General features: G+C 30.5%; 6 protein-coding genes across 6 annotated transcripts in view; 3 read left to right on the top strand and 3 right to left on the bottom strand.

The window, feature by feature from the left end:
* The window catches only part of LOC137811261 (protein RGF1 INDUCIBLE TRANSCRIPTION FACTOR 1-like), a 2532-nt gene extending 2339 nt beyond the window's left edge, over positions 1 to 193 (top strand). The window contains exon 4 of the mRNA XM_068612933.1: positions 1 to 193. This exon is cut by the window's left edge and continues 550 nt beyond it. The gene's annotated coding sequence lies outside the window, so the exon portion shown is untranslated.
* Positions 194 to 23533: 23340 nt separating this feature from the next.
* LOC137811258 (protein TORNADO 2-like) lies at positions 23534 to 25025 on the bottom strand. Its single transcript, XM_068612928.1, has 2 exons — positions 24185 to 25025; positions 23534 to 24024 (listed from the first exon to the last, which is right to left on the bottom strand). The coding sequence occupies exons 1-2, from the start codon at positions 24680 to 24682 to the stop codon at positions 23713 to 23715; spliced, it is 810 nt and encodes a 269-aa protein (XP_068469029.1). The 5' UTR covers positions 24683 to 25025; the 3' UTR covers positions 23534 to 23712.
* A 7474-nt stretch (positions 25026 to 32499) lies between these two features.
* LOC137811257 (28 kDa ribonucleoprotein, chloroplastic) lies at positions 32500 to 36522 on the top strand. Its single transcript, XM_068612927.1, has 4 exons — positions 32500 to 32951; positions 33351 to 33449; positions 34229 to 34531; positions 36150 to 36522. Exons 1-4 carry the CDS (start codon positions 32625 to 32627, stop codon positions 36291 to 36293), a joined length of 873 nt encoding a protein of 290 aa, XP_068469028.1. The 5' UTR covers positions 32500 to 32624; the 3' UTR covers positions 36294 to 36522.
* A 2414-nt stretch (positions 36523 to 38936) lies between these two features.
* Positions 38937 to 40931, top strand: LOC137811256 (RING-H2 finger protein ATL52-like). The gene has a single exon (XM_068612926.1). The coding sequence runs from the start codon at positions 39622 to 39624 to the stop codon at positions 40699 to 40701; it is 1080 nt and encodes a 359-aa protein (XP_068469027.1). The 5' UTR covers positions 38937 to 39621; the 3' UTR covers positions 40702 to 40931.
* A 5068-nt stretch (positions 40932 to 45999) lies between these two features.
* Positions 46000 to 46866, bottom strand: LOC137809317 (RING-H2 finger protein ATL29-like). The gene has a single exon (XM_068610446.1). It carries the CDS (start codon positions 46864 to 46866, stop codon positions 46000 to 46002), a length of 867 nt encoding a protein of 288 aa, XP_068466547.1.
* Positions 46867 to 52504: 5638 nt separating this feature from the next.
* On the bottom strand, positions 52505 to 55387 carry LOC137811254 (cinnamoyl-CoA reductase-like SNL6). Its single transcript, XM_068612925.1, has 5 exons — positions 54990 to 55387; positions 54725 to 54882; positions 53432 to 53623; positions 52881 to 53242; positions 52505 to 52790 (listed from the first exon to the last, which is right to left on the bottom strand). The coding sequence occupies exons 1-5, from the start codon at positions 55117 to 55119 to the stop codon at positions 52709 to 52711; spliced, it is 924 nt and encodes a 307-aa protein (XP_068469026.1). The 5' UTR covers positions 55120 to 55387; the 3' UTR covers positions 52505 to 52708.
* Between the last annotated feature and the right edge of the window lie 16702 nt (positions 55388 to 72089).

Here is a 72089-nt window from a genome sequence, read left to right as displayed (position 1 = left end):
AAGATGATGATAAGGACTTATAGGTTTGGTTTCTAAGGTAATTATACCTAAGTTTTGGGGTAGAGGATGTACATAGTGGCTAAGTGACTTGGGGATGAGGACAAATGAAATGATGACAATGTACTTCTTGGAAAATAGGTGGTATGTCTAAATTATGAGAATAGCACAATAAAGATACATATATTATTGCAAATATGTATTTCTCTCTTTCTCTCTCCCTTATTTGGTTTATTTTGAAAAAGAAATGATAATTTCCCAATGTTATTTTTTTTTTTTTGATCAGCAAATTTCCCAATGTTATAATGTAACCTTTGTCTAGTGGCGGTGAATGGTGGTAGTGGCGAAGGTAATACAACCTTCCAATGAGGTGGGTCCACTGCAGCCGGCTTAAATGGGGCGAGTTCGTCAGCGTTTACACGTGTCAAAGTTTGATTGCTGTTTGCGAAAGCGAAGTTGTATTGGTTCTCGAAAATAGAGAATTGGTGAGCCGCCTCTATTAAAAAGAAAAACGATTATTCTATGTGCGGTTCCCTACGCTTGGATCTGACGGATGACATTGAGCACCATGGACGGCTGTGATCTCTTGATCTTCCCTCAATCATGGGGTAGATTCCCTAACTCTGAAATGGTAGGGCTTGGAGTGTTTGATCTAACTTTTGTGTAGTGGGCGTGTAAAATGAACGCATTATTATTAGGTAAAGCATAGATGGGGTTTGTCGTAAACAGAAGAGGTTAGTGGGACTTATTGGGAACTTTCTTTGCTTGCCAATTTGTTCATGGGTCTAATCATGAGATGATAAAGTTACATCTATTAGTGGAGTCATTCTAAACGTGTTTTTTTACCTCATCCACTTCGATCCCACTCCCACTCAACTAATGCATTTATGTTCAATTTCCTGGATTTGGAAACAAAATCTCACCCCCTTCAAAGACAGAGAAACTAATCATCGTCTTCTTGTAATGTGAAATGTTTCCTTATGGAGAATGCCTAAGATTTTAAGGAAACTGTTTTGACTTTTGATAGTTTAGTTAATGTTTCTTAGACTGTAAGATTTTAGATTCTCACCAATGTCATTTCACAGAGTTAAAGTAATAAATGATAGCTTCAATTAGTCACACTCACTCATACATTCATCTCATTTAGTTAAAATGGACTGTTGTGTTTTTCTTTTCTTTCACATGAACTTTTTAACTTCATGTTATTCCACAACTTCAAAAAAGAATAAAAAAATAAGTAGAATCAGAATGCGATGACCACTTTTATTACAAAATATTTAACTAATATTAGATTTTGTTGACTGAGGTCAAAAAATAATTATAAAATATTTAGTTTTTAAAGGTAAAAGAATATTTGAAAGCATTTTTATTTTTGAATTGTAAAGTAAGTGTGTATTTTCTTGGTTTAGAATTTTTATTTTGATCCCATTTGTATATAAAAAGTTGAGAAATGAGAGATTTCCCAATCTATCCCCAACAGGTGAAGGCCGTTAAGTGTCTTGTCATACGTTCGTTTTTTCTTTTGATTTCTTGTACATGTTTTACCGTGTAATGCGTTATTAATTAAAATTTATTAGCGGGTTTCTTAACTTTATTGCTTTAGACCGACTTTGCCATGCTTTTAGTCTCACGTGCGTGCTACCGTCACACGTTTAACGTGGAGAAATGCCTGTTCAACACGTTACTTTTTACTACTTCCGTGTTTCACTTTTTCTCATCATCTTTTCCAATTACTACCATCTACACGGAAATTATTCCTCCACGTATTATGCTATGCCCTACCACCTCCTCCTATCATCTTTTTCATTTTTTTTCTAATAAAATAGGTAAAAAAACGCGATAGCAAAATAATCTTAGCATATTTGAAACTATTTTAGTGGAATAATTAGAAACTATTAAAATTACGGCTCATGATGCGGGAGTGTGCATGGTTGACTGAAGAATTGGAATTATTAAAGAAACGAAAATGTTGGGGAATATGTTTGATTCACACAAAATGATGATCGAAGGGATAACAACGAGTCCAAAAGAAGAAACTAAAGTGAGAGGAAGAAAGTAACTTTTGTTTTGGGTAATCCGGCAATACCCCAGGAGGTGATACATGTGTAGATTCTTTGATGGTCAATTTGTGACACGTGGGTGGTGCTTCTATTTTTCAATTACAGAAAATTTTTGTGGGAACTGAAGACGATGGATTTAGAAGTTTGAGAAGGGTGGTGATTCATGACCCGTGGCTTGACTAGTACGGCCCAAAAGTTTGATGATGAACCTGTGGTTATGGCTGAAAGACTCTGACACGCGGCAAAGAATCTTCCAGGTAATCAACCCACAACCATCCAACGCATCGCTACCTACGTAATACTCAACGCTAGAACATTCTCCAACTTTTTTCAATAATAATACATTTCACTACACTAATTAACTATATTCTTTTTTTTATAAAAATTAAAAAGGTTCGTCTCTAATTAACAATATAGCATGGTTTTCATTTGAACAGGTGTGTTTGCTTTGACTAAGGGGGTAAAGGAAGAGTATGAACTCTAACAGGTTAACTGGTGAATGTGAATGTGAATGAGAAAAATGAAGTTGGGCGTCTAAAGAGAGGAGAAAACGAAAGAGGATTAGGTAAGAGGGGAAGCAACAAAACCATGTTACTGAGGCGAATCCTAACGAAAAACGTCCCCAGTAGTAGGGTTCCATTTTTCGTCCCACTAATTAAGTTAATACGAGACAAAGCTTACTCAAAGATTCCCCACGTCAATAATAGGAAAAGGGTATTATCTTGGATTAGGTGAGGCTCTTTAGTCTTCTTTGCTAAAGTTTCTTCCGTGTCACTTAAGCCTTCATCCTCTTTCATTTCAACTCTCGTCACTGATGTTAACTAATTTAGTCTTGTAAATTAAAGGGCCTGTAAATGGAAAGTGGCTAATGCACTGGCAATTCAATAAGCCTGAGCTTTTTTATGTATCACATCATCCTTGTTAAGGAGTGTGAAGAAAATAGATTGAACGGTTTAATTGGATTGAGTAAAATAGAGGGTAATCTTTATCTTCCTTATCCTCTACACTAAGAACTACCTCATTTCAAACTACTCCTTATAGTATAGTTTGTGTCTCTGTTTTACATCATGATTTATGTCATCCATTACTTGAATTATGCGCCCCAATCTTAAAATTTTAGTATTTGAAAACTAAGGGAAAACAGGTGAATAGAAACTCACGGGTATACTAAAAAATATTTATACTAGGCTTACACATCAACATGCAGTCACCCTATTATACCTATGTCATCATACCTATTTAGAACAAATAACCAACTTGTTGTAGCTTAATATGGGTACCATTTATCATGACTTCAGACCAAAAGTTTAGTTCACTCTTTAAAAAAAGTAATCTTTGAAGACAAATTCGCTATTTACTAATTCTTAGTATATTATCACTGGAAAAGGCTACTTAGTTAGTGATATAAATATTCATTTATAATGCGCCACAAACACTAAGCAGCAAAAAGCATAAAAATTATTTATTTCACTTTAACAGGGCATCTAAAGTGTTTATACAGCCAATAATGTGATGCAAGTGGTTTATCATGCAAGTTGTTTATTTATTTTCTGCGGGATGCATGGTGGTGGCTGCCATGTAAGAACACATTATTAGAGTGTGAAAGTGGTGGGTAGATATATCTGCATCTAACTCATCTCCTTCTACTTTTCCTAGTGTAGATTAGCTTCTTTCTTTTTATGACTGGCTCATAACCCGATTTTTTCTCCCAAAATGTTCCCCAACTTTACATAACTTATTCACAACTCACTCTAAAGTTTAAACTCCATTTTTTCTTTCTTTCCTTTGAACAAAAAAGACTTTAAATGTATAACTGGGAAATAGGAATTGTAATTTTCTACATCATTGAATGCTCATCAATTGTGCCCCCTTCGCTGAAAGAGAGTCATAAAACCTTGTTTTTCCACAGCTTCAGGTGATGGTGGTCCCAGTTAATCAAATTGCTTAAGCCATGATGTCATTGATTTACTAACTCCTAGAATAGGATCATGATATCATAGCTAAAGCAAAACAAGGCCTCTTTCATGGCCATTACCAGTTATCCAACTTTTATCTCCTTATATTAATAATCTATAATCTACATTTGCTCCTTTTCATAATAAATATATATATATATATATATATATATATATTTATATATAAGTTATCTTACCTTTACTAGTAATAGGATAAAAAGGTAAGAGTGAATGATAGATTTACTTGTTTGTTTCTATTTTTATTTTTAATTAAAAAGTATTTAGTTGTGTATATAAATCTTTCAAGGCATGCATTGATAAGATTTTCAAGAAGTGCTGGTACAAGTAAAAAAAACTGAAATACTCTTTTTCCTTTTCACTGTTTAGGGTTTAAATAAGTATTGGACCTAAAATATATTACCTCTCTAAATTTTTTGCGGGGTTAAGTTATACCATTAAAATATCTCTAGGTGATTAACTTTATTTTTTTAATTTCTATTAATAATCAGAATAGAGTTTTATTTTTTTAAATTAATCAAATTTTTAAAATATAATTTCCAAATATAATAAGAAGTTGATTACTGGATTTGTGCACTTCATAGTAACTTTGTTTTACTTGCTAACTAAACAAACCAATCCTTATACTTCTATTTTTAAATGGAGTAAATAATAACACTACATTCTAACTCAAAAAATTGAAATTCAAGAAACTCATATATACACTCGCTTTCAACCAATAATACACGATTTACTTAGAATTGAGTCTTTTTTTTTAATATGGTTTCAGATTAAGTTTTGTAATCTTTATATAAATTGTTTATTAATAAATTTAGTGATTACTTCAATATATAATATAATCATTAATTTTCATGAGACCTTTTAAAAATATTTTGTAAAAAAATACAAAATTTATACAAAATGATCTTACAAAATTTACAAAAGATTTTTAAAAATTTTGCAAGGAAAATTCAAACAAATAAAAATTTTGCATTAATAAAAAATAATTATATTAATATTTATAGACAAAGAATAAAGAATAAATTAAAAAAAAAAACTCAGAGTGCTCCAACACATATTCAACTCCAAGACATGCAAAAGAAAAGCTTCAGCTCCACGGAATCTTATAAACAACATCTATTTTTAATGACCTAAACAACATTTCTTAGTTTTCTCTATGTTTCTCTTCCTTTATCTCCTATAATATTTATTTATTTTTCACTAGGTGAATTATGATGAGTGTAGTGACACGTGTGTGTATATATGTTTTGAAAAATGTACTTATATCGTTATACTCGAGGGTGCATGCATCGTGCACGTGGTTCATTCTGGTGGACCTATATGCCTGTTTACGATTAGCAATTTATTAAATGTTGAGTGATTAAAATCTTGGTAGTCACAGAATGATCTAATCCATCTAACAGAATCTTTTTTTTTTTATTTATTTAACATAAGAAAAGATGGGACTATACAGCTTCTTAATTTGCGTTTGATTGGGAGGGTTTAAAGGGAAAGAGGAGAGACAGAAGATGACCTTGCCTCACTCCATTATTTGCCATTAGACAACTGATAGTAACCACGTTATTTTCTACTATTGGAACTATCCTATTTCCATCTAAATTTCCTCCATCTGTACGAATAAAACGTAACACACACAAATAATGTGTCATACTTTGGTGCTATCTCAAACACACATCATCTAAGAAAAAATATATCTATGGTAGGTAATGCCTTTGAAGATTATTATATTACATCTTCTGTTGTTGTGGTGGTCTGAAGGAATATATACATCATCTCAATATCTTTCAATTACTGATGCAAACATGTGTGTACATTGTCAAGACACTTTGGCGTTAGTATATATGATACAATTATATATCTATTATGATTGGTTTCTATATTGTAGCCTAAAATTAAATCTTTTACTGTAAACGTGGAATCATCTGTCTGTTGCATTTGGATATTTATGTTTGTGGAAATTGCCTTCTGGGGCTATCATAGAGTCACTTCTTCGTAGTATAATCAATTCAAAATTGGCACAAAGTCATCTCCATTTATTCTTTTTGAAGTCGAAGGAGTTGGTCATGTCTAAAAGTCAACTCATTCATTCAATGATTTGTTTATTGACATGCAGCATTGATACTTTACTTGTTCCGATGGTGCTGAGATTCCAATTCTGGCATTTTGGGGTTCAGTTACTGAATCACACTTCAAAATGGAGTTAATGAAGTCAGGTCTATGCATGTTAGCCAAAACGTTATGATTTACTAGTACTCAACAGTTGGCCAAACTGAACTTCTACATCACATGCTTTTAGGCGCAAAACTAGTAATCATAGGCTTCCAAGTTTTTCCCACCAGAGTGTATCAGTGTTAAAAAATTCTCCACGTTCATCTCTATTCTTTCAAATGGTTCCAGAACAAAATTAATTGGGGCGTAAAATTCAAGGCAGTTGTTGGGTTAGTCACCGAGAAAAAAAAAATCCAAAACCAATGATGACAACCCACTGACACATTAAAAAAAAATTCAGGCACCATTTCATTTCACCCATTGTATTTAATTTTTGTTACCACAGTGGAAATGTCTTATTTGAAAAAAAAGTTTCACCTGGATTAGTCACACCTTTTCATCAGGTTCACTGCAATTTTCTTTGATTTGCAATCTTTTCAATTAAACAGTAATGGCGTAGATCTGCATGTGCGTTACATAAAATATGTTATTAGAATTGTTACCCATATGACATTTAAAATTATTATTAATATTATGCAGGTTTTTATCATAAAAAGAGATGGGTTGTTAGTTAGTGATAATTTATTAATTTGAGGTATTAGGAAATGAAATAGTGAAGATTGAGTTGTATGAAGGTATACCAAGCGTGCAAGGCAGACAGGAACCATAAATGCGAAACATAGGACCACCTAGACTAGGCTTTTTGTTTGGGCACTAACACCCAACCACTCAAAAACACACGCTTCAATTCTCAAAGGGCCCCTTCATGGATGTCTCCTTCTAATTTCCAAATTCTTTGCATCTCTCTCTCTCTAACTATCCTCAATCTCTCTAACAAATACTAAATCTCATCTACATTATACACTGAAAGTTGTTCACACATCTGCAACTGCAGTTAGTTTATAATGTAATGGATTGAAAAAAATAGACAGAAAAGAAATAGTTTAGTAATTAGGAGTAGTGTGGTTTAAGATTTTTGAAGATTGGTTTAGAAGTGTTAAAGAACTGAAATTGAAGTGATACGTGGTGTGGCATGGAAAAGAAATGAATGAGGCGTGTTTTTGCAATCCATCTAATTTGGAGTTTGGAATTGGTGTTGGTGGGGCAGACGTATCTATCTTGTGTCTATCAGATGAATGGGCAAACCATGACTTTGTCTGACACGCGCAGAATGGGTGGGAATTCTCATCCTTATATATATATATATCACAAATCTGACTCACTCGCTTGCTTCATTTTACACTCCTTTTCCCCATTTCTTGCGTTTGGTCTAACACTTCCAAGATTATGGACTCAACAAACCATACAAACATAACATCTTATTCATTACTTCACCCTTAATAGAACCTAAACCAAACACCATATCACACTGCCTCCTATTTTTATCATTAAAAAATCGTTCTAATCAAGAATGAAAGTTCAAATTAAGTGAAAAAGTTTCTTAACTATAGAAATAGTGTACATCAAAGACATTTCCTTTTATATTATAATTTACTATTATAATTATTATTATTATTGTTATCGAAAACTCAAACAAATATGTATATGTATTTTCACGAAATAAATTTCATGGATGTACTATAACCTTCAAGCACATCTTTAAAGTAAATCATAGCTTTTAGGAATGCAAAATAAAATGATAAAATCATGTTATTTGAAAAATAATAAACATGTTTAATTCAATTCAAATTAAAGTGAAGCAAGTTTGTCATCTATTAATTAGTTGTCTTCATTTAAACTTCTAATTATACTTATTCTAGACAAGTGTATATATTGGGTTTTAACCCACACTTGAAAGCTATACACTTCTAACCCAATTTTGAAATCTAGTCCATGTTGTGGGAAGGCCAAATTCTTCCTGTACCTCCATAGTTTCTTGAAGCACTCCCACATTTTCAGCAATATTCAAATTGTCCATTTTAAATTTTATAATTTGAAAAAAGAAAATTATATTTCAAATTGGAATTCGAAATACAAATTTTACATTCAGAATAATATAAATTTGTATTTCATATTGTAGAATTTAAAACATAATGTATTTTAAATTTTAGAATCCAAAATATAATTTTTTTCTTAGACGGTGAAAGTAAAGTGTTGTTGCTCCGGTGACGCAGGACGTGAGAGGTGCTATGATGGTGTGTTGGAGGCGAGGGTTACTGTGACGATGGAAGTAGAGGTGGAGAGGTGATGCAGCGGTGGAAGTTGGAGGTGTCTGCGGTGGAGGAAGTTGGAGGTGAGATGCTTAATGGAAAAATGAAGAAAAGCGTAAAATTGTAATTTTATTTCTTCTATGGAGGTGCAGAAAAAAGGCAGGTAGGTGCATTAAGAAATTCTGTTGGAAAAGCTAAAACAAATGAAGTGGCCCAATTGAAGATCCAATCCCATTGAGAATGATTAAGTGGACTACAGGAGGTGGCAAAAAATTATTAATACGAGCCTGCCATGCAGACTTTTACAGTTCACTGTTTTGACACCGCTTGATTTTTCCTAATTTGATGTCGACTTTACTCATTTCATCACTAAGTATTCACAAATTTGTGCTCCTTCCTCTTAAATGACCGAAGATTGGTAATGTATATCTACCAATTTCAATTTTCTGTAGTTTCATTACCTGAAATTTGTTTTGATTAGGTCTTTTTTATTTCGCTTTGTTTTGATTTGATTTGATTTTTCAGTTTAATCACTTGTTGCATTTTAATCTCATTCGATAAGCTTGGGAAGCACCTACATCTAGAGGACTTTCATGTTCGATTGAATATTTCATCTGGATTAAAAAATAAGTGAATGGAAATCTCATTTTATAAAAGTTGAATTAGATTTTTTTTTCAGATTACAAGCATCGGCAATAGAAATTTTTAAGAAGACTTCCTTAACAAAAAAATATTATTTTAATATGATTTTCATAAACATGAGTTTGTTTCTTAAATTTGAAGCGAGTTTCTTTATAATAACTTTCTTACACTGAAGGTCTATGTGAGAGTGACGGAAGAAAACTGAACTCGAATTTGGAATTGCTATATTTTTGTACATTGAAATACACCACACTGACTGCACCTTGTTTTATCCACAGCCGTTTGCAGATTGCAGCTAATGTTTTGTCTCTCCTTGGAAAAAGTAAACTGTAGGTATGTATGGACCTCTTACAAACTGAGATTTAGGCTAACTCTACAAAACCTACCATTCACTTCACCATATCACAGAGGACCATTTTACATCTACTTACCCGAAATTTAATTGCCTCAACTTATTATTTTTTGGATATATGGCTGCTAGATTTTGTAGTGCTCCACTCTTTTTTCGTGCATACCTCTACTGCTGTCAGATTTTTTGTTTGTATGAACTCCATTTTTCTTGTCTTACCTATTTTCATAATTGGAACGTCATTGAGCTAGTGTATACTCTTGCCACATGAACAATGATTAGCATTATTAGAAGTTATATAATAATGTGCTGTTTTTGAAACAGATGTAGTCTGTGTAGTACACAACAGAGTATTTGTATTTGTATTTGAAGATTCAATTTCAAGTATCAGTGGGTTTTTTTGTGGCTTTCCTTAATCTTAAGGATGATTCGTTATCCAAAATGATAAGAGTTATTCCATTGCTGTTATATGTACTTCTTTATTGAAAGCACATATCAAAATTGGCCAGGCTACGATGATCTGTTAGATGTATTGATATGCAGGTATGTGATTTGGACATATGTTGTGTTCTATAAATTATTTGTATTCCAATTTTTTTTTTCTGCGATTGTGTAAATTATATGATCTGATGAGGATAATGCTCCCGATACATCTTACAGAGCAGCAATTTTCTTTTTGAAGATCACTTAAGACCATCTAAATTCTCAAGCACGGTCTCTCATAATTTGCAGTTTTTTTTTTCTGATTTGAGTTAGCTATTCCTAGATCTAACTACTTATGGACAATATATCATTCAAATTAAGTTATCCACAGTCAACCAAAACTATTAGAAAATTTATAGGCCAAAAATAAGTCTGGTGATCAATCAAATTTTGGTTTTTTTAATAATTGGCATTACAAGAAAATCATGAAATTGAAACCAAATTTAGAAACAAAAATAACTAATTGTTATAATAACCAAATTAAAGATTATTTTAGAGACAAGTTTTGATTTTTAAATTAGTTTCTATTATTGTTAAATGATTTCTAAATTGTTATCTAATTAGAAACCAAAGTTTTTGCTACCAAATTTAGAATCTAAATTATTGGAAGTTAAAACTTTGGTAGCTAATTAAATACCAATTTAAAAATTATTTAACAATACTATAAACTAATTTAGAAACTAAACATTTTTTTAGTCTCTAAAATGGTCTTTAATTTAGTCACTATAACAACTAATTATTTTTTGTTTCTAAAATGAGTTTCTATTTCATAATTTTCTTGTAGCGTAAGGATATATAGAGAGTAAATGTTGAATAAATTTAGATATCAAAACTCAACTCCACAAAATACTTTTGTTGAGATAACCCACAAGGTGGAAGAAACTTTTCAAATTCTAACCATTTCATAATATTTTGGCAATAAAAACTTGGGATAACAATAGAGCAAAAGTTAGAGACACGAAACCATAGATAAAATAACTGGGAACAATAAAAGTATTTCTTACTATGATGTAGAAAAAAAAAATAGAGGAAAAATAAGATCACAAAGAAGTAGAACTAATAGTTATAGTAATAGTATTATTTAGGAGTCAGGAAGTCAAAAATAGTAAGTGAAGTAGTATTACTAAGGAAATAATAATTATCAAATTATATGTAATTATTGTAGGTAATATTTGACGATATTGTACCCAATTATATACAATTAATTTAATAATTATAGAATCTCATTATTAGTATCCTACCTAATTAGATCATCATAATTTGGGGAATAAGAAACATTTTTTCTTCTTACCATTTTTTATCATTTTCTTATATGGTATTAGAGCACCGATCTTGGTGCCCTGACAGCCTCTCCATTTTTATACCCTAAATAGACAACCTCTCCATTTTTATCCCCTAAATAAAAAACCATGTCTGGCAAAGAAGGCACCAGTAACGAGTCCGATAGAAACCTCGTACAACGCTTCAGTGCCGAACAAATTCAGCAATTGGCAAGGGCTATTTACTTGCTCAACAATAACGGTAAAAGTGACAAGTTTGTTAGCTCTGCAGGTCTGCTTGCCCATAACTCCTCTTCTAATTCTGCTTTTACAAAACCATGGATTTTGGATAGCGGAGCAACCGATCACATTGCATCTTATTCATAATTTTTCAAACACACTTCATCATCATTTATTTCAAATGTTAATCTGCCCACAGGCTCAACTGCGCCCATCTCATCTACAGGTACAATTAAATTCAATAACAAAATCACTCTCAAAGATGTTCTTTGTGTTCCTACTTTTAATTTAAATCTCATGTCCATTAGTAAGATAACCAGTTCACTAAATTGTTGTGTCGTTTTTATTCCACATGGTTGCGTTTTACAGGACTTGGCTACGGGGAGGATGATTGGCTCGGGTAAACAACATGCAGGCTTATACTACATGTCCCCTCTTCCAAACCAAGCCCACACATCTCAAATATCGACTGATCCTGATTTATGGCACAAGCGCCTTGGACATCCTTCTCTGACGTGTCTAGAGCTTGTATCTTCCTTACTACCTATCCCTATCAGTAAAAATCTCATTCCCATTCATAATAATTGTAGTATTTGTCCAAAGCTAAACAGACAAGGCTACCCTTTCCTTTAAGCACAATAAAATCTCATTCTCCATTTAATCTATTGCATTGTGACATTTGGGGTCCTCATAAAACCCCAACTCATTTTGGAAAACGTTTTTTTCTCACTATAGTCGATGACTATACTAGATGTACTTGGCTATTTCTTATGAATCACAAATGTGAAACCCAACATCTCTTAGAGTCATTCATTACATTTGCACAAAATCAATTTCAGGCATCTATTAAAACCATCCGCGTTGACAACGGACTGGAATTTATTTCAATGTATGATTTTTTTTCTCAAAAAAGGTATTGCATGTCAACGCACTTGCGTCTACACTCCTCAACAAAATGGAGTAGTAGAACGCAAACATAGATATGTTTTAAACACAGCACGAGCCCTCCTATTTTAGTCCAATTTACCATTAGAATTTTGGGGAGAATGCGTTTTAACCGCCACATATATCATTAATCGTTTGCCATCACCTTTCCTAAAAAATAAATCACCTTTTGAGCTACTATATAATCAACCACCTTCACTTTCTCACCTAAAAACTTTTGGTTGCCTCTGTTACGCAACTGTTGTTTCACCTAAGCAAAAATTTGATTCGCGTGCCCGACAATGCATCTTCATTGGTTATCCTCACAGTAAAAAAGCATACAAATTATTTGATATAGATGCAAGCACTTTTTTTACAAGTCGGGATGTCATCTTCCATGAAAGTGTTTTCCCATTCTGCCAATAGTCACAGACACAATTTTCACCTCCATTACAAGGTATTTTGCCCACTATTGACATTGCCTTACCCACTCCTGTCCAACATTCACTCGATCAACCTTCTTCTCTTACTCATCACAATGCACCTGAACCTTCATCAAACCAACCTTCTTCTCCTACTCGTCACAATACACCTGAACCTCCATCAAACCAACTCTCTTCTCTTACTCGTCACAATGCACCTGAACCTCCATCAAACCAACCTTCTTCTCCTACTCGTCATAATACACCTGAACCTCCAGTAGACCAACCTTCTTCTTCCATGCCAAGAAGTTTAGCACCTATTACCAAACCTTCTCCAACCGACCTTCCTGTTCGATGATCCAGTCGCACATCAACCCAACGTTCCTGGCTTCAAGACTACGTAACGGGATCCCAAGCCAATCATTCGACCACTGCCCAAGATCGACCGAATGGAACCAGGTATCCTATGCATCATTTTCTTTCTAATTCACGATTTTCTTCTACACATAGTGCATATCTTGCTAACATCACAGCCACCAAAGAACCTCACACTTATGCTCAAGCTATCCTTGATCCAAATTGGCAAAAAGCAATGGACGAAGAGCTTTCCGCCTTGCAGCTAAATCAAACGTGGACCTTGACACCGTTACCTGCTGGGCAGAAACCCATCAGATGCAAATGGGTCTATAAAACAAAGTACAACTCAGATGGTAGCGTCGACAGATATAAGGCACGCCTTGTCGCAAAGGGGTACACTCAGATTGAAGGTGTCGACTATTCTGAAACTTTTTCACCAACAGCAAAATTAACAACTTTGAGGTGTCTCCTCACCATTGCAGCAGCCAAAAATTGGTTTACTCACCAGCTAGATGTGCAAAATGCCTTCTTACATGGCACATTGCATGAAATTATTTACATGGACTTGCCACCCAGGCATCATCGACAGGGGGAGAACATTGTATGTCGACTCAACAAATCCCTTTATGGTCTCAAACAAGCATCTCGAACATGGTTTTGAACATTTTCTCATGTGATTAAATCTGTAGGATTTCAACAGTCCAAGACAGATTACTCTTTATTCACAAGACAGAATAACTCATCATTTACTACCATTTTGATTTATGTGGATGATATTCTTTTGACAGGAAATTATTTGACAGAAATTCAGCGTGTTAAAGATTGTTTATTACAACAATTTCGCATTAAAGATCTTGGAGACCTAAAATATTTTCTAGGGATTGAATTTTCCCGTTCCAAAGCTGGTATTTACATGTCCCAAAGAAAATATGTGCTTGATATTTTGCAGGATACGGGACTCAGGTGCTCGTCCAGACAAATTTCCAATGGAACAATACCTAAAACTCACACCAGACGATGGAGAGTTATTAAAGGATCCAGTCAAATATAGGCGACTCGTGGGACGACTGATATACCTCACGGTTACTCAGCCTAACATAGCATTTTCGGTTCGGACCCTAAGTCAATATATACATGATCCACGGAAACCTCATTGGGATGCCGCAATTCGAGTCCTAAATTACATCAAAGGATCACCAGGACAAGGATTGTTATTACCATCTGAAAACTATCTGACATTGACAGCTTGTTGCGACTCAGACTGGGGAGGTTGTCAGACAACTCAGAGATCAGTATCTGGGTATTGCATTTTTCTTGGTTCCTCTATTATCTCATGGAAGTCAAAAAAACAGACAAACGTATCAAGATCATCAGCAGAAGCAGAATACCGCGCAATGGCCAATACTTGTTTAGAGATAGTTTGGTTGCGATATTTGTTGCAGGATTTAAAGGTGCCATGTAACTTGCCAGCTCAACTTTTCTGTGACAATCAAGCAGCATTACATATAGCAGCAAACCCAGTATTTCATGAACGCACAAAACACATTGAGATAGAATGCCACATTGTGCGAGAAAAATTACAAGCTGGGATAATCAGTCATTCATATGTACCGCCACAATATCAGCTCGCAGATATTTTTACGAAGGCATTGGGCAAGGAACGATTTTTGACCCTATGACACAAGTTGGGGGTTCTTGATCTTCACCTACCAACTTCAGGGGGAGTATTAAGGAAATGATATTTATCAAATTATATGCAATTATTGTATGCAATATTTGACGATATTGTAGCCAATTATATGCAATTAATTTAATAATTATAGAATCTCATGATTAGTATCCTACCTAATTAGAGTGTAATTTGGGGGAGAGAAACTCCCTATATATTTCCTATACATGAAGTGATGTAATATACACCTAAGAGAATAAGAAACATCTTTTCTTCTTACCATTTTTTATCATTTTCTTATATGTATGGATAATGGATTAAGAAAAACAAAGTGAATAGTGAAAAGAGATGAAGGAAATTTTTTAAAAAGTTTATAACTAATTTCATGGATGTGATTGATTAAAAAATTAAATTAATAAAATGGTAAGACTATAAGTTTGTATCTGTAGTTAAAATTAATTTAAAATAAAATATAAGTTTGTATCTATAGTTAAAATTAATTTAAAATAAAATATCGTTAGTTATTTGTACATAAGACTTGTTTGGATTAAGATATTATTTTCATTTGTGAATTTAGTTTGAAAAAAATATGAAATATCTAACCTTCTGGATGCATTTAAGATTGTTGAAAATGAATTTTGATAAAATTAAATAAAATTTGAATGGAAATAATTGTATAAGATTTAATCAAAATTATAAATTTCATAAAACTTAATAAAATAGATCAAAGTTGGTGTAAAACACTTAATAAACAATACAATATGATGAAAAAAAAAATTATAATAATTAAGCGGAGACAAAACAACAGTCATGTTATGAGAGTAATCATTCGATAGTTCTGAAAATCATTAAATCTTTGTTATTGATGGTACTCTGTTGAATCATTGATTCATATTCATGTTCAATATATTTAATCTCTACTGGAACGGTCGAATATTACTCTAAATTTGAGAAAGCATTTGACCATCTTGATGGACGGGGGAGGGGTCTAGGCATGTTGTCGACATGGTCGTTAGGTATTGTTGGGTCTTTCATCGTGAGGATGTTCTTCATCATCTTGGTTGCCCCTACCATATTATTAACCACCATTTACATTAACAACATTCAATTTACTCTACATTTTGTTCACCAAAATAATGTGTTGAACCTAATTAGACAAATAATAGATAGGTCAACATCATAATGAGTTATGATTCATATAATCAGAATGTTGTATAAAAGATACACATTATTGTCTTTACATTTGATCATGTATTGCTTGATGTGATGAAGTCAATGAATCAAACAATACAAGAAAATCATGAAATAGAAACCAATTTTAGAGACAAAAAATAATTAGTTTCTAAGTGACTAAATTATAGACCATTTTAGAGACTAAAAAAATGTTTCATTTCTAAATTAGTTTCTATATTGTTAAATAGTTTCTAAATTGGTATCTAATTAGCTACCAATGTTTTAACTACCAATTATTTAGATTCTAAATTTGGTAGCAAAAATCTTGGTAGCTAATTAGATATCAATTTAAAAACCATTTAAAAATAATAGAAACTAATTTAGAAACCATTTTTTTTTAGTTTCTAAAATGATCTCTAATTTAGTTACTATAACAACTAATTATTTTTTGTTTCTAAAATTAGTTTTTATTTCATGATTTTTTTGTAGTGAAAATATTATTTTTCACAACTCATAATATAAAAATGTCTTCGTATAGAAATTGTGCAAAATTGTTGGACATGGACTCAAAATATACACCAAAACATAATGCACAATAATGTCATTAATGTTCAAACTAGCATTTATCACATTTTTACCTTACATTTGTGGTCTTAGCATGAAACTTAATATCGTATCATAGTTGTATTTGAACTCCTTAGGTATGTTGTTGGAAAATGATACCTTTGAGCTTGATACTTCACATTTCACATTAGCCATAGCCAACCAATCTACAAGTTTTATTTTAATCTTCTTAATCTTAGTATTGAGGTTATTAAGTTTTGTGACTCAACAAAGGATGAAAAATTATTATCTTTGATGATAGAACAATTTGATTGTAAAAAGTCTTCCCATACTAAATTATTTAATCAAACTGGCTAAAAAACATGTTTGATTTAAGACTTCCTCACTCACTCACTGATAACGAACTGTCCCGCAAGACGGATGTAAGGTTAGATTCTAAGTCTAAATGCATTACTGATAATGGTGTTAAAAATTGCAATCGTCTGGTTTGGTTAAATAACGAGAATTTGGAAGCAGTTAGAGTCTGGAATGTAGGACAGGATCTAGGTTTCTCTTTTCTGGGAAACGAGGAAGAAGTCTTAGATAATATAAAAAGTTCGAAAGGAAGGGACAATAGAAAGGAGGGTTTAAGTAGGGATGGGTTAAATGCTTTAGATGATGAAACTTATTAGTATGAATATTAGGGGTTTGGGAGGAAGGGTAAAATTGAAGTATATTAGTGATCTCATTAGAAAAGAACAAGTTGAATTTATTTGTCTTCAGGAAACAAAATGTGAACAACTTAGCAAGGAAAGATGTTATCAAATTTGGGGATCAAATGAAATTGATGGATTGAGATTGGGGCAATCAATAATGGTGGAGGGATAGTTATTATGTGGAAGAAAAATTGCTATGAACTAAAAAGGTGCAAAAATGGGAACAACTTTTCAATCATTGAGGGAGTGTGGAAGATTGGAACACCAATAGAAATAACGATAGTTAATATTTACTATGGTGGTACCTTAAGAGAGAAGAAAATTATTTGGGATGAACTAAGTGAGATAAGAAAGAGTCACCCAATAAAATTGTGGTGTGTAGCTGGAGATTTTAACTCTATCAGATGAGTTGGGGAGAGAAGAGGTCAAAGTTCTAATGTCAATTAAGGAAGCGAAATATGGAGTTTTAATAATTTTATCGAAGATTCCAGTCTGGTAGATATTCCATTGGTAGGTAGAAAGTTTACGTGGTATAAACCTAATGGGACAATTAAGAGCAGAATAGATAGAATTTTAGTTTCCCTTGAATGGTTAGAGAAGTGGTCGTGAAGTAAGCAGTATGCGGAAGAGAAATCGGTTTTGGATCACTGTGTCTTGATATTAAAGGATATAAACATTGATTGGGGGCCCAAAATGTTTAGATGTCTAGATGTATGGCAAAAAGATGCCCGTTTTAAGGAACTCATAAGGAATAAATGAGAAAGTTATGTTATTAGGGGAAATGGTTTGTATGTCTTGAAGGAGAAATTGAAAAGGTTAAAATTTGACATAAGGAGTTGGAACAAATTTGTCTTTGGAGATGTTAATAAACAAAGAGGGGAGTTGGAAAAGAAAATCCAATCTCTGGATGAAAAAGATGATGAGGGAGTGTTGAGTGTGGAAGGAATAGAAGAAAGGCGACGACTTTTAGCTGATTTGGGACAAGCCAGAGTTAAACAAGAAGCGGTTTTACAGCAAAAAGCAAGGATGAAATTGTTGGGTTTAATAGTGCCAAAGTTCAAGAGGGGGGTGAATTGACCTTTTAAAACATTCTCGCAGAAACAGTGTTTAATACAGTTTTACAGAAAATAAATCGATTTATGTGAAAATGAACAAATTTATATCAGCACTGTTTTTGTTTGAAAAGCGTTTATACAGCAAGGTTAATCACAAGATTATGCAGATAGATTTTCCAGATGCACACACACAGATATCAGATTGAAAAACAGTGAAACACAAAAACAGCAAACCTTAATTCCAATTAATGTGATTTAGGTTCAGTTAAGGGCTTGACAATTAGTGAAACAATCTATCACACTCAACCTGTTTTATTAGCCTTTAACAGATTATCAGTGTTCTTATTGAAACCAGACAGTTTTCCAGAAATTAAGAACAGTATGCACAACGCCCAGAAAGAACATATTTATTTATTTGTTGTTTTATCAATTATGCAGAAACGAAATTGCAGAGAGTGAGAGAGAATGAACACAAGCAGTTATATTGGTTCACTCAACTGAGCTACATCCAGTCTTTACCAAAACCAAGTGGAAATCACTAAAACACAGTACAACCAAGTACAATTCCCACTGTTCTTGAAACCTACAAGAACTTAGGTACTCTTGCTGAAAAAACCTATTTCAGCACACACTCACTCTTCAAGAAAACCTATCAAGAAGAGTGTTCAACCAAACTATTACAAGAAATGAGAAGTGAAACGACTACACCTGATTGAGGATACAAAGATCTGCCTTAAACCAGTAGGCAAGATTGCTAGAACAGTAGCTGCACCTCTCACCAAGCTTTTGGAACCAAACCAAGAACAAGCACTTTTTGATTTTTGAAATCTTTGAAGAACAAATGCTAATCCTTTGTAAACTTTTAATCCTCTGCTGTCAAAACTTGTTTTTGCAAATGTATGAACAATTATTAAACTCAGAAACAAGTTTTCATTTTATAGAAAACCAACTTATAACAGAATTTTGAAAAATAGTTAAAGCTGTTATAAAATGAACAGATTGAAAATAAAATGAACAGAATTATTTTCAAAAGCAGTTAGAGAATTTGTTAAGTGAGGAGACTTAGTCAACCATTCTGGTGCTGAGATAAAACTGAAAAACGTTTAAGCTTGACATGGCACCAAAGACAAAAAGAATCTATTCATTTACAGATGAACAGATTTATTTTTCAAAACGAAAACAAAGAAAGTTTAACTATTTAAAACTCAGTCGTTTTGAAAGATAGAAGACTTAGTCAAAATACATGATGCACAAAATCTAATTTTTACAAGACTTAGCCAAGGCATCAGTGTAAAAATGAATCTGTTTATTTAGAAAAGAACAGATTTATTTTTATGCAGTAAACGTGTTTTTTGTAAGACATGTGAAAAACAGTTTAAGAAAACATATGTTTGTTCTTATCACATGGCTAGTGGTTATGAGGTGAGTTATTCGGCAAAAAGCCCACTCTTAGACAACCTCTAAGCACTACCTAAGACACACTTAAAGCAAAGCAAAATACAAATGAAATGTACATAGAAGTCTTCATCAAACACAATCTTGAAGGGGCAGCAACCATCTTCAACAGAAATGGGTAAATCAGGGGGATTTGAATACAAAGTTCTATCATTCAAGTATTAGTAGAGGAGGATACAAAACGGGATTAGTGGTCTCAAGGTTGGCGACCAGTGGTGTGATGACCCGATCGAAATAAAAGCTAGAGTGAAGAAATTTTTTGAGGAGAAGTTCAGTGAGGAGGAAAGAAAACTTGTTAGATTGGATAATGTTCCGTTTAAGGGTATCACAAGAGAGGATAATGAAATGTTGATTGGAACTATATCTGAGGCAGAAGTTAAGGAAGCGATGTGGAATTGTGATAGTTATAAAAGCCCTGAACCGGATGGTTTTAACTTTAGGTTTATAAAATTTTGTTGGGATGTTATAAAAGGAGATGTTTTGAGTGCGGTACAAAGTTTTGCAGAGGGGGGGGAGAATTGGCCGAAAGGTACTAATGCTTCCTTTATTACTCTTGTCCCAAAGACTGTGAACCCACAACTTTTGAATGACTTCAGACCAATTTCCTTGGTGGGATGTGTGTATAAAATTGTATCAAAAATTCTTTCTTAAAGGTTGAAAAGGGTTCTGGATAAAGTCATTGACCTTAGGCAGTCTGCTTTTCTAGAAGGAAGGGGGTTGTTGGACAGTGTGTTGGTAGCTAATGAGACCCTTGAGGAAGTAAAGAGAAAAAAGAAAGAATGTGTGGTATTTAAGGTGGATTATGAAAAGGCTTATGATTCTGTAAGTTGGGAGTTTATTTACTATATGTTAAGAAGATTGGGATTTTGTGGAAAGTGGATTGAATGGATAAAAAACTGTTTAGAATCTTCCTCGATATCTGTGCTGGTAAATGGAAGTCCAACAACTGAGTTTAAACCAAAGAAGGGCTTAAGACAAGGAGACCCTTTAGCACCATTTCTTTTTCTTATTATGGCTGAAGGGCTTGCAGAGGTAGTTAGGCAGGCAAAAGAGAAAAGGTAAGTTGAGAGTATTGAGGTTAGGGAAGAGCGAGTAAATGTGAGTATGCTGTAATATGCAGACGACACTCTTTTCTTTTGTAAAGCCTCAACTCAAAGTGTTCTGACCTTAAAAGCTATTCTGAAGTGTTTTGAACTTGCATTTGGTCTTAAGGTTAATTATTCCAAGAGCAAGGTTGGTGGCGTGGGTGTGAACGCCAACCAGATGATGGTCTTTGCCTCTATTCTTAATTGTGATATTATGAAGGCACCTTTTAGTTATTTAGGGGTGACGGTTGGAGGGAATCATAAGAGGTGTATTTTTTGGGAAGGGGTGCTTAATAAATTACGGAGTAGGTTGTGCTCTTGGAGAGGGAAATCCCTCTCTATGGCTAGTAGAATTTGCCTTACCAAATCTGTACTTACATCTTTATTGTTATTCTACGTCTCTTTCTTTTGTATGCCGGCTACTGTGGTGAAGGAAGTGAAAAGGATACAAAAGATTTTTTTTGTGGGGTTGGGGTTCAGAGAACAGGAAAATTGTCTGGGTGGCGTGGGACAAGGTTTGTGAGTCGAAAGAAAAAGGTGCCTTAGGGGTTATTGATATAAGGAAATTTAACTTAGCTCTTATGGGGAAATGGATTTGGAGACTTAAGTCTGAAAAGATTAGTTTATGGAAGAATATTCTAGACTCTAAGTATGGTGGATGGAGGAGATTAAGGTCTCAAGAGAATTGTAAGGAATCGTTATGGGGGAGTGACATCAGAAAAGTTTGGAAATTATAGGAGTGGGGTAATGACTTTGAAGACAGAGGGAGGTGGGAAGTAGGGGATGGAAAAGAAGCTAGGTTCTGGAAGGATAAGTGGGTGGACAATGTTCTTTTAATGCAAAAATTCCCTAGACTATTATCTATCTCCTTAGATGTTGGTCGCACACTATCACAAGTTGGGGTTTGGAGCAACAATAGTTGGTTGTGGAAGTTGAGATGGAGAAGGGATTTTTTTGTGTGGGAATCTAGCTTGGCTGAACTTTTATTGCAGGTGTTGGATAATAAGAGGCTTTCAAGAGAGGGTGAAGGTATGATCGATAAATGGTTGTGGAGGGATGTAGAATCTACGGATTTCTTTGTGAAGTCAACCCATAATATTCTCTTAAGGGAGGAGTCTTCAATGTGTGGGAATTTTTTCACGGAATTCTGGACTTTAAAGACCTTACCTTCGTCACATTTTACAGCTTGGAGGGTGCTATCCAATGCAATCGTCACTAAGGACAATCTCTTGAGATGTGGTATTCCTATGGTGTGTGATCGGTGTCCGCTATGTGGTGTGGAAGAAGTGACGGTAAGACATTTTTTTTTAGTGTAGGGTCTCTTGGAGAATTTGGGGAATGTGTCTCGAGTGGTTGGGGTTTTCTTTGGTTCTACATTGTGATGCACAAATGCATTTTAAGATGTTTAAACCTATAGGTTTGAAACCTGCTATTATTAAGTGTTGGGGGGATTTGGGTAGGTATTGTGAGTGAAATTTGGAATCATAGGAATAATGTTGTCTTTAAGAATGGGCGGGTAGATCTAGTTGAGGTCTTTACTATGGTACAAAGGAAGACTTGGTCCTGGATTACTGTAAAGGAAAGATTGGTTGATTTCTCTTATTCAGACTGGTATCTGGAACCTCTTTGTTGTATGAGTTATATGAGAGCTTGATGTTTGGTGATTCATATTTAACATTTTTGTCCAGGTTTGGAAGTTGTGATGTGTTTTGTGCAGATTTTTCTGGCATTTGTTTTTACCTGGCAGGGTCGAGCTAATGGGTTTGATCTTGGGCTACAATAAAGAAAATGTTATTTGCTCTATCCCACCCGATTTGGAGCTGGAATCTTTATGATGTATGAGTTTTTGAGAGATGGACGTTTGATGTTTATGGTTATGATTTGACTACTTTTGGAAGTTGTGGTGTACTTTATGCAGGTTCAATTTGGTTTTTTGATTCCTCTCGTAGGGTCGGTTTGTTGGTCTAAACACTTGGATGTTTGGCGTGCTTTTGGGTTTGACAAAGTTCTTGTTTAGTTGTTGGGTTTTTGTGTCCTGATTAGAGGGTGCGTTTTCATTAGGATGTCGGTGTTCTGTGTTTGTTGGGATCTTAAATCTTGTTCTGGTTTGTTATTATGGTTATTGTGTTGTAATGTTTGTCGGTTCCCTAACTAATTGAGTATTAGGAACTTGATTTTGATTTTTATATAAGGGTTGGAACACCCCTAAATTTTCTCATTTTATTTTATTTATTTTTTGCTAATAAAATAAAACAACTTAGTCATAGCTTTTCCTTTTTGTGTCACAGTGTGAAAGAATAAAATGTAAGATAACTATTAATAAAGGATTATAATATTTATAAAATTTTATACTATTTCATGTCTCTGGAGATGTTGCATAGGATATTGCTTTTAATATATAATTGTATGTATCATATTTTGACGCAAATTACTATAAAACTAATTTTCTTAAAATTAAAGGACTATGCCTTCAGTCCTGAATGCAAATGTCCAATGTTTATATAAAAATACAAATTCCGCTAAAATGTAATTCCTTTTTTAAAAAGCTTTGGGACATTGAATTAATTAAATAAATTAGTTTGAATTTTAAAAGGTACATTTCTGGAGCGCCAAAATCTCTTGAAGTTTGTAGTATTTATTTTAAATGATTCCATGCCAATGGAATTGGAGCCTCGGTAGTCGAGTTTTCAGCTTTCGGTGCTCTCCTCCACAAATCACGCTCACCTCTTAACACCCCTACTTCATCAAGTTTCAAACTTCAACACACCCCATCAAAAACCAACCATTTTTTTTCTGCTAAAATAAGTGGAAGAGACAAATCCATACATGCATTATGTTTTTCTAAACACAGCCTCTAATAATTGATTTAAACTGAGTGACCCAATTTCATCACCACTAACTGTTGAATAAGAAAATTTCCCACTAACTTCAGCAAAAACACATTGAACTTTCTCAAGTATACCCCTGTTTGTATTTGCGGAAGAGGTCCTCAGTTTTGGCATTCCTAAAGGCACAGCACCCTATCAAATAAACCACAATTAGAAGAATGACAGCGATGATTAATATCAGATTGGCCCTTTTCCATTCCTTCCTAAGATTAGCCAATAAACCGCCCTTGCACGAGTCACAGTTGTAGCAAAGTTGTGTTTGATCGTTGCTCCATTGCAGGCAATCCATATCTGCTCCTAGGTTGAACGCTCTAATCCAATAGGTTGGGTTCACAAACGTGTACCCACATTGCGTTGGTGGCCTGCAGCACCCTGACTGCAAATCATCCAACCAACAAAAATTGTAAAATTAAGGTAACTTTAACAACAATAAATGGTTCAAACCAAAACCATGTTTTAAAACATGCTAGAAAAAACTTGATAGATAGGTATATCATATATGGTTAGTTTGGTTGAGAAATAACATAAACCTTTACCTGCATGGGCGTTAGACGTGCGTTGAAGAAGTCCTCGGCCATTCGGTAACTCTGGTTGAGCTCACCACACACGTTGGTTTGGCCAATGCAGCTTCTGATGCGATCCCACTTGAAGGAGCTTCTAACCCTTCGACGAAGGAACCCAGAAAAGTCATTCATGTGATATTGCAAGTAAGCCCGGTCAGCTTCAATGTTGCCATGACCTCGAAGCGTCACCATGTAAACAAACCCCACAAGACACACTAGCAGTATCACCAGCACCAGCATGGCAACGAGGTACACTACGAGGAGCCATGTGACTCTGAAAAAGGCTCCAATGCAACCTGCGAGAGCCACCACCAAGATGAGAACTCCGAGGATGATGACGGGCCATTGCAGAAACTGAACGCAGGAATCTGCTTGCCCGTTTGATAGCCAGATTCCGGCACCTATGATCGGGATTGAGAGGATCACGGCCACGAAGTTTATGCACACAATCACATTGTTGCTCGCTGCCATCTTGGTAGCAGAAATGTTTATGGGTTTTGTTTGTTTCTGAGAAAGACTAGGAGACGGTGAAAAACGAACTGGAGTGAGTGAAGCAGGGTTGGAGAAACCTTGGATACATTATCTCTATTCTATCACCTCCATAATCTTATTTTATTAATAAACCTCTTCATAGATGATAAGATCAATTTCTATAAAGTTGTGTATGATAAATGAAAAACTGAGTGAAAATAATAAATGGATATAATGAAGTTGGTATATCCTAAAAAAATAATGTATTTATCATACTATTTCATTCTTTTATGCATTTCTCTACTTCCATTTGGTTTTTTTCTAACTTAACTTTTTGAAAAGTGATGTCCTGTATACAGTAGAGATGGAGACAAAAAGGGTAAAAAAAGAGGAGGGAAAGAAAGTGGTTGCCAGCAATCTGCAATCTATGGCAGAGTGTAGGTCATGGCCAGCCTCAACAAAAGAATCTGTTCATCATGACTTCTCATGCCTTTCTCTGCATCCATGTTGACTTTTCACACGTATCATTAACATGTTCACATTCTTCTTCTTTTTAACCAGTTCTGCTGTGTCTTTATATTTTAAATGGTATTAAGAAACCAATTTTAAGTATAACTTAATTTTCTTATGATTTGTGTAAAATAATATATTATGGGTGTTTTAATAAAGTGAATATTGAATGATACGATATATTCAATAAAATAAAAATATATTTTAAATAACTTTATATCATATTAAATTTTAAATTTAATTTAATCTTATAAAATCTACGTTTAAAATAAAATTTATATTCATTTATAAAGAATCGAAATTTCCTAATCTCTATCAAATGGGTTTATACATCTTTTCAGTTGATTATTGAAATGCCTTTTTTGACACATTGTTGCTAATTTCCCATCTTGGTTGCAGGAGAAATGTTTATATAGGTTTTGCTTGTCTTTTAGAAAACTAGTTGATGAAAAATGAAATCGAGTAAGAGAATCCATAAAAAGGTGTGAAATTTGGATAGATAGTTATTTTGTCCAGTCAAATTTTTTATTTATTTATCTCCTTGATACTTGAAAGCAGCTACAGTGACGCATAATGATACAGATTATCAATAATTAATTAGTTATTTATATGTAAGGCCATCCTTTTTATAACTAAAGTACTCTGCATCTCATACATACACTTATATAACGTAACTAAAAAATATACAACGTATCTATAATGATATAATTTTATTGTTAACATTATGATATGATTTAAGCTAAATGATGATATTTTGATATATATACTTTTTTTCTCTTTCAAACATTTCTTAAGTTTATATAATATATTCAATCTTTCAAAACTCAGGCACTGATTCACTTATTGGATTGGTTAGTCAATAATTCAATTGCATAAACCAGTATCATGGTATAATATAATTATATATAGCCTTAAATATTTTTTTCTTTTTCGTATTTTTCTATTCCATTTAAAACAGACATATTTGCTCTGCTCATTTTAAAAAATCTATAATTTTTGTCAAATTCTCAAATTTGCATGTTTTGTTTTTTATATTTCGATTCAGTTTAACCTTAACCTAACGTGTTCATTTAAGATGTTATAGAAACATAATTTAATTAGTTGAAATATAAGAAATAAAATAAATAAGTAAATATAGCCAAAATTGATTACTAAACCAAAGTTATATATATCCTAAAACAAGGAATCATATGTTTTATTTTAAAATGGAGAATAAAATTGTATACAGAATAAAAGTCACAAAACTTCATTTCTCATTAATTTTAATGGTAGAAAATATATCAAAATTATGAGCTCAGACCATATTTTAAAGCTAATGAAATTATTAATTATTTGTGTTAATACACTTCTAACAAAATGCGGTTGTTGAAAAGAAAAGAAAAAATGACAAGTTTTTCATGTTTCATGGATACATGTCAATATGACATGTGTTAATGGAGATAAGTTCTTACTTCAACAATATATTGGAAGACATTGTTTGTTTTTAGTCATGATGTTTTGATCCACTTATTACCCCTTTACCTTTCAGGTCTCTTACCAACAAGAAAATACATTCATATCCTATTTTCTGTCATTCATCCCTAATAAATAGAATTGTTGGAAATAACCTATTTGTTACACATATTTCATAAGTGGTTAACAAAAAGAAAATTGTCTAGCATTATCAGGAGCAAGAGTATGGCAGCGATTTACACTATGAGGAGCCACCAGATCTTGAAAAGGGCCCCAAAGAAACCTGCGAAGAGCCACAACCAAGACGAAAACTCGGAGGATAAGGACGGGCCATTGTAGAAACCAGACACATTCCGACACACGTGATTGGGATTGAGAGGAGCCACAACATTGCCATCTTCTTTTGGTATGAGAAATAATGATTTTTTTTTTCTCGATTGGGTTGAGACCTAGTGAACAATTTAAGTTGTTCCTCAATTTCTTTGGTTTGTCGATTTGAATTTCTGCTCCTTTCCAAGCAAGATTTCTGCTCTTCTTGTCTTCCTTTATTTTTCAGTTTTTACAAAGTTCAGATTCGGATAATATCGGTAAAAGGTGCTGAAGTTAGAATTGAGTATTTGACACTTAGTATCTTGAACTTGTATATGGCATACTTGATTCTTGAATTTTGTACTTATTTATATGATTGTGGTAGGTCTTTCTTATTAAATCAGGTTAGTGAGTTTAAATTACATTTAAAAGTATATTAGCTTAGTTTTTTATTATTGATTAATCTCACTAATTCTGTTCAACGTAATTGACTTTGTAATGTCAATCGACGTAATGAACGAATTTCAAGACTACAGGTTGTACGGACTATTTTTTTTTTCTTTCAAAAGCCGGTTTACTAATAACCAAATGGATTGAGAAACGGATGACTTGGAGAAACCTCGCGTACCTCAAGGTTCCTACAAATATTCACTATCTTTTTTTTATATCAGTAGTTGGTAATAACTATTAATTACTATACTCTTTAATCATGATTTAATAGTTAATATACAACCTTATTATTTCGTTAGTTTCTTAATACCACTTTAATATAATTTTCTATATCAAAATTTAAAATCTTTATAATGAAACAAATTTTTTATCAATTACAAATAATAATATAAATAGAAATTTTAAGGTATTCAACATTTTTTTATAAAAAATATTAGAGAAAAGTAAATAAGTGATCTAAAAAATTTTAGAGCACAAATTTCTTAATTGAGTGAGAATCACTCAACCCACCAAAAGTTTGAAAGCAAACTAGTAACCTAAATTAGCAGAGTCCCCTAACAAAATGTGATTATAAACAATCTCAAAATAAATCCTCCAATCAAAAAGATAAAAATAAATACAACAGTCCAAATGACTAAGGGTGTGTTTGGATTAGAGGGTGTGGAAAGTGGAAAGTTAAGGGTGAGTGGGAGTGGAAGTGTGAAGAAAGTGTGAAGAAAGTTGAGGTTGTTTGGATTGGGGTATGTTAGAGTGGATATGTGAAGAAAGTTTATTGAAATTTGTAAGTGATGGGATAGTTGTAAAAATATTATAAATTATTTTGAATAGTAAAGTTTGTAAGATTACAATTTTACCCTTGTATATAAAAATAAAATAAAATAATGATTAATCCTATTTCATATTTTAGTTAATTATAATTTAAAATTAAAGTATAATTTTATTATTTAACATTTTATTAATTAAAATTTATTTTTTATTTAAGTTAATTTATTTACATAATTTTAATATTATATGTGAATTTTTAAATTATGTTATGTTATATATAGAAATATATAAAAAAATTGATTAAGTATTTTAGATGATTAATATTATTTATTATTATATAAATTTATTTTGTATAAATAATTATATATATATTATTATTAATAAAATTATTAATATTTAATATAAATAAAATAAAATAAAATAAAAATAATAATTATTATTATTATTCTTTATTAAAATTATTTGATTTGCATTTATTATTATTATTTTATAAATTAATTTTAAATCTTATTATTATTTTATAAATTAATTTTAAATCTTATTATTATTTTAATATTTATATTATTAGTATTAATAATACTTTACATTATTATTATTATTATTTATTTAGGTATACACAGTTTATTTAAAAAAATTAAAATGATTTTAATTAGCTTTTGTGAGTAAAAATGTAATTTAGAGATGTCTAGCTGGCTTTTTCTTCTCCTCTTCAGCTTTCTCTTCATCAATAAGAAGTTCAAAAATTCATCCAACTTCCCTTTCCACTTCCCTTCTCCCTTCTTCCTCCTCCATCGGAAGCAAACGTGAAACACCTCCTCATTTCCGTCGTCGTGCACAGTACTCATGCGAAACCAAACACAGCCTAAAAGATTGTCACCACATCCAATTATTGCTTCAAAAACAACCTACAGGCTTGTGATAAGAAGAAGAGATCGATTCAGGAGAAATATAGTGCTCCAACCCAATAGAAATCCCTATAAATGAAAATCTAGGGTTGATGAATCGCTGCAGGATATAATTATCAACGAGTAATATTTTCATTCACTTTACTTGTATAATTATATTAATTAATATTTCAATGAAAATTATTATGAAAAGAATTTTATTTCTATTTTACTATAATTTTTAAAATTCAAAATAACACCAATTACTTTATGTTATTCCGTTTCATTTAATTTATTTAAATATATGTATTTATTATAAAGTAATTGAAAAATCATAAAATATTTTTTAATGATTTTATTAAAATATAAAAAAAACTATGGTATTTCTTTTTTTTTATACTAGTTAAATTATAAATTATATTGGTAAAATTAGAAATAATATTTTATTATTTATTTAAAAATAAAAATTAATTAAAAAATTAAAAAATACATTTTTATATTTATTTGTAGGTGGTGTTATATGTATATTTTTTTATGAATTTCTAATTTTGATTTTGCAGTAATACCTAAAGATAATCATTTCAAATCTATGTCGTTAATCAACTTCTTTACTTTGATGGTCTATGAAAGTGGTATAACTTATGATGTCCATATCTATTTGTGGTGGATTATTTTTAACATGGATATATGAAAGAATAAAGTGTTTTGCAGATATTCAATTCCCCAAATATCAAGAAAAAGTAAGTGACTCTTAAATGCCTCACTCTAGCCCCAAATATGCATTAGTTAAGTAATAGTTTAAATTAAACAACAATTCATCAAAGTAAGAAATCACATACATCAAATCACATGACAAATTCGTTAAAAAATGATTTTTTTCAAATGAGTTGAAAACCAAGTGACATATTTTATCAGTTTAATTATAAAATAAATATTAAATAAAAATCAATTTAAAAATAAAAAAAATTAATTACTATATTAATTAAATTTAGATATTATTTTAAAAATTATAAAAATTATTAATATTTAAATTAATTTTTATTATTATAAATAATTTTTAAATTAATATCTAATTAACTGTGAAATTATTAGCTATCAACTTTAAAATTTAAATAAGTAGTAGTTAGAAACTTAGTAACTAATTAAATATTAATTTAAAAATTATTTATTAATAATATAAAATAATTTAAATATTAATAATTTTTTTAGTTTTTAAAAAATATATAATTTAATTAATATAGTAAATAATTAATTCTTTATCTTTAATATTATTATTTTTTTAATAATTTTTTAGTAACATACTAATGACAAATTAAGTAATCATGAGAAAATAACTTTCGATAAAAAAAAAGTTATAAATGTTCTTACGTATTTTTTAAAAATTTAATCATGACTTATTGTTAGGTTATTTAATATATTAATTTAAGGTTTATAATATAGAGTTTAAAAAACAACTTTGCATTAAAACATTAACTACAAACAAAATTATGAAATAGAAACCAATTTTGAGAGATTAAAATAATTAGTTACAATAGTAACTAAAATAGAGACCTTTTAGAAACTAAAAAAAAATTAGTTTCTAAATTAGTTTATATTATTGTTAAATAGTTTCTAAATTGGTATCTAATTAGCAACTAAGGTTTTAACTACCAATTATTTAGTTTCTAAATTTGGTCTCTAAAATCTTGATTGCTAATTAGATACCAATTTAGAAACTATTTAACAATAATATAAACTAATTTATAAACCAAAATTTCTTTTACTTTCTAAAATGTCTCTAATTTAGTTATTATTATAATTAATTATTTTGGTCTCTACTTGTAGTGATTTTAATATAGTGTGTTAGGTTATTTAACAAGTTTTTAATATATTGTTAAAAACTTGTATGATATTTTCTTTGCTTGGTTCAAGATTGAATAATGATTTATAATTAAGTTATTTACTTAAATAACAATTATTCATCGACACTAAAAATTGGAAAATTATATACTATTAGGTTATTTATTGGCCTATATATACTAGTTAGATGGTCTCAAGGTCAAGGTGTGTATCTCCTAATAAAAATTTAAAATCTTCATAATTATTTCTCCTACAATAAAAAATGTTTAAGAAATACTAGCCGTAAATAAATAAGATTAAAATAACAACGAAATATATATAATAATTAAAGAAATCAATCATAATTAATACCAAGCAAAAAATAATAGGAAAATATTTCTCTATCTATTAAGGAAGAATTATCCTCGATATAATTTTAAAATTACCTATTATAAAATTAATAAATTTAACATAACAAAGGTTAATAATTTTGCATCATATTGTTTTTGTATGACATAATTAGAAGTATTAAAACCTTTTTATATTTTCTATGTGTACATTATTTTTCTATTTTACGAAACATATATTTAAAGAATGGTAACAAAAAGTTTGATAAAAAAAATTGATAATCATAATAATACTTAATAATTCTTATTTTTTAAAAATGTTTGTGTGAGGTCATAGGGTGAACCTAATCATTTGTGAAATGATCTTTATGTTGATTTTTGAATTTAATGATTATAAACTTATCAGCATCATTGTCTTATGGGGTTGTAGCGTCATGGATCGAGTCTGATATTGTGTATGAGTAGATCACTTACCGATTTTCATATTTAAAGATATCAATGTTATATCAGCACAAATCAATGGATTCCAAATAATCAACCTTAAATAGAAGACAACATTTATTATTGAATTAGATCAATAAGAAAGTCAAATACATATGAAATGAGATGAGATAAGGTGGAGATTTTAGTATATATAAGATAATACACACCAATTAAGAGTTCTCATATTACTGGTTAAACTTAATATGTTAGATTTAAGATTGTCAATACTCTTATCTGAAATAATTTGATTTTATATTTATTTGTATTTGTTTTACATATATTTCTTAATTTTGTATTAGAAAGTGATGATTGGGTGAGAAACATGATTAGGGTGACTAGGAATTCTAAGTAATGAAAATATATAAAGAAAATTAAAATGATCATTTTTAATTTTCGAAATTTGATTTCTTTTCAAAAGCATTTTAAATCTCCAATTAAATACATTTGTGGCTTTATTTTATGTTATTTTAAGTAAAAACAAGAAAAATAAAAATAAAACCTTATATAGAATTCAAGTCAAATTTGATTCCGATTTAAGAATTTGGTATTATTAAATTTAAATAGTAAATTAAATCATATATCAAAACAAGTGCCTCATAAATAATTAGCTCTTATAATGCTGTAAAGAAATTCATAATTAGATATATAAAGAGAGAAACTTTTATTAGAAAATACAAAACTCATGGATAATTTTCTACACCTCAAAAACAATTACTCGCCCACTATTATATCATATTGGTCGGAAATATCTTATTGTAAAACCTAAAAAACTGAATCGTGTGAAGATTCTTGGAACATGAGATAGATATTTTTGTTCCTAAACATAATTAAAAGAAAAAGAAAAAGAAAAAAAAATAGAAAGGCTGCTCCTTTATCTCTTTATCCACACACTGGGTTGTGTTGTGTTTATACCAAACTTCGAAAATGGCTACTATAGAATCTGCCCTCACCCTGTTCGCACCTCAACGATTTTCGGACTATCGTTCGTCTGCAAAACCCCCTCACTCCATTAAGCTCCATGATTCCACTTCCCTTATTTTCTCTTCCAATGCCTCCTCTTTCAAAACTGCAAGACTCTGCTTACGGCTATGCTCTGCTCTGCAAGAGCTACCCACAACAGAGAAAACACCTGGCCCAACCCAACCAACTGACAACCTCACCAAGCTCTACGTTGCTAACTTGTCTTGGTCTCTGTCGCCGGCTGACATCAAGGGCATATTTGCCCAATGTGGAACCGTAACAGACGTCGAGGTTGTCTTATAACTCTCCCTCTCGCAGTTGCTTTTCCGTTATACTTTTGTAATGTGAAAATGGGAACTGTATTTGGTGTTTTGATTTTGAATTTAGATACGGGTTCAATTACCTTGACATAAACAACCCTTGTTAGAGATATCCCTAAAGCCCAAAGACTAGTTGAGTAGTTGTAACTGAAGGAAGTTACTTACTTGAAGATTACACATTAGGCCTATGCTGACATTCCCAACAGTAATATTTATAGTATTATAAGCTTATTTTGTATGCATAATGATACAGTGTTGATATTTTCTTTTGATTATGTGTTGGAATATTCTCTCTTAGTAGAGTAATGTTGGCTTGTTTTTATGTATCATTTTGTAATTTGAAGAAATGTTTTTTTTTTTATTGTAGTAGATAATAAGGAACAGAAAAGGGAGGCACATGGGATATGCCTTCGTTACTATGGATTCCGGGGAAGAGGCTCAGGTTGCTGTTGATAAATTTGACTCATCTGTAAGTTGCTGCGATTCTGTTCAATTCACACAATACAAATTGATGTAGTGTTTTTATAAAATGGGTGTTCGTTGCAGTTTCTTCCACTGTCTTAATATTTGACTGTTTCGGGTGACTTGCTAAGATAATTATCCTCTCGAATGGTGACTCCAAAATTATGAATTTTCTTTACGTAGACAATAATCTGCAATAAGTGAAATAATTCTTTAGTATAGTGAACCAGGAATCGAATCATTCCCATAACATAGAGTTTATAAGTTACCTTAAAATGTAGATAAGATGCTTAACTACTCGCTCTTTACACCAGCAGTTTCCAGTTCCTCTTATTTACCTCGACCTCTTATTTTCCACATTACAAGAGACTGTGAAGTTCAGTTATTTGAGTTCTAATTGTACGTTACATGCAAAAGGTTATCTTAGTGTTGTTGGAAATTGGGAGTGATTAGTGTTTGAACTACCATCTTTTCCAATACCTTTCCGCGTGCCATTACGAAAGTGTGATGTAATTAAATGTTTCTTTATGACCATACAGTTTATTGAACAAAATTTGGTGTCTTTACCTAAAAAGGATTTTGCAGTGTGGCACATAGTAGGATCTCCTTATAATTCTGTGTTTTGCCTCTGGCAAAGTACTTCCAACATCCTAAGAAGATAAAGTTTGGAGGTCATACTTAGATATATTTTAACTACATGAAAAACGAATTTAGAATACTGCTTTGAATATTTCATTCTTCTTCATTATGGTGACAATTTTGTTGACTTAAATTAGTGTGATTCAGGAGTTATCAGGACGGATAATAAGGGTAGAGCTTGCAAAGACATTCAAGAAACCTCCTCCTCCTCCTCCTCCACCTCCTCCACCTCCTCAACCTAGAGAGACACGTCATGTACTTTATGTATCCAACCTTGCATGGAAAGCAAGATCTACCCATCTCAGGCAAGTCTTCACCGAAAATTTCAAAACACCAGTTTCTGCTAGGGTTGTCTTTGATAGCCCTGCTAAACGATCAGCTGGGTACGGATTTGTTTCTTTTCTTACTAAGGAGGATGCAGAGGCTGCCATTTCTAATGTGGATGGGAAGGTATTATTATCTTACCGCTGGTTACTTGCTCTGCTATTTAATGTATGAGATAAATTATTTGTGTTCTTCTTTTATAAACAGTATGTAGGGCTTTGAATATCTATGCTTGTAGAAAATAATTTTAATCAAAATTATGTTGCATAGCATTTTAGGTGTGCCTGTTTTATGTTTAACTTTAAGAAAACTATCTTATTGGTTTCTTGGATACAAATCCCCAAATTACATAAAGGGGACTCAAAACTATTGTTTGTATTTGGATGTCTAGCGTATAGTTATATTTTGGCTACTGAAAAATTGAGGGGCTGGATGTATGGTTGCACTTGAACGAATGTTGGCTGAAATTAATAAAAACCTAATTGTATCTTATTGACATACGATACTGCCTGGAAACTTTCTTTACCTTCTGATAATTTTGCCTTTTTTGGCTGAGTCCGTGGGTTATTGCCCAATTGGTTATAGTAAGTGGCTACGGTTGCATTTACTATTGAGACATAAAAGACGCAGAAGGAAGAAGACAAATCATCCTCCAGCTTGAGGGGAGCTTCTAAAGTTCTTGTTAGACGATGGACCGTTTGGTATGTTATAGATGGTCTAGCAAGTTGGATTGTCTAGTATGTTGTAGGCTATAGTAGGGTCTAGCGGGTTGGACCGTCTGTCTTGTTGGGCTTGGGCATGCTTTTCTTTCTTTGTCCAATCCTTCTTTCTTAGTCTTTTTATTCTCTTTGCTTGTAATCATTCATGAAGAAGGTAACTCAGTCGTTGTATTTTGTATGTAGTAGAGACAAGAGCTCTCTACTCAGCTTTTGAAGATGAACAGGAAACAATGCTTTGTTTCTTAGATTTCTATGAAATTAAGGATGATCCTAAGTAGATACAATATCCTGTGATTGAACATCTCGTGTTGGGATAGGAAGCCCATCATAATCACTAAAGCCTTTAATTGAATGGTAGACTCAGAGGGAAAGAAAATTCCTTGTGAAGATGAAGTTTTGATGTATCTTAGAACATGATAAGCTGCATGATGATGATGAATGGATAGTGACTGCATAAGTTGGCTTAGGAATTGAACAACATAGGTCATATCAAACCTGGTGTTTGTCAGATAAAGAAAGCATCCAATGAATCTTCGATATAAATTGTCTTCATAACTGCAATATTTTTTGCTTCGTATATGTGTTTTGTATCTTTTGTTATGGTAGTACAACAAGGCTTGGCGACAAGCATCCCATAATCAGCAAGGATATGAAGATAGTATTTCTGTTGACAAAGGTGTATTACCGTGCTCTTTCAAATCCTAAGATGAATTTCAATTTGTCAAGATCCTTGATTCTGAAGACTTTGTTTAAGAGAACTTTAACAATTTTGATGCCATCTAAAAATATACAAGTAACACTATAATAGATCTGTTAGTCCTCTTGGAAAACAGAGAGTGATCAGAGACAATGATTGTATGAACTCAATATTATGCAAAAACGAGGTGATTTTGACAAATCATTGTCTACTTGCTTGTATACCTTTTCAGTTAAATTCATGTAAAAATGTATACAACAAAATTACTGCATTTTCGTATGATTCCTGCTGCAGGAGAATGATTAACTCTTTGTCTGTCCTTCTGCAGGAGATAATGGGACGACCGCTTCGCCTAAGCTTTAGTGAAAAGAAAGATAATGAAGCTGGAAGTGAAAAAGAGGAAGACCAAATTAAAGATGCTGAAAGTGAAGATGAAGACCAAGGTTCTGTTGCTCAACCAGAAGAGTCATAAATTTTGGATATTCATTTACTTGTCTTTGTTCGTGGTATGGGATTCTACGAGCTTAAGTTACACCATGTTGTAAAAAAACTATGATGCATGAATTTTTGTATTCACAATATTTTTCACTAAGGTCGAGTTTATTATTCCTCTAAAATGTGGGTGAAAACTTAAGGAAACTCTTGATTATAAATTTCGGCTTATGAAATGCCCAATAGAATTCTAACAAATATTTGTAGAACTCGTGGAAGTTGCACAAATTTCACACTTGAAAGGGTGCATAAGATTCCTTACAAAAATGTTATGATATGCTATTCCCTGGAAAGTGAAACTGTAGGAAGAAAGTTGATTCTTTGTGGACGCCAACAGTAACAAAGTGCATATAATTTGACTATTATTATGTTCTATTCAGTGTTTCGCATGTTTAAGTAATTATTGCGCAATCTGCTTTTTAGCCAAATTAAAAGATCCTACACTTCTTTGTATTATTTGATTTCCCCATCCCTTTGCAAAAATCATACTCTGTTTATTCTTACATAGTAGTTGATTAAAGTTTTTTTCGCTCAAATGAAAGAAAGTATTTACTTTTTTATTTTTAATAAAATTTTAAATAAGTGATTTTTTTTATATTTTTTAATTTTTCTTTCTAAATAATTGTCAATACGTAATAAAAATGAAATGAAAATATAAATTGAAAAAAATTATTTTAAAATTTAAAAAATGGCAATAAAGAAATAAGTTTTCTTTAAAAGAACGACATACAAATAGACTAAAACTTCTATAAGCAAATTCATATGTAATTTAACAATCTTGCACCTATTAGCTTAACAGGCGTAGTTTTCTTTTCAGTACCAAAAATCAAAATGGTGCAATGAAATGAAAAGGGAAAAGATGAAAGAAAAAAAAAAGCAACTTGAAGATTTAAAAATGATGATCCTCTTTAGTTATTTGGTCAAAAGACTCAAAAGGGATTGGATGAGGGGTGTCTCGGTTTTTGGGCATATCATTATGTTTCCACATTGAAAAATGACCTGAGTTTAGGACATTATATTACTTTAACAATAATATAATTAAAGTTATCAAAGTTTATAATTTTTTTAAAATTTACCATTTTATAGTAAAGTTTATTCAGGATTTCATGAAAGATTATTTTTTTTCTATTTTTTTTATATTTATTTTTGGGTTGTATGGACTCTTGTAAAATTGATTGCATATCATTCGAGTAAATAATCTCACTAGTTTCTGTCAGGTTAGAAAAAAGAAGAAGAAATTGGTAGTAAATTTTTTGATGCTATCATAAACAATTCCTCTAATGCAGACATCACAAAGACACAAAAGTGGCTGATAATTTAGCAGACCATGCATTTACTTAGAGAACAAACATTGTTAATTATTGATATTCCTTCAATTAATTCTCTTAACTAAGGCAAGCGTATTAAAGCATGTCAAACAAAGTATGATTACATTAATTTTTGTTATCTTAATAAATATTCTCCCACTTATATCAGAATATATACTCATTTATCAGAAAAAAGTAACATCTTTCTTCTGTGTGTTTGGGGAAGTCGAATGTGATCTTAAACCACTTGAAGTATAATATTCGTGAATGACTCGTTGAAAAGGAAAGAGAAATAAAATAAGCTAAGATTTTATTTTCTAGACCCACAAATTCAATAATTCTACTTCTGTAATGTGCAAACTCAGAACTTTGTAGATAGGCACAGATCTAGCAAAATTGCGTGGCTTCATAAAGAAGAAAACCCGTACGTTGAGCAAGTGAAGTTGAGAAGAGAAGAGAAGATAAGGGCCCAAGGTTTGAGCAAATGGTTGGTTGGGTGTTGGGTGAAAAGTGACAACTATATACTTGACTGTAACCTGCTTTTAAATGCATACTCTATCTTTCTTCTGCACCTTTATTCCCTCAAGAATATATTCTCCTAATCAAGTTGACTAACAATTTATTTAGGTTATCATGTGAATAAAGGTTATGGTTGTCGCAAAACTTGGGATTTCGTTTTTTATTACCTATAGTTTCGAGAATATTATAGTTAGCATTATGGAGTTAAGTTTAGGCATTCCTTTGGTTTTGTAATGTTTTTTTAATCTACTATAATGTTAGACCCTTTATATTTGAACTGTTATCTGTTTTTGATTCGTATGAATATCATAGTTTTGTTGTAAAAAAAATAAATCTCCTTGTGTCACATGTATACACTGCTATACTTGCAAAGTTAGTAACACAGTTGGCCATGAGTTGTGGAACAGAGATATTTACTGTTGGATCATGGAAGGAATATATGCAAAGTATAAAATTGTTGAAGTCTCAGAAAGGAGATATGATTCACGAGAGAGACAATTAAGCACAATATTCAACTGAAGTCTTTAAGTGTTCCCAACACATAATTCACTGTTAGCACTCGAGCATTCTAAATGGCTCACACAAGTTATTGGGATAGTTGTTTTCTGAATTTTTATCGTCAATAGGTAATAAATAACTTTTACACTAGCCTGGTTTAGTTGATCCATTGAAAGCGAAAACATGGATTTTTCAAAATTATCCACTTCTTTGTATTAGATACAGCTAATTCACGGCTACATTGGCTCCCACATAGGTTGGCACATTAATGAAGTTCTTGAGCTAATTTGGATTGGATGTCAACTTACAAGGACTGCATCGTCCTGCTACTAGAATAGTGAACAGGTTAAAATAATTAAAAAGAGAAAAGCATTCAATTTTTATACATTCTCAACCAACATCACCAGTCACACACATCTTAGTCTAGAAATCATTGTAACCAAGAAAAAGAAACTAGAAGGCAGAGAAAGCTACGGAGAATGGACAAAAAAGAAAAAGAAGGTGAAGGAAAAAAGTTAAAGTGTCAGCACCCCATTTTCCTTGTCTTTGCCCTTCTTTCCATCTAAGCCCTTTGGCCCCTTTTCCACGTTATCTTTCCCCTTTGATGAATTCTAGCAACCATCTTTTTCTTCTTGCCCGGATAAATCTATGAGGCCATTACCCTTTCTTGCTTGTATGCTACTAATCATTGTCTATAAGATAGAGATTCTGACAATCTCATGCACACATCTATAAGTTTGCTGGCTGTAGATACTCCAGTTATGGTTTTGTAACTTCTCTACTTGTTTCTAAGCTTGTTCGAAGGTTCAATTGTTTTGTTGTCAGTGGTAATATTCTATTATTCATAGCCAACTTTTATCCTATAACAGTCACTTACTATAGAAGGAGAAAATAGAAACCATGTTTTGTATTATTTACTTATGTGTTAGTACATATAATATACTGCTCCTAAGTCCCAACTTCTAAGGTTCTCTTCTATGAACCATGGCTTCTCTTGGCAACCCGAAAAGTTGGGTTCCATACATGAACAACAAAGACTGTTCTCAAGGGTTTTGTAGCTTGTATTGTCCACAGTGGTGTTATGTAATCTACCCTCCTCCTCCTCCCTTTGAATTTCCCGCTGATGATTCAAGTCCAAATTTCTCCCCTCTAGTAATTGCAGTGATTGGGGTCTTGGCCAGTGCTTTTCTTCTTGTGAGTTACTATACCTTAATATCCAAGTACTGTGGCAGCAGAGAATCTTCAGAAAGCGAAGACCACGAAGAAAACGTTGAATTGGAAGAGGATCACAACCCTTCGCTCCACGAGCCTTGGCATACTCCAACCATTGGGTTAGATGAGGCTCTGATTAAGTCCATAACAGTTTGCAAGTACAAGAAAGGCGATGGCTTGGTTGAGGTGACAGATTGCCCTGTTTGTCTCAGCGAGTTTGAAGATAATGAAAGTGTTAGACTCTTGCCTAAATGCAACCATGCTTTTCACCTCCCTTGCATTGACACCTGGCTCAAATCTCACTCCAGTTGCCCTCTATGTCGTGCCAGCGTATTCACATTCAATGCTGCAGCACTTCATGTGGCTACCCCAGTCATAGAATTGGGCAGTGAAACTTCAGAAAACCAACATGCAGATGAAAATGTTGTTGTTACTACAAGGGACGGTGATTTGGATGCTGTGGAGGGAGAAGGCACACACGGTGGAGCAGTTCCAAAGACTGCATTGCGTGCTTTAAGTGATCTAGGAAATTTGAGGGGAAGCCATAGTGTAATCGAGATTAGAGACGAAGAGTATGACTCCATTAGAAGGACAGTTTCTATGGATCATTCATTTCAAAGGGGTGGTGGTCTTTCAGTGGCTGATGTTCTCGCTTTGAATCAAGAGCATGAAGGATGTTCCAATGGGGCTGGTCCTTCAAAGGGATCAAGAGGTGAAAGTAGCAAGTCTAGCTATAAAAGAAGGGTTTTGCATTGTGTTTTGAGTCCAATTACAATGAAGAGATCATTTTCTAGTGGAAGATTCTCCCTTAGCAGAAATGGCAGAGGAAGGCAATGGGTTCTTCCTGTCTGAGCAATACCTTAATCTCTTTTCCTTTGCCTTATTTTTTTATCCTCTTATGATGATGAAGAACCAGAGGTTAACTAAATTTTTGAGTGAAGAGCTTATAATGTTAAATATAATTGAATCTTTATGTGGTGTATTGATCAGTGTGATGTTAGAAGTAGCTGAAATCAACAACTTTTTCTTTTCATGTATATCTTTTTGAGATTGTGTTTTAATCAGTGAGTTAGCATTTCAAACTCTTTTAGTTTCGGAAGTTGGAAGGCACAAATTATCATCTGTCATGGATTCTGCACAATTCCTATCTAATAATACTTTCATTTAATTATTCATTCCACTAAAATGAAATTTTAAGAATCTTCAATCAATTCTTTATATCAATAGAATCAATGCTTCCTACGTGCAATGTATAAAAGATGATGATACTAACTGTGCATCCAATTGTCTAAAGTGCCTGTGTATAGTTTGAACTTTTTATATTAACTTTTTTTAGTGTTCTAAATATCTGCAAGGGTGTTCACTGGTTCTGAAAATTAAAAATTATAAAAATTGAATCTATATATAGAAAACTACAATTAATTCTTAAACTAAGCATAGTTAATGAACAAACTACACAGTAAACTTTTAAATTTAATCAAAGGGTTGAATCTAAGTGGCTAAATGCATAATTTAAAGATGAATGGTTTGGACAGAGATTTTGATTGTGGATAGAATTAAGTGATGTGGAAATGATGACATTAATGTGAAAAACGATTTGTGCTTTATGATTGTGCACACAATATTATCGCTTTCATATCAGCTTCTGTTACCCCATTACTAGACCATAACTGCGTGTGACACTGAATTTAGAAGTACACTGATAAGGTGTCAAATCAGTAGTGACAGAATTGCTATCAAGGACCTTAACCCTCTCTATTATTAGTCGTCTTCAAAAATAATTGTGTCCACATTCATACCAAACCCATAACAAAGGTATGAAATCAAATCAAACACATTATCCACTCATCACCTACTAAATCACTCTTTTAATTTGTAATGTATTTTTGAATTTTTTTTAAAATATATATTTAGGATGATATGTTTATGGATGTTTCGAATGACAACAAATATAATAAATTTTTGTACAAATTTTAATATTATTTTAAAATGTAAATTTTAAGATTAATTTAATCTTATACATATATTAGTGGGTCTGATTGATGATATTAGAGTCACGCATAATATATATTAATTTTTCGTAATGCTCTTATTTGATGGTTTTAAATATGAAAATTTGTATGCAATATGTCTCCGTTCAAATGGCATTGCTGCTTCGTTCTCTCTGCTTTAGAACCATACAACATAACCGACACAAGCATTGTACATTGACATTTTCAGCACATAAAAAGTAATGAAAGAAAACAAATTTAAATGTAATAAACAATATATTAAATAATAAATTAATTCCAAACTCATGCCATGCTGTTTTCTATTTGGTAGTATATCGTTTATTTATTAGATTTCTAAGAGAGTGAAATGATATACAACACTGAAATATTACACAGTATTTGTGGGCATATTAATCTATATTGTTATTTCGTGATAAAGTGTTCATGTGTTAACAAAACTATATCAAATTAAACTGAAAAAAATATTTTTTATTAAAATTAAAGAATTTTAAAATTATATTAATTAGATCATAATTATAAATATATGATTTTCAATGTTCAGTCAAAATAATATTTTCTTTTTTGTATTGGAATTTTTTTCAATATGCTAATTAGTTTGCAAGCCTATCAACATCTTTAATGATGGACTTGTCCACATATTTAAAACATGAAATATACATTTAAACAAATTAGCAGCGTTCCATTCATAAGCAAAGATTCAACTTCCCAAGGAAAACATATATAATCATTTTGGAAAAAAAAAAATAATGCAAGAAATCATTTGAAAATGATGTTGTAGAAAAAGAACAATTAAAAAAAAATTATGAAGAGATATATAGGTGTTAAATTTGTATTAAAAAGTTGCAAGATTTTTATTCAATTCAAAATAGAATAGCATGATTATAGTAAATAAATTTTTGGGAGTTTGTTATGGTGATATATTTTTGGCATTTTATTAATTAAAGTTATCTGCTGTCAATAAAATATTATTATTCTATATAAAATAAAAAAAATAGTAATTAAATTAAAAAAAAATAGTTTTAATGAAATTCAAAGAAAAGCCAATATTGAGATTTAATTCATGTTTAATATTAAAATCATACAATACATTAACTGTATATCCCATAAATTTGGCAGAAGAATTAATTCAGGCTTTAGAAAGGCAGAAAGGAGAAGCCTTACCATGTGTTTGGATGACTCTTTTTAAAAAAAAAGTTGGAGAAAAATATAAAAACAAGTTTTCTTAAAATTTAAAAATAGTAGATGTATAAATTAAAATAATTTTTTAGGAAACTTAAGTTAAGAAATTTTATATAAGTTAAAACATAATTTTAATTTATATACAATTTTTTCTCTTCTCCTTGTAAGTGTTTTGGAAGAAATTTATTTACATATGATGAAACTATTTTCAGAGCCCATAAACAGTTTTACTTATACTTGGTGTTTGTTCATGAAATCCATCAAATTTCTCCATCCATCAATCAGGTCAAATATCAACATATCTTATATAATTTATCATCATTTCAGAAAGTTTTTTGAGAATATATTTTGGAAAAATCATTCTGGAAAACACATTCCAGAATGTATATAACATAATACCTTTCAGAGAGTTTATTTCAAATATTCTGTTTTGGAAAACGTTTTCCAAAGTATATTTCATGAATTTTGAAAAATATGTTCTGGAAATATTCAGGAAAAAGTAATAAGAAAGTCATTTTTAAAAAAGACAAAAAAATCTTTTCCAAAATTGATGGAGTGCAGGCAAAAATTGTTTGGTGTAGGAAGAAAGACCCTATATGCTTTGAGGGTATTTTGAGACCACGAGGTTCATAGGGTGCAACTAGAAATTTTAACTTCATTTTCTCCTTTGGGCTTTTATGGCCTGGATGTGTTTAAAGGCAAACGAAAACAGACACCTTTCAAGTGATTATAAATTCAGTGCTGATTACCATTTAAAACTCTTCATGAATATCAAAGGATTTCCTATGGAAAATGTTAACTCTGTATGATATTAAAGGTTTTTCAAATTGAAATTGTTTATAGCACATTATTTTTTCTTTCATAAAGTTGTCTTGTATTTTTCGCATTTTTATCATATAACTAGCTGTATTTATTACTTCCTTCCTCAAAAAATGAAGTGTATACTCTTTCCAATAATATCATAATTAAGAGACGAATTATATTGAAGCATATAATCTTTATTTTATATATAAACACTTAATAATATTATTATATTAATATGACAATATAAAATATAAAAAATTTCTTATTAATTTATATATTTATATTTACTACAAGAAAATAGTAATTTAGTTAATAATTTTAACGACGAAAATATAGTGGTCGCAAATCGTAACGGAAGTAGTCACCATGTAAGTCTCAAATCTACGATCGAATTAATGACTAAATTAATTGTTAAATCAAATGTTAGTGATATGAATATGATAGCAATCTAAATAGAAGAGGCAAAAAGTTTTATCACTAAATCAGTGATTGTGTTTTTCATTCATTATCAAATTAGCAACATAAGGGGTTTAATTTTTAGCAATCAAGTAATTTTTGATTAAAAATGAGAATTTTGAATTTCAATCACAATTAGCCACCAATATAACTAGTTGATTAGTGACTTTTATGCTTCAATCGCTAAAAAAAATTTGTTTTCTAAATCATTTAGTACTTAGCTTGATCATTACGTACTTACTTGCAACATTTTTAAAATCTCAAATTATCTAACCTAATTTATAGCACTAAATAACCTCTTTGTTTTCGAAGTTAATCTTGAAACTATTCTGCTGTTACACGATTAGGGCACAGTCCCATGTTTTTTTCTTTGAATTGTCGAGGGTGGAGTGAATACATTACTGCAATGAATAACTTGTCTTGTAAATGGATTGAATTTGGAAGCTCTTCCCCTCGTTAGACGGGTTAGGTTTGTAGGCACAACTTCAGAGTCAGTTTGGATAAAACTATATTAGAAAAAGAAAGAATACCATATTGAAATATCTAGCATAATTTTTTGCATTTAATTGAACCCAAACAATTCATTGCTCATGACTGATAGCTTGAGAGTCCCGGTGAAGTTATAAACAACTGGAATATTCAAACTATGTTCTAAGTCAACTATTCTATAGATAGAGAAGTAACTGTTTTTTATTTCAAAACTGTACTGACATTATTAATTATTTATTTTGGTACATGTGCTGATACATTAATTTAAGTTATAATAAATACGAATAATGTTTTTCATTAACAATATTATTGTACTAATTAACACGTTATTGATAGTTCCTCTAGGATCATTTTAATGCATTTGATATCTCTTAAGTAGTCACTCAATAAAGAAACAGAGAAGGCAGAAGTTTTGTTGTGCATCATGAATGTGCCATGCCAATCTATTAACCAACCATGGCATGTGTTTATTGATGGTTCACTGGGGTCTGTTCTGGCTTGTTCTGGTTCATGAATGATGAATGAGTGTGTTGTATATGTAACTTTTTAGTTAATTTAGTGGAATACTTATATTACACATTTACACGTTTGGATTTGTTCTGCATAATTGCATAATTTCAATTTGTATTTGGAGCTAGGTTTAATAAGGAAACAGTTATTATAGATGATGTACAAAAACAAAATAATTATATTTTAATATTATTAAAATAGAATAATAACAATAATAATATCTTATATTTTTAACTTATTTATTTAATTTTAATTATCGATAATAAACTTATAAGATATAATACAAAATATTAAAATAAAATTATTGCTATAATATATATATATATATATATAAACCTTTTGTTTATACAAGTTCATCAAGTTCATATTAATGTCTATCTTAATATCGATTAAGAAAATCTTTTGAAATTGACTTCGAACCTCACTATATCTGAGCGTCCACAAGATTAATTTTTCACTCTTTACCAACAAAAAAGGGAGCTATTACTTAATTTTTTAAATTTAGAATTAACTTACTAACTTAAAAATAAAATTGTGAGATGATCTAATTTATTTTTTTTATATGTTTTTCAGAAATCCTAAAAAAAATGGTTTAAAAATATGATTTTGAACATAAGAAGTAAGAAAAACAAAAACCAAGTACTAAGAAGTTTGGAATGAAGTACTAGAATAAAGAAAACAAAACAAAGTTAAATATTCTTTAGACCATATTACTGGGGCTACCAAGTTTAACATAACCACAGTTACTACAAGGTGCAGAACGCCTTGCCATGTCTTTGTAAGTTGAACAACTGTTAGAGTAATGATGACCTCTTACAATTTTAACATGTTGGGGCAATCTCAGAGTGTATTTATTATCATCATCATCTCTTCCTTTATCTCCTTCTCTAACCATAACTATGGAATGACCAGTTGAGTGAGAACGTGCACTTGCAAACATGTTTCGCTGCATGCCCACATTCATCAAACCTACCTCATCACCATCATTATCTCTCTCATCTCCATCTTCTTCTTTCACATCAACGCTCACGTGATCGATCCTCTCTTGTTCCATATTCTCCTCGTTTTGCTCGTGAGGTTTCTGCACGTTACTCGCCGGTGTCTCGAGATCCGTGCGGCAAACGGGGCAAGTCTTGTGCGACCGGAGCCACAGGTCGATGCACTCCCGGTGGAACACGTGGCAGCACCCGGTTAAGACACGCAGCACGCTGTCGTCGTCGAACTCCAGCAAGCAAATGGCGCATTCGAGGGAGTACTTCTTCTTCTTCCGGAGATCCTTCACGGTGGCGTAGAGGAACGTGGGGAACGCGCTCAGCAGAGAAGGGTCGAGGCCTCGGTAGGGAGAAGCATGGGGAGAGAGACGGACGAGGGTGCTAGTGCGGGAGAGGTTCCCGAAACAGCACCTGCAGAAGAAGACGACGGTGAAACCAACGGAGCAGAAGACGGCCACTGCGATGGAGAAGAATACTATAGTCGACGGGGTGATTTCCGACGGTGGAGGCGGCGGTAGCACTTGGGAGGAGTTCTCTGCTTTGATTTCGATGAAGACATAGTGGTTTGTTTGCATGTATTAGAGAGGTGGATTGAAGGACGTAAAGGTTTATTTATTTGATGTGTTGTTTGTGTTTTGTTGTGTTGTTTGCTGGGTTTTGTTGTTTTTGTTGGGGTGTTTTTTGAAGATGACATTGTTAGTGTTACGCGTGCAATGTGGAGAATGGAGGAGTTAAAAGTTAAAGTATTTTTAGGAGTAGAAGTTGGTGATGTTGTTCATGTCATTTGCATTGAACGAGTCCTTGTCACAACGACCAGGCTTATGTCCGAACACTTTCTACGATAAATCTGTATCATTCTGTGTATACAAATATCTTCAATAGTATAGGGTGAATTCAAGATTCGTTCTAACCATGCATAAATAAAAATAAATAAATTAGTTAGTCATGAGATAAATATAGGTAAATTATAATTGTCTAAGTTAGTAGAAATTATCAAGCACTATTATTAACATGTTTTTACTATATTTATAAATATGGGTTGGTAAGATAACAATATGAACTTTTCTGTTCTTATTGTTAAAAAAATGTAAGAAGTCAACCTTAATTTCTTCTAAATTATCTTAAGTTAAATAAGAGTAATGCACATGTTCAATACTTTTTATTTGGAAATCCTCCAACCATCAATTCATTAAAAATGTACTTATATATATATATATATATATATATAACTTAAATATCTAGATCAACTATGATCCATAAGTCCTAATTATCTTAAATTTAAAATATAATAATATACATTAAAAAAATGGAACTAACTCATAGGATTGTAAAATTTTTTATCAACAAGTAAAGAATTAATAAATAAAAGTATTTAAGTAATATTACAATCTATTATATTATATGTTACCTAACATTCATATAAAAAAATGCCTACCTATATATACCTGTTATGTCTGGGATTGTTTATAACACATTCTTTCTTTTTCTAATGATTTATCAAATATATATGGAGCATGAATTAATTCCTCCCTTACACTACATTATACAAATTATTACAATTTTATTTAACCAAAATGTCTGTCCTAAGTTTTATGTTGTTCGTGTCCTTCTTATCTTTCTTTTCACTTTCCATCACTTCGTAAACACTTCCCTACTCACACTTCCCTTTTCCACCACACACATGTATACAGTTTAGTTTATTTACATTAACAGACTAACATGTCAACATATTTTAAGATAATATATAATTATAACTAATTAATGTACGTTAACTAAAAACACACAGGTAGCAATAAATTAATAAATTCCATATTTATTTAGTTGAGTTAATTTAATTTGGAATTTTAAAATAAGAATCAACCGATTAGGACCAATTGAAATCCCATTATTGTTTGGTGTTTTCAAAAGGCTTGAATTACCATATAAAAGGTACCGTATTTTTCAATTTTTTATCTGTACTTATATTCTCTACTTCTAATAATTTTATGTTAATGTAAAATATAGTTATTCTACAATATATGCTTATTTATTGTATTTAATAATTATTATTTTTTATCATAGTTATCATTTCATATGTCTTACTAATTTCTTTGTCCAAAACCAGAAAAAAAATACAAGATTATAAAGTGAGTGAAAAATAAAGAAATAAAATTAAAAGACATGTACTAAGGAATCTATTAATAAAAATAACCGCGATTAAATTGTCCTATGTGTTCAAGTTAAAAGGAGTCTTTACTCATAAAAAAAATTCAGAGAAAGCTTTTTAATTAAAATTATTACTGTTGATCATCAACTTTTTTTGTTTAAACTATAGTTTTTAAATATTAAAAAAATTAAATTAAAGAGAGATCTACATCTAGTGTGAAGTTGCAGCTGTCATAGTTGTAGTGACAACACTGGAGTGGGTGATGAGATGTGGTTTATACATTTGTGCTCAGAATTCAATCTTTGGATGAGTAGTGGACCTAAATGAGCATACCCTTATGGCCTTTTTCCTTTCAAATTCAAACCCACACTAATTTATGCTTTCTTGGCTTCAAGAAATAGGGTCATCATCAATATTAACAACTCACATGACTTGTTTTCTACATTTAAAGATGAAAAATATGGATACCAATGTGCTATATCATTATTAAGTAGTTTACACTAACTTTGTTCTTGTAAAACAATTTTCACTATCACGTTCACATCTCCAATGATAATGTTAATGTTGATTGCAATAACTTTTGGAAGGATATATCCTAGAGATGCTCTAAAAAAAACTAAAACATATCGGACATACTAGGAGTTAGTTTCTTACATTATCATGACTTTATATCTTTATTTGAAGAAATATTTATATATATATATATATATATATATGAACAGTGTTTTAGAATAGAATTATATTGCTTTATTTTTATCCTAAAGCTAAAAAAAAAGTTTTGAATTCTCAACGCAATAAAAGTTCAGACCTCAATGGGTACATCTTTGGTTTTATAATTTTTTTTTAAGAAACTAAGAAAAGGTGCTGAATGTTGTAGAAATTAATTTTGGATTAAATATTTCATTTAAAACTCGTATACCTAAAGCTACAAATTCACAACACCTACATGAGTATCGTTCTATTTTGTTGGTATGTTGTATGTATAAGATACTAACTAATATTCTAATATTAAGGTTGAAAAATGTGTTAAATAAGATTATAGATCATAGACAATTGGCATTTATAGAAGGGAGAGAATTGATGGATGATATACTAGTTGTAAATTAAACTTTAAAGAAAATTATCAAAATAAAAAAAAAGTAATATATTACTAAAGGTAGATTGTGAGAAAGCATATGATTTTGTGAGAAATCATATGATTTAGTTAGTGAGAACTTTATATACTATATTATTAAGGAGGTTAGGTTTTTGTGCAAAGTGGATTAGTTGGGAAAAAAATGATTTAGAGTCTTCAACTTTGTTTGAATATGCTATAATATGCTCACGATATCTTTTGTAAAGTCTTGACCCAAAATTTCTTAGTTCTAAAATTAGTCTTGAGATACTTTAAATTAGTTTGAAGACTTAAAATTAATTATCTTAGGAGTATGATTGATGAAATAGGAATAGATGCAAATATTATTAAAAGATTCTTTAAATCCTTAACTCCGAAACCATAAGAAAAATCATAAAAGAAAAATAGGTTTTGGGATGAGATAGTGGATATTAAGAAAATAGTCATCTTTTCAGGAAAAATTTGTCTTTTGAAATCTTGTGTTTACTTCTCACCCTCTTTACTATATGTAATTTTTTAAAATACACGTATTTATGGTTAAAAAAAATTAAGAGAATTCAAAGATATTTTCTTTATATTTAAGGGAGGGAGGAAAGAAGAATAAAAAAAAAAAATTCAAGAATGCTAGATCTGATCCAAATAAAAAAAATTCTCTAGCTCAAATAAAATCTTGATAGTGGATCACAGTGAAAGAACAAATAGCTACTTTTTCAAACTGTGTATTGATCCTATAAATTGTTCAAAATGTATAAAAAAAGATAATACAATTTAATGGATAGAGGTACTAGGGAGGTTTAGATTGTTATTCTCAATCAATACTAACCTGAATCTTAGCATGGTAGTTTCTTGTTTGATGTGAAGCTTTTGGGGATGGGGGATGCTTTTTTTTGTTTTCTGTTGGGTGTTTATATTCTATATAAGGGTTAGAATACAAAAATACTCCAATTCTGATTTATTAAAAATTTTGCTGAAAAAAAATGGAAACTCTTGGTAGCCATTGAAATTGTTTTTACAAGTTCTTATTCTTATTCTAGTCACTTTCTTGTAGAATGTATTCTTAGTATAATTGCATGAAATCAATTTGGAAATGAACCAATCGTTCAAATCACTCGACCCATACAGACAGGTTATGATTAGGGGGAGAAGAACCGAGGGAAAAAAAAAGCTAGAGAATCATTCCAAACGTGGTCTTTCTTTAAAGATAAGTAAAGTTGTTGTAGTTTGAATTCCTTTTAAAGCATGATTGAGAAAAAGAACTACTCATTCATCAGTAAGTTCCGTCACAACGTCAAGAGCACAATCTTGCTTGTTTTCTGTTAATTCTCCATCACCAATCATATAATAATCATTCTACAGTCAGAAGTGCATATATATTGAGAAATTCTAATCTATCATATTCTCAATGAAATTTTTAATAAAACATATTATCGAATAATTTAATTTTATAAAATTATTGATTTATAAAACTAGTATGAAATGGGAAAGAAGGGTTGAGGCCAACATTAATTGAATGATAAACGGAGAACATGGTTTGATGTCAACCTTACTGCTATTTTCTTATCTGAAAAGGGAAAAAGAGGGTTTTCAATAATTGCGACATGGTATTTTTATCTACCATGCATGCATTATTGCATTGCCTTTATATATATAACGCTATGCAACTATAGGTTTAGCTTTGCTATTGTTTCGTTGGTATTCTTTCTTCTTCCTTCTCTCCACCGACATGAATTTATAATCCAGCAAAGCATTTGTTGGTTCAATCCAGAGTTTCCAGTTAACAGTTACTTCCCAGCTACCCTTCTACTTTTTCAATTCCTTAACTCTTTCCTTCGCAACTGTAACTGAAAAATTAAATGTTCCTCATAAACCATGTTATTTCCTTTCTTTATTATTTTATTCAAAAACCACCACACACTATACTGTCTCTATTAATAATACTACTGAGTGTCTTGGTACGGTTTGAATTAACCTAATTAATATTCAAATTCAAGTCAACCTAAGTTGGATCTAAACCAATTAAACACAATAGTTTGTGTTCCAAATTTCTAAATATGGTCAATTAATTATATTCTTTTATTGGTTATAATCTTGGGAGCTTTATGATTTAATTATTTAAATACAGTAGAAGTCATATATAGAATCATAAGTCTAAGATTTGAAAGACTTTTCTATTAAAATATGTTGACATGATATAATATTTAATATTTTAAACTTAAATAACACTCTGAATCATAAAAATAAAATAAGAAATTTATATTTTAGAAAGATATATATCTTTCAACAGTTAAATAAAATATTAATTAAAGTGTGAATTTATAAAGAAAAATTATTCCAATAAAGTTTATAAAGCAATTTTAAAAAGAATGTAAACCACAAAAATGAAATTAATGTAACGATTCTTACAATAGAGATGACCTTATGTTTTTTAAAATCTTTTGATATTTTTAATACAAGAAAATTAAAAATATCTTTGATAAATATATTTTTCATACATTTTCTATGCAAGCAAATAGCAATATAATTTTTTTATACCATATAAAAAATAAATTTACACTTTATATATCATCATCTTCACTCAAATAGTTAGTAGAAAAATATATTTAATAAATATAATTTTCATAAATAAAAGTATAAAATACATGGTAATTTTGTAATATATAAAAAAAATAAAAATATAAGCATTGTTCAATTTTTAAAAATTTATGAATGAAATTTGAAATTTATACAAATTTGGTTATTGGGTCATATATTGAATTGATTTTTAAAACTAAATATAATTAAATTAAAAAAGGAATGTTATTTAAAAAATCTATGGATTTAGTTTTCTGTTTTATTCAATTCTTCTTATATTCGGATTTATTTTTTCGATATTCATTGGGTTAAATTGTTTTATAAAGATAATCAGCCTTGTGACAGACGGTGGAAAATTGGATGGTGTATGAGGCAAAGAGAATTTAAAAATAGGAAACTATTTTACATTATCTGATATTAAAATAAATAAAGAAATGATTATTTGATTGAAAATACATTAATGTGTAGCGTATAATGATACTAATAATATGGGGGTATTATAGGTACAAATTTGTATAACATTTTGCACACGAATAATCTCCCGCAGAACAACAGCCATGGTGCCTGCTTTAATCAATTCAATGAATCAAGCTTCGAAGTTCACCATCAATTTGTTCAACTTCTTGTTGCTAATTTTCTGTTCGATAAAACCCTTACCCAGGTCGCCACTGCAGACAAAAAAAAAGGTTGAATATATAAGAGTCAACATTCAACAAAAGGAACACAAAAAAGTCAAAATAACCAAAAAGTCCTCTGACCTTTCCGGCGAGGAGGAGGAGGAGGAAGTGGAGGAGGAAGAAGCAGCATCAGGGGTCAACTTCTGAGCTAACTGAACGGCGTCTTCGTGGGTGTTGATAATGTGATTGAAGCACAAATAACGACCGTAGGATGAGACTTCTTCGTAGACGCAGATGTGGGCATCCACCAAGAAAGGTAAATCAACGGTGACGAAAACACCATCCTCGTACATCTCAGCAGCTCCTCTGAGGTAAGGGTGTTTGATGGAGAGATCATGAGTCATCAATAAGCCAGCGTTGATAGACACCATGTTCACTCCTCTGTCCATTGCTAAGGCCCACGCACTTTTCTCAGCCATTGTCTTCGACACACCATGCCATAACTGTTCAAAACATTCAATTATCCAATTATTCAATTTTGTCATTTTCTTCACACTCCATCTTCCTTTCCAACTCATTTTATCACGTTGCTTGTTATCGAACCATCAATGCAACATACCCAAATATGAAAAGGAGCCTAATTAACTAAATTTTTACTAAAATCAATATTAAAATAAAACAAAATTACGTACCTTGAATTTGCGACAGAAATTGACATCACTCCAATGTCTCTCATCAAGATCCAGTTCCATGGTCTTCCGATCCTCTCTCCAAACTACTGCAGTTGCTGAGGAAGTGAAAACCACTTTATCTATTGTCTCTGTCTGGGCACAGGCTTCCAGCACGTTGTGTGCAGCTCTTACTTCCACGTCTGCCATGTATTCCTGTAATTTCCAATACCACATATCACTTCTGCTCTGGCACAGATCTCAAACCAAATTTACTACTTTAAAAAAACTGAATTAAATGCTCTTTTAATGAGCACGCATATTTAAAACCACTGAACTTGTTCGTATGCTACTCATAATTTTTTATTCATGACAAACTAATGATACAAATGTAGTCAACACCTAAATTTTTCAGCAAAAAAAAAAAGTACCGGTCTTCCAAACGCGTTTTATGAACTCTGCTAACAATTAAATCGTAATAAGTTTTCTGCCAAACTTTTACTTTTGTCAAACAGACTTCCGAAAAAATGCTAGCCATAAATTAAATACACGGGACAAAAAAATTGGAATTGAAATCTTTCTTAGTCAGCTTTTTCAGGATACAAAAAATTGTTTTATAATTTACTGATAGGAACGTTCTGATATGATAATGCAATTATGCGTAATAAAATATTCATTATAAAATAGCAGAATGACATCTACATGCATTATTGCAATTCAGTAATTAAACTAATCAAGGCATGGCAAAATTTAAACTTATACTATCAAAGCTTTGGACCACTGTATCAGCGTTCCACATAAGTGTAAACCTTTCCGTATCAATATTTCATCATGATTGGCAATATTTTAGGAATAAAATGTTGATAAGGTCAGCAATTGATGAGATAAGCAAATTATCACATGGCTGAAAACTAACCAGCACAGATGATTAGGACACATAAGTGAATTATTAAGTGATTGAGATGGTTAACCAATTCAAAACTACCAATACTGGCTACTATTAATTACAAATAAATTGAGCATTTTAAACTGAATTAACTATTTACTTGGCTGTAATGGAGGTGAGTAACCCAGACAGGAGTAGGGTCACTGCAGTACCTCCCTGGCAAATTGTGCCTAACACATACACCAATAAATTAGGCTATCGTAAACCAACTCTCGTATTTCTCACCCAACAAACATGCCCACAAAAAGCTCATGGATTAACTATTTTCATTATTTTCTTTTAATTGCTATAGGATGAGGATAATTACAAAACTCTTAGTTTGGATATATATATATATTGGAAAAAGAGAAAAGAAAAGAAAAAGTGCTTACGTCATGATTTGGTTGGTCATGGGGAGGTTCGAACGTGTAGAACAAACCAGAGCAGCCTCGGAGTGCCTCGATTATGCTAGGGTAGTCGAATGGGTCAGATCGAAAAAGCTTGAGCTTATTAGAGTCGGTGGAAATCCCATTGAACATGTCTTCTTTCCCTGAGAAACGATCCGAAAGGAAATGAGTTTGAAATCGAAATTGGATTTGAAATTGGAATTGAAGGGAAGGAAGCGTGGCATGAAGAGTTGGAGAGGTGATCGATTACCATGTTTTTGGAGAGAGGCGTGCACGGTGTAGCCCCTTTGGAGGAGTCTCTGGACGATGCTGAAGCCGAGGTGACCAGAAGCGTCCATGACGCAAACTGTGTGAGTGGTTGTGTCGAAAGAAGGTGCCATGGTAGTGTGTTGAAATTGAATAGAGTTAGAAAATGGAAAGAAAAGAAGAGAAGCGTTGGATTTATAAATAGAAGAAGGGCGGCTAGCATTGAAAGGGCGTGGGGGTAGATAAGTAGGAAGGAGGTAGTTGCCTTTTGATAGATGGACACGCGCACACCACCACCCTGAACGAGAAACAAAAGAAAAGTAGATTTCTCACCCTCTTAAACTTTACCCAACAAAAAAAATTTCTATTTTTAATCAAATTTATTTAATTTTAGTCTAAAGTATTAAAAGTACTATTGGAATAAGTAATTATTATGTTTTTTCTAATTTACATCAAGTACGAACTACAATTTTAAAATTTCAACGTCTATGTGGATTAGTCAGCGCATTTTAATAATATTATAATATAATTTATATTCAAAATTCCTATGTTACGTATAAATATAATTTATGTATAAAAGAAATACAAGTAAACAACTTATTTTAATATTATAATATAGTTTATGTTAAACATTAAAAATTTATTTATTATTTATAAAAATATTAATAAATCATTTATTTCAAAATTTAATATATTCTTTAAAATTTTGAACAGCTTTAATTTGTTTATATTAAACTACTTTAAATAATAATTTACGTACACAATATCAAATTAATATTAGGATTTTTTAAGAAATTGAGATTTTTTTAATGACACCTTGCATACTTTTTTTTGTAGGTTCGTCTTTGTCACATGGTATAAAATCTTTTATCATTTTATTTAATTTTTACTCTAAACATAAATCTTACTTTAAATTTTTTAAGTACATTTTTAGGTTAAACAATAATTACTTTTAGAGTAAACGAGAATTGAAAATATTTTTTTAATCATTTTGGAGATATTATGAGTTGTCGTAGAACAACTCACTTTCTATGGTGAAGTGAAGATCTTCTTTTATTTTTAAGGTAAGATCTTGTAAATAGTAAATTTTATCGTTGAAGATAAATATCGTCTTTATACTTCTTAATTCATTTTACCAAATAGATTAAGTTTCTTAAATAATATTTGAATTGAATTATATTAACTTTAAATTCTCTGATTAAAAAAATATTAAATTAAATTAAATTATACCAAAACTTGAATTAGTTAAAAAATTGAACTGAATTTTTATATTAATTTAGATTTTAAAAACTGAACTATCAATAAATAAAACTGTTTGGATTAAACTCTATTATAATTCTTAAGATTGAAAAAATATATACTCTAAATAATATTTTATTGATAACAATTTAAACGATTTAGATAATGTGTAAGGGAAAATCTAATCCATCTCGTTAATATATTAATATAAAAAATATGAATATATTTATATTTTAAGAGATAATTATTTTTACCAAAATCATGACAAGAGAATATATAAAAATTTGTACACATTTATTTATTTGCTTATTTTTTAGAAAGAAATAAGAAACTATTTATTTGGAAAAAAAAACTTTTTTAGTATTACTATTTTATTTGACGTGGTTGGAATAAGTATATTAATCATGAGATTAATGTTAATGGTGAAAAGTATGTATAAAAGTAACATTAGTGGTCCCTCTATAATAAATGGGCCCATGCCCGTAACAAATGTAAATGTTGAAATTTTCGTTCTTTTAATTATCAACAATATGTATTTCAATTGGATCTTGAACACACTACAATAACAACTACATTATTTTAATAATTTAGTATCTTAATCTATTTATGTGATAGTAATAAAAAAAAATCATCCACAAAGTAATATAGAAAAGTGAAAATAAATATAAAGTAAATTAATATCATACCAAAATAATATATAAATTATCTTTTAATATTTCATCAATATAATTTAATTTATTTCAAATTAAAGAGATTTAAAAATAATTTTGTACTGGAATATGAGTTTTAACATTAATAACAAAATAATACAAAATTGTCTCATCTTGAGTATTTATTTATTTAAATATTCAAAATCAAATATCTATCTTACAATGTCTTCAAATTATTATTTATTAATAATTTTATTATACTTGTTAAATTTTTAAAAAAATGTTTTTATCATATTAATTTGTTCAATAAAGCAAATAATAAATATATAAAAACTATGTATGACATAAGTAATATAAATATAAATAGAGTGGACCTCAATTGAAGATAAATATAAATTAATAATATAAATAAATTAAATAATCATTGTATAACTGATTTTTTTTTAATAATATAAACAAACCAAGAAGATAATATTTTAAATTGAATCATCTAAATAAAAAAATAGATCAATTAAATATTATAAATAAATAGAATAATACATAACTAAAAAAATCCAAATAAATAAAATGAACTAATATACTACTGAACATAAATTAAATAATATAAATAAATAAATAAATATATTAATGTTTAATTGAAGAAAAAGTAAAATAAATAAATAAATAAAGTAAGGTTGGAGAGAGAAAATAAACAATTCATAAAATAAATAAATAAATAAAATAATAAATATCTATTTTTTCTATTATTGTAGTGCTAAAATATGATTAAGGATATTTTTATTTTTTTCTCTCTGTTCCTACCCTTCTCTCTTTCTCTTTCTCTGTTTTTCTTCTTCTTTTCTCTCTCTCCCCATACACAACACTTAATTCATTTTGCAGCATTAATTGGATACATTTTTTTTTTATCAACAATGTTTATTTCTTTCTTCGAAGAGATAACTCCTTATTTTCTATATTTCTAAAAATTAATTTAAAAATATTTTCCCCTTTTTTACTATTTTATTTATTTATTTTTAAATTTCCTTTTAACTCTTTTGTTATTATAAAAGATACAAAAATATTTATAAATAATATAATTTTAGTATATTATACCGAGATATTATTGTATTATAAATCTTTAAATGTTACATAAATAAATTATTATTTTAAAAAATATGAAATAAAATTTTAAAGACAAAAGATAATTAATTATTATATTGATTAAATTACATATATTTTAGAAACTAAAAAAATTATTGATATTTAAATTAATATATATTATTGATAAATATTTTTTAAATTGATATTTAATTAAATACTATTTTTGAATTTAAATTTTTTAAATTAAAAATTAAAGAACTAATTAAATACTAATCTAAAATTATTATCAATAATAAATTAATTTAAATATCAATAATTTTATTATTATTTAAAATAATATTTAATTTAATTGCAATTATTTATTTTGTATTTTTTTAAAGTTTCTATTTAATAATTTTATAAGAGTATATAATGCTATACACATTTAATAATTAATCTTAATCATAACAGTGTATGAAATGAAAACATGTACTATGATATAATACCAAGTCTTCATATAAAACATATAAAACCAAATATATATATATATATATATATATATATATATATATATACTAATAAAAATTATACATTAAAATTATAAAAACATAATAAAAAGTAAACCATTTGATTTTATTCAATTTTTTATGTTTAAACTTAACCACATATAATTGTTCTGCTTAATTCAAATGTAGTTTTAATAATAAATAAAACGAATCACACTTGCTAATTGTAACGAGTTAATATTTTTCTATATATAAAATTTAATATTCACTTTTTTAATATATTTTATAATATTTGTAAATATATTTTATATATAAAAACTCGTTTTTAATTTTAACTCATATTCTAAATGTAAGGTGTAACATTCTATATTTCTCATATCTAATAACCAAAATCTGTATGAAATATTAAAATAAATATATAAACATAATACAAATATATCTACAATTCTTTCATATAATGTTTCAAATTATCTCTCTCTTCTTAAGACTTGAAACATTTTCATAAAACTAAAAAGAAAATTTCAAAAGAAAATAAACATTTTTCATCTTCCATCTTTTCATCAAGAAACTTTATCACCTGTAACATCATCTGCTCTCGTGTATACATGATCATCATAGATCAAAGAAAAACAACCACAAAACAAAACAAAGGGGTAAGCTAGGTATTTCAAAAACTTATAACATAAATATAACTTTAAACATCCACATAAATCCATCATTTCTCATGCATTCCACATAACCATAACCATCAAGTGTTTATCAACAATTTCAATATTCATCTTTCTCATGTCAGACTTCTACTGACTCATTACACAGAAACACTTGACTCGACTTCCAGAAGACTCGTGCGTTGACTTAGACTTAGATATCTGCACCTGTCATACTACATCACTGTGAAATCCACACAGCTATGCGCATAAATAATCTCAATATCATCTCTATCTTAGTATGACAGGTTAACTCATATATCAAGTCAAGTTAGTTATCTTTCAAACAACTTACCCATTCATATGAACCTCCTTCAACTCTCACCACCTGAATAACTCCATCTATATGATTCCATTTATCTCAGTAGAGTCAGGATATCTCCTTCTAGATGAATCTCTAGTCAATGCACATCCTAAACAATCTTAACACGATATTTTCTTTCCTGAAAATACTATGTCTTGATTAAAATTCATACTCTGAACCTCACAAGAATCCAACATCAAAGAATCAAATCATACAAAATTTTAGAATTTCCAAAAACATACCACAATTCATCTACTAATCATATAAATGTCTAGTTAAAGATATTTTCAATTAAATATACATGAAATAAAAGTCTATATAATTTATAACTATAGAGAAATAAATAAACCAACCTTTTAAAAACAAATATATATATATATATATATAAAACAAATTTCATATTTTTTTTAGAGAGTCTAGCTTGAGCTAGAATTTGCTAGCTTGAGCTAAAACCAACCCAAGAGCACCTAGATTTTTAGCTTAAGCTAGAATTTGCTAGCTTGAGCTAAACTCAACCCGAGAGCATCCATAATTTTTAGCTTGAGCTAAAATTTGTTAGCTTGAGCTAAACTCAACTCGAGAGCACCCAGAATTTTAGCTTGAGCTATAATTATCGAGCTTGAGTGAAATGTGTAAAAAAATTCTGCATAACTTAATATACCTATTATAGTATAAATCAACATCTCATTTAATTCATAAATTTATAAATCTACACATTACATTGACAGTTCCTGATCAGCATGATACAATCACTCTCATTGAATCATTGAGTTATTATGTCCATCTATACATATATATGATTTATAATTCCAAAACCATTTAAAATCAAACAACCAATTCTCAATCACAACACTTTCAATTTCAATCAAACTACAATATACTCAAAACAATAAATCTTGCAACAAAATTTGGAATTGGTGACCACGTCACACTCACATTAAAATCTTCTTACCTAGAGTTTTATTGAAAATTTTAAACTAGCTTCCCTTATTTGGACTTTAGCAGATACTCACTAAGAGTTCCAAATCCACCAAAAGCTTAAGGATACCCTAACCTGCACCAGAGAGTCCTGATCACAAATCTAACTATATTATTAGGACCCTGAGCTAACAGAGACTAATTCCGAAGATAAAAATCTCACATGCAAACTTAAACTAAAAGGCAACCTAACCAGATCAAAACTAATTCAAAGGAAAAGGAGCCAAGAATGAACTTACTCTATCTAAGATTTTGATCGGTCAATCTTGTAGAGTTCACTGCCAGGAGTCCAATGGCAGACTCCGATCATTGATATGATGAGCAAGGAGGTCAGAATTTTAGAGAGAAAACAGAGGAAAGGAAAATGAGTTTTTAGAGAGATGATGGTTCTTTTTAAAATGAAACCTGAATAACTAAATTTCTATTTATATAGCCATTTCACTTTAATAATAAAATATTTAGGTGTCATTTTAATTGTATCATTTATACTCTAAGACTATTTTTCTCGGTCCTTACATAAGGATTGAGAAAAATAGTCTTAGAGTAGAAGTGGTACAATTAAAATGACACCTGAATATTTTATTATTAAATTTAAAAGAGCATACAACTAGAAATTCAGTTATTCATGTTTCAATTTAAAAAGAATCACCATCTCTCTAAGATTCTGACCTCCTCGCTCATCAGTTCGACGATTGGAGTCCACCATCAGACTCTTGATAATGAATACTACAAGATTGTCAAATCAGAATCTTTGATAGAGTAAGTTCATTTTTGCTATTCTCTTTGAGTCAAATTTTGAACTTATTAGGTTGTTTCTATCTTTGCTTTGGATGTGACCTTTTAGCTTCAGGGTTAATCTCTGTTAGTTTAGGGTCCTAGTGATATAGTTAGATTTTTTATTAGGAGTTTATGGTGCATGTTAAGTTACCTTTAAGTTCTTGGTGGAGTTGGAGTTCTTAGTGAATATCTGCTAAATTTCAGGTAAGGGAAGTTAGCCTTAATTTCCAATAGAACACTAGGCTAAAATATCTAGATGTGGGGGTGACATGGTCACTAGTCTCAAAAATTTATTTTAGGATTGTTTGTTTTAAGTATATTAGAAGTTGATTGAGATTTGAATGTGAAATTTGATATATGGTAGATGTTATAAAATTATAATGTTGTTGAGTATTGGTTGTTTGATTCTGATTTAGAGTAATTATTCAACTATGGCAGAGACTTTGTTGTTTTGGGTGCACTCTGGTGTATTTTAGCTCACACTAAAATCTTTTCGTTTAAGCCAAAAGTCATAGGTACACTCTGGTGTATTTTACCTCACACTAAAATTTTTAGCTCAAGCCAATTAAATATAAATATATATATATATATTACTATTATTATTTTAGCATAGTTTATTTTGGATTTTTATTGTTAAATGAATTTTTGGATATATTTGGATTTTTTAGAAAGTTTAAAATATATGTTGTGATTTAATGGTGTATTAATGTGTTAAATGAAGTGTGTGTAGAAACTAATTGAAGGAAATAACAGGAGGCAAAAAGTTGTAGAAACTGATTGAACATAATTGCATGAAATTGCAAAACTGCTAAACTGATTCATTCATTTTGATTTACTTCAATAATATATATAATAAAATTACAATTATTGGAAGCTATAAAATAAGAATACTAACATCTCTGTAAACTGACCATTAAGGCAATAATAACGGTAAATAGTTTAAGGATAATAAAATCAGAATTAATAACGAACATTTAAGGTTAATAAAATCTGAATTAATAACCAACATCCTCCCTTAATTCTGATTTGGAACAACCTTCATGCCCAACGGATCTCTTAACTTGATGAAAGCATCGATTTTCAATGGCTTAGTGAGAATATCTGCAATCTGATCTTCTTATCTGCAATATTCCAATTTGATCATGTTCTTCCCAATTTGGTCTCGCAGGAAGTGATATCGAATATCAATGTGTTTACTTCTTTGATGAAAAACTGGATTCTTTGCAAGATTAATTGGAAAGACATTGTCAACATAAATCTTAATTGGAACATCTAGATTAAAACCAATTTGAGTCATGATATTGTTGAGCCAAACTGATTAACAAGCACTTGTTGTTGTTGCTACATACTCAGCTTTACAAGTAGATAATGCAACAATTGACTGTTTCTTTGATGACCATAAGCAAACAGTCTTTCCGATCATAAAACAATGACCACTTGTGTTTTTCCTCTCGCCTAAATCTCCACCCCAATCATTATCTGAGTATTCGACGATCTCAATCTTCTTAGATGAAGAGTAAAATAGACCAAAAGTTGTAGTACCTTTGATGTAGCGCATAATTCTCTTTACAACTTGTAAATGAACTTGTCGAGGTGACTCCATGTATCACTGACCAATCCCATAGCATAACATATGTCGGGTCTAGTACACGTGAGATATCTAAGGCTCCCAACATAAAGTATGTTGCTTCTACAGTTCACTCATCACCTTCCTTCGTAAGCTTAATTCCGGTTTAAATTGAAGTCTTAACTGGGTTTGAATCCTCCATTTTAAACTTCTTTAAAAACTTAGTAGCAAATTTCCTCTAATGAATGAAGATTTCATCGTCTCCTTGGATGACTTCAATGCCCAAAAAGTAGGACATAAGACCGAGATCAGTCATCTCAAATTCCTTCATCATGATATGCTTGAAGTCACCAATCATTTTGAGATGATTTCCTGTAAAAATCACATCATCAACATAAAGACATAAAATTAGCAAATCTCCATAATCATTAGTCTTTACATAAAGACCATGATCTGATGCACATTTTTTTGAATCCAGTGGCATGAAGAAATGAATCTATCATTTTGTTCCAAGCTCTTGGTGCCTGTTTAAGATCAGATAAAGCCTTAGTTAGTCTGTACACCTTCTCCTCTTTGCCAGATTGTGTGAAACCCGGTGGCTGCTTTACATAAACCTCTTCATCAAGTGGGTCGTTTAGAAATGCATACTTGACGTCCATTTGGTGAATTTTCCATTGCCTTTGTGCAGCTAAAGCAATGATTAATCTCATTGTTTCCATTCGAGCTACAGGAGAAAATATTTCTTCGTAATCATAGCCTTCTCTTTGCTCGAATCCCTTTGCCACCAACCTTGCCTTGTATCTATCAATCTCACCATTTGCTTTCACTTTAATCTTGTACACCCACTTCACATCAATTGCTTTGTGTCCTTTTGGAAGATCAGTGAGCTGCCATGTATTGTTTTTCTCAATCGCCACCAATTCTTCATTCATAGCCTCTTGCCATTTGGGGTGTTGAATGGCATCTGCAAGTCTTACGTGTTCTGAATCTACAAGAAAAGCAAAGTGAACCAAATCTCCATTGTCATCAACTTCATCATCAAGATTTATTTCGCAATCTTGAAGGTGTACAGGTTGTCGTTGTTTCCTTCTTGGTTGCTCCATCATAGTTGCAATTGGAGTTGCAACTTCAGGTTGAATTACAACTTCAGGTTGAATTACAACTTCAGGTTGAATTACAGCTTCAGGTTGAACTGCAGGTGCTTCAAGAGTGACTCCATCTCCCACATCATCGTTCAAAACGTAAATATATCATTTTTTTGAATCCATTTCAGTTGTTGCATTCCATTGCCATTCCTCATCTTCGAAAAATGTAACATCACGACTGACAATCACCTTCTTTGTCATTGGATTGTACAGTTTGTATCTCCTATGCTTATATCCAATGAAAATGGTCTTCACTGCCTTATCATCCAACTTCGATCTTGCTGCCTTGGGGACATGAGCATAAGTAATTGACCCAAATACCCTCAAGTGTTGCACATTGGGTTTGAATCCGCTTCATGCCTCAATCGGAGTTGTGTTAGGAACACTCTGAGTGGGGTGATCTGTTTATCAAATATACCGCACATGTTACGGCCTCAGTCCAAAAATAATTTGGCATACCTTTCGCTTTAAGCATGTTCCTCGCCATGTTCATGATTATTCTATTCTTTCTCTTGGCAACTCCGTTGTGTTGAGGTGTGTAGGGACATGTTATGTTATGTTGCAACCCAAGTTCGTCACAATTCCTCTTCAACTCATTAGACTTGTACTCACCCCTCCATCACTACGCATCATCTTAATTAGTCTGCCACTCTATCTTTCAACAAATGTTTTAAATATTTTAAAGCAGTGGAATAGCTCATCCTTTCTTTTCAATAGATAAATCCAGGTTTTCCTTGAGAAATCATCAATAAAGGTTAAAAAATACTTATTACCTCCAATTGATGATATGTTCATCGGGCCACAAACATCTATATGAACAAGCTCCAAAGGAAATTTTGTACGCCAAGACTCCTTAACAAATGGTATCCTATGATTCTTTCCAAAAATGCAAGCCTCACACAATTGATTAGGGTGATGAATATACGGTAAACCATGCACTAAATTTCGTTTGGAGAGATTTTCCAAACTCTGATAATTTAAGTGTCCAAAGTGTAAATGCCACAACCACGATTCATTATTCACTATTGCATTCAAGCACTTGAAATCACCCATATGAAAATCTACTGGAAACATGCGGTTTTTTGATAAAAAGGTTTTAAGAATCAAATTACCTTTCTTTTATCAAAAATTGAGAATTTATCTTCAACTATGTGCATCACGTAACCCTTTTCGACTAGCTGTCCTATACTCAATAGATTACTTTTCATATCAGGTACATAGAAAACATCATAGATGTACCTGTGATCACCGTTCTTCAATGTGATAAGAATTCGCCCTTTTCCAGTCATCGGAACAAACCTACCATCACCGAATTTCACTTTTGTGCGAAACGAGTCATCCAAATCTGCAACAACTCCTTCTGACCACACATATGATTCGTGCAACCTGTATCCAAATACCAAGTTTGATTGTTTGGAGTTTCATTTGATGTGGCTGTCATTAGTACTGCATGATTCTCTTCATCTTGTTCGTGATTACTATCTTCTTGAGCACAATTGGCAGCATGATTATCACCTTTTGATCTGCACTCATTTGCATAATGGTCGCATTTATGGCAGTTATAACACTCTACATTTGATTTATTATACATGCCTCCTCGTCCTCCGTGACCACGTCCTCCACATCAAGAGTTATTTGAACTTGGATTGTGATTGGAACCAGTTTGTTTTGCTCAGCACCTCCATGATTTTGGTCACCACGACCTTTGCTGGAAGAGCTACCTCCACGTCCCTTCCTTTGCCTCGTGAACTACCATGTTTATGATGGGAGCTACCAATTGAGGATTGTGCATGTAAAGCCTATTCAATTGGTTTTCCAATCTTATTGTCATTCATCTGCTGCTCATGCGCTCGTAGGGAACCAGATAATAACCTTACTGTCATTGCTGAAATGTTATTGGCCTCTTCAATTGCGGCAATAACGTGTTCAAGTCTAGGAGTTAAAGACCTCAAAATCTTTTCCACCTTTGCTTGCTCTGAATGTGTTTCACCATTGATTTTCATCTGATTTGTCAAGGAAAGAACTTTATTTATATAGACATCAATAGTCTCTGTGGTTTCCATCTGCAGCAGTTCATATCGACGTCTTAGGGTTTGAAGACGCACCCTTTTGATCTTGTCATCACCTTTATAATTGGTTGACAAAATGGTCCAAGTCTCATTTTCAGTTATTGCTCCTTTTATCTACTCAAATGTCTCATCATTCATCCCTTGATGGATGAGATACAAAGCCTTCTTTTCCTTCTTCTTCTAGTCATGAAGCGCTACTCGTTGTGCCTCAGTTGCATTAACAGCTAATGCAGACACTCCACTCTCAACGACATCCCATAAATCATGATAATCAAACAAAACTCTCATCTGCACGCATCAACAATTGTAATTTTTTTCATCAAGGATAGACACTGATAATTGGGTAGAGTTAATGATAACAAACTGGGTCTGATACCAGTTGTAGAAAATAATTGAAGGAAATAAGAAGAGGCAAAAAGTTGTAGAAACTGATTGAACTTAATTGCACGAAATTGCAAAACTGTTGAACTGATTCATTCATTTTGATTTACTTCAATGATATATATAATAAAATTACAATCACTGAAAGTTATAAAATAAGAACACTAACAACCCTGTAAACTGACCATTAATGCAATAATAACAGTAAATAGTTTAAGGGTAATAAAATCAGAATTAATACCCAACATTTAAGGCTAATAAAGTCTGAATTAATAACCAACCGTGTGCAATGATGTGAAAGTAAGATCAAGACATAGTATTTTTAGGAAAGAAAATATCGTGTTAAGATTGTTTAGGATGTGCATTGACTAGGGAATCATTTAGAGGGAGATATCCTGACTCTACTGAAATAATGGAATCATATAGATGAAGTTATTCAGGTGGTGAGAGTCGAAGGAGGTTCATATGAATGGGTAAGTTGTTTGAAAGATAATTAACTTGACCTGTTATATAAGTTAACATTGTCATACTAGGAGATATATGATATTGAGATTATTTATGTGCATAACTGTGTGGATTTCACAGTAATATAATATGACAGGTGCAGATCTCTGAGTCTAAGTCAACGCACGAGCCTTCTGGAAGTAGTAGAGGTGTCTGTGTGATCTGAGTCAGTGGAAGTCTGACATATGAAAGATGAATATTGATTTTTTAATCAACACTTGATGATTTGAGAATTTGTATGAGACTTGATGATTTATGTTTATTAATTTCAAATTGAAATTATATAGAATTTTGTTTTATATAACTAGCTTACCCTGTTATTTGTTTGTGTTTGTTTCTTTATCTGTTATGATAGTGTATTTACACGAGAATAGATTATGTTACAGGTGATAGAGCTCCTCAGTGAGAAGTTGGATGATGAAAATATTTTATTTCCTTTTGAATATTTATTTTAATTTTATGTAAATATTTAAAGTATTATGAAGAGATATATGTTTTTGAAACATTTTAAGAAAGAGTCGTGGACATATTTATATTATATTTATATATTATTTTAATATTTTATACAGATTATAGTTTTTAAATGTAAAAAAATATAGGGATGTTACACTATTATAAAAGATGAAGTTCTTCATTATAAAAAAATAACTCATAAATTAAGGATTTAATTTAAAAGGATTTATATATAATATTTTTATAGGAGAATGTTTATATAATATGAGATTACCTTAAATTTAAAAATTTAGAAAATATGGTATTTACATCTAAACATAAATAAAAGATTATAAAAACATAATCTTATAAAACTCTTTATTACAAGAATATAAAAGTTTAGGTAAACTAATATTTAAAATTAAATAAAATATTATTATTCACACATTTATATTAAGAGTGAAGATTTATAATTTATTTTAATAAATATGAATATATTATATTTAATATAAAAATGATTCTTTTTTATAAATAATTTTTAAAAATAATATTATAATTTAGTTTATTTTTGAAAATTGCTTTTCCCAAACAAAATTATATAATAAATATATATAAATTATCTAACTTTTCTTTTTTTTTTCTACTTAAAAATATGTGGCTAATTAAATAACTTTTTGATGTTTCTTCTTCCACTTTCATTATTATGCATTACTTTTTATTTATTTTACGTTATAATTCAGTTTTTTTTTTCTTATGAAAATCAAATAAATCATAATACTTAACAATCTATTTTTTTTTAATCTTAATAAGAATATGTAAATAAGAAAATAATAAATAAAATTTTTAAATTTTTAAAATTAAAAGAATTACAAATGATATATTTTATATAATTTTATTATTATTATAATATAATTAATAAAGATATTCGTTAATAATAATTTTATTTTTTAAATAATTCGAGAAAAACATTTCAAATATTAATTTTTATTTTTATTTAGTCTTTCTTTTAAAAAATAATTGAATATGTTTTTCTTTAAAATATATATATATAATAAATAATTTGATATTTAAAATATATAAATATACATATAATATAATATATAATAATAATAATAAAAATTAAAAATACAAATACAAGCGCGCGAAAATCTGTGAGCGCTAGTTTTGAAAAAGAAACCTGTGTGGATTGTATCATTCAAAACCCAAATACCACTCTACTTTTCAATATGGGATTTAAATTGTACTGCACGCTGCATTTTATCCACAAGCTACCCAACTACGTTATCATTATCTTTCACATCATTAATTGCTAACTATTATAGGAGTCACACTATGAGATGGGAATACACATTCAAATCCTTTGGACTTTTTAGTTTTTAATTTTTAAATATAATTTAAAAATAAAGTGTACTCCATAAGAATATAGGTGGCATGAAATTTTACTTATTTTTAACTATGCAAGCATTTTTTTAAATATGTACACATAAAAAATATATTGTTATATTTCACAATCAACATTTATTTTCAATAAATTATTTACACATTAAGAATATATTGTTATATTTCACAATCAACATTTCATTTTCAATAAAAAAAATGTTAAATGGATCTATCTTATGTTATTAGATACTCATATCGTAATATTTGAAATGGTATTTTTATGTATTGCATGGAAAAATTCATAATGTTTCCTAAAAAAATCATTAAATAAAAATTAATTTTATAGACTAGAAATAATTAATTGTTATTATTGATAAATAGTTTCTAAATTGGTATCTAATTAGCTACCAAGGTTTTAACCACCAATTATCTAGATTCTAAATTTGGTAGCAAAAAATCTTGATAGCTAATTAAATACCAATTTAGAAATTATTTATCAATAATAAAAATTAATTTAGAAACTAATAATTTTTTTAGTCTTTAAAATTATCTCTAATTTAATCACTATAGACAGTAACTAATTACTTTTTGTCTTTAAAATTGATTTCTGTTTAATGATTTTTTTGTAGTGTTTTAGAAAATATAGTTTAGGATTAGGAAATAATGTTTTAAGAAATATAGTTAATGATATATCCTAAGATATTAGGAAAATAAATATGTATATACTGCATATTGAAGTAGCGTTATTACATATTTGTTATGTTTAGAGGAATTTAGGAATGATGACATTTAAACTTTTGTTAAGAGTTGTGATAAATTGGAAGCATTATATCAATCTTAGCAATATTATAAAGAAAGTTTGGTTATATAAATATTAAGAGCTTGAAGTTGCTGGAAATGTCGCCTAATGATTGAGTTATGTTAATGAGGGTGTTATGTAGATTTTAGAATTAGACGTGGAAGATATATTTCATGGAGGAGTTTGTCATGCTTATGTTTCTATTTTTGTTTTAATGTTTTTGGTGATAATATGACTAATATCTTCTACATGAGTTTTGACTGGTTTATTAACTCTTTTTTGTCAACAATGATAATTAGTATTGTACATTGGTGATTATAATGCAAGACATTTGTTTAGGTTGTCATTATTTACTCTATTACACTAATAATAACTCTTTTGACATTTTTATTCTCAAAGTGAAAAAACATTATCATTCTTCTTGGGATTACAAAACTCAATGACGATTGAATTTGTATAGAGGATTATTTGTTCAACATTATTCATAAGTCAGATGATGTACTAAGTGCAAAGATGCTGAAATATCTACTTGTTAAGTTTGTTTTCTTATGAGTGTTGGAGATCTCACATCGACTAGAGATAAAGACATTTCATACTATATAATTGGTACTTCATTGGTGCATTAGACCATACTAGTTTGATTAGATTGTACTTTTTGTATATTTCTACATATTAGAATATGGACTGGGAACAACCTTGTTCAGTTAATTTCCTTTAGGTATCATTTTGTAAGCTGGTTTTATGAGGTCGAGTTAGATTCAAAGTCCACTTCTTAATATGGTATATGTTTGGTAAATCTTGTATTTTTATTAATGGTTTTTTCTTTTGTGAAATGAAAAAACATAATAAACTAGAAAAAACGCATAACATATTTTAAAAATTGCTTATTCTTTGACCTAAAAAAAGGTAAATATTTGATAAAAAAAAATATAAGAAATTGACAATGGTTGTCACTATCTTTTACTTCCAACAATAGAGCCTTTAACTAAAATCAACTTGATGACTCTCAAATAAACAACTTAAGTAGAAAACCATAATATAGAGGTATCACATAATATTTTGACACCAACTAAGGATAAGTTTAGGAACTAGAAATGTCAAACCCATTTTGTACTACTATTTCATGTCCATTTACATATGAACAAAATTATAGGTGAACCTTATTATTTAATAATTTCATTTCTCATCATACAAAAGAGGCACACTATTTTTAAATCAACTCTCATCTATCTTCTTCAAATTTACAATACATGAAAACAAACACACAAGTTTTATGGAATTAAGTTTACTTTTTACTTTTATATTTCCCTTTTTATATTTTTTTCCTTTCACATTCTACTTCTCTTTTCTTCTCTATGTTTGCATTGTTCAGAAGTCTTACACAATTTTTTTTTGTGCAAAAATTAAGTAAATTAATTGGAGCATTCAAGGGATGTTTCAACTCTTATACAAAACAAAGGATAAATTTCTTTACAAACCAAACCTAGCACCTTCGCTATACATCAACTACCAAAAACACAAAGAGAATGTATAGAGTAATCTAGTGCATTTATTACTAATAGAAGATACAACCACATAGGTAAAATGAAAACCACAACCTAGACCATAATGAGATTGTGCCACCTGATTACCAACACCGAACATGGTATAAACAAATCCAGAGAGTAAAAATAAGATTTCCCAAGTGCACATGATGTAATTTGTTAAAAAGGTGTTTTCCATCTCATAAGCAAGAACAAAGGCTTTGAATAACTCATTTTGCTTTGCATTCTGATTTGCTACTAAAACTCCTCTATTGTGGATTTAGGTCGTGTACATCGTTTCGCCCCTTCACTTTTTGATTAAATTATCACCTTCCATGACTGCAAAAATGTTGTCATTTCATCTGCATCGACTTGAGACTACCATTTCACCTACATCAAATTCAGAAGTCTTACACAATAATATTAATTTTCACATAATTTTTTTATATTTAACATATATATAAAAAGAAATCATACACAATAATACAAATCCCTTTGGACAACAATACATAAAATAAAACATAACAAACCTCTTCATAAGTTTTTTTTATATCTACTACAAATGCTAATCTTAATTTTTGATATTCCTTATTGTTTCTTTTTAAATACTTTGTTCATTTTTAGTGGGACTTTTATTGCATTTCAATTTATTTATATTATTTATTGTTGATTGACTTCAATTCAAAATATTTGAGATGTGTCAAAAATCTAGAAAGCAAATTACTATAAAGTCGAGATCTTTTTTTCATCAATAAAAAATAGAATAAAATTAAATTAGAATATTTTGAGAGATATTTTAATCTATATGCATAAAAGATGTTTAACCATCAATCTCTTATATTTTTTTTATCCAAACTTCACATGCAAACAAACTTATATATTCTTCTAATTTTCATATATTATGTATCATCGTATTTATGTGGAAAACGACAACCACGAGAGTATTGATTGAAAGAGGGATGAAAAGATGGGGTTTGATGATACTGAGAGTGAACAGAAGTAGCATTAGCTTGAAAGGGCGAGTGAGCAAGTTTATACCTCTAAAAACGTTCTTCTTGGACAAGTAAGAGAGATTCAATCTCAT

Source organism: Phaseolus vulgaris, chromosome 2 (genome assembly GCF_000499845.2).
Source record: "Phaseolus vulgaris cultivar G19833 chromosome 2, P. vulgaris v2.0, whole genome shotgun sequence".
Classification (NCBI taxonomy): Eukaryota; Viridiplantae; Streptophyta; class Magnoliopsida; order Fabales; family Fabaceae; genus Phaseolus; species Phaseolus vulgaris.
The sequence above is the reverse complement of the archived record's forward strand: the minus strand, read 5'-3'. Positions and strand labels throughout refer to the sequence as shown.

What these genes read in the sequence shown, in the direction of transcription:
- LOC137811257 (XM_068612927.1), top strand. Translation starts at nt 32,625, where the DNA reads ATGGCTACTATAGAATCTGCCCTCACCCTGTTCGCACCTCAACGATTT. An exon ending in TTGATAAATTTGACTCATCT is followed by an intron (nt 33,450 to 34,228) that starts GTAAGTTGCTGC and finishes AGTGTGATTCAG; the next exon opens with GAGTTATCAGGACGGATAAT. An exon ending in TTTCTAATGTGGATGGGAAG is followed by an intron (nt 34,532 to 36,149) that starts GTATTATTATCT and finishes GTCCTTCTGCAG; the next exon opens with GAGATAATGGGACGACCGCT.
- LOC137811254 (XM_068612925.1), bottom strand. Translation starts at nt 55,119, where the DNA reads ATGGCACCTTCTTTCGACACAACCACTCACACAGTTTGCGTCATGGAC. An exon ending in ATTTCTGTCGCAAATTCAAG is followed by an intron (nt 53,243 to 53,431) that starts GTACGTAATTTT and finishes TGTTTTGAACAG; the next exon opens with TTATGGCATGGTGTGTCGAA. An exon ending in TCCTCCTCCTCGCCGGAAAG is followed by an intron (nt 52,791 to 52,880) that starts GTCAGAGGACTT and finishes TTTTGTCTGCAG; the next exon opens with TGGCGACCTGGGTAAGGGTT.
- LOC137811256 (XM_068612926.1), top strand. Translation starts at nt 39,622, where the DNA reads ATGGCTTCTCTTGGCAACCCGAAAAGTTGGGTTCCATACATGAACAAC.
- LOC137809317 (XM_068610446.1), bottom strand. Translation starts at nt 46,866, where the DNA reads ATGCAAACAAACCACTATGTCTTCATCGAAATCAAAGCAGAGAACTCC.
- LOC137811258 (XM_068612928.1), bottom strand. Translation starts at nt 24,682, where the DNA reads ATGGCAGCGAGCAACAATGTGATTGTGTGCATAAACTTCGTGGCCGTG. An exon ending in CACGTCTAACGCCCATGCAG is followed by an intron (nt 24,025 to 24,184) that starts GTAAAGGTTTAT and finishes GATGATTTGCAG; the next exon opens with TCAGGGTGCTGCAGGCCACC.